Raw genomic sequence first — 72,089 nt, forward strand, 5'->3', positions numbered from 1 at the left:
ATTGATAAAACTTTAAGCCAAGTTAAACAGGGGAAAAAAGACAGAAGACACGGATTATTAACATCAGAAATGAAATTGGGGCCAACACAACTGATCTCATGGTCATTAAAATGGCAAAAATGGAATATTATGAGTAATTCTCTGCCCCCAATTTTAGTAAGTTAGATGAAGTGGACCAATTCCTTGAAAAATATGATCTACCAAAAAGGACACAAAGAGAAAGATAATTCAAATATACTATATCTATTAAAGAAATTGAAGCAAGTAATAACTTCTCCAAAACAGAAAGAACGAGGCCCAAATGGTTTCACTGTTTTACCAAACACTTCAGGAAAAATACCAGTTTTCTACAATCTTATACAGAAATAGAAGCAGAGGGAATACTTCATAACATGTTCCATTACTCTAATACCAAATCCAAATAACAATATTACTAGGGAGAGAAAATTATAGACTGATATCTCTCATGAACATAGATGTAAACATCTTCAACAAAATGTTAGCAATTGAATCCAACAATGTATACAAAAAAAATACACCATGTTCAAATGGGAACATTTCACATGTGAAAGGATAGTGTAACACTTAAAAATCAATTTTGTAACGCATGATATCAATAGGCTAAATAAAAAAATTATATAATCATATCAATAAATGCAGAAAAAAGCATCTGACAAATCCAATATCTATGCATGATAAACACTTTCAGCAAACCATGAATGGATGAAACTTCCTCAACTTGACAAAAAAAAAATCTACAGAAACACCTAGAGCTAACATCATACTTCATGATAAGAAACTAGTTGTTTTCCTCTTATAATCAGGAGTAAGGTAAGGATGTCCTTTATTAACCACACGCGTAAGCATCATAATGGAAGGCTTTGCTAATTCAATAAAACAAGAAAAGGAAATAAAAGGAATACAGACGGGGAAAAAAGAAATAAATCTGTTTTGTTCTCAGGTGATATTATTGTCTATGGAGAAATCCCAACAAATCAACAACAACAACAAAAACAAACAAACAAAAAACAACTCTTGGAACTAACAAGCAACAATAGAATAACTGCAGGATATAAGGTTAATATACAAAATATACAAAGTAAACATACAAAAATCAGTTGGTTTTTTAAATGGCAGCAATGAACAATTTGTATATGAAATTAAAAACAACATTGTTTACATTAGCAACATCAAAAAATGAAATAGGCAGAGCTGTAACAAAATATATACATATTAGAGATGTATACGAGGAAAACTATAAAACTCTGATTAAAGAAATCAAATATAAAAATAAATGGAGAGATATTCTACCTTCATAGGTATACATACATTGTTAAGATGTCAGTTCTTCTATAAACTATAAAGCTACACAAAGCCCTCCAGTGGTACCTGCCTTAATATTTTCACTGCACCTTTCAACATTACAGAGAAGACACATCACGTCTACATCTACATTTTGAAATTATATCACACTGTATGTCACATCTAATTTTCTTTTTCCATTACAGGTTCATTCTCACATCTTACAACCTGTAGAATGTAGTAATTACTAGTTGTGTTTTATAATACGTGTGTTGAATTACATTGAGACTGTGCAAGCTGGTCTGTGTTAGTTTTCATTGAGAACTGAGGAAAATTCTCATTTTGTTTATGAATTTTTGCACTGTTTTTAATAATCCTATCACATGGAAGTTTTGCCATCCTTTCTGAATAAAAATTATTAGGTGGTTTAAAAAAAAAAAAGACGTGGAGGAACCTTTAAATGAATATTGCTAAGTGAAAGAAGCCAGTCTGGAAACGGATAATACTGTTTTTCCGACTATACCACACTCTTGAAAAGGTAAAACTGTAGATACAGTAAAGTTCTGTGGTTTTCAGAGACTCAGAATAAAGGGAGTTTAGATGGATATGTGAAGCAGTGGGCTTGTTTAGGGCAGTGAAACTATTCTGTATTATGCTATAAAGGTGGACACGTAACATTATGCATTTGTCAAAACCCATAGAACTTTACAGCACTTTAACTGAACCTTCAGTAAGCCATGTACTTATTAATAATAATATATTAATATTGGTTCATCAATTGTTATAAATGTATCACACTAGTACAATATGTTAATAATAATGGACAATCTATACTAGGGGAAGGGGATGAGAACCAGTATAGACAACTCTGTATTTTCTGCACAAGACTGTGTAAACCTAAAACTGCTCCTTTTAATAAAGGGCTATAAAAAACTTTAAAAAGAAAAAATGATTTTAGAATAAATGAACTTATTGATCACAGCAGATGGGATTTTTTTACTTTTTGTTGCAAAAATAAACTTGTTTATTAATTATGTTTTTTTAAAAAGCTTGCCTACACAGTTTCATGCATAAATTGATTACCTTAGAATCAATTCATGTATGATTTTGCTTGTGTAGCCTGAAGGATAAAGAATACAAACAAAGAATAAAAATCCCTCTTGGGGCCGGCCCGGTGGCTCAGGCGGTTGGAGCTCCATGTTCCTAACTCCGAAGGCTGCCGGTTCGATTCTCACATGGGCCAGTGAGCTCTCAACCACAAGGTTGCCAGTTCAACTCCTCGAGTCCACAAGGGATGGTGGGCTCCTCCCCCTGCAACTAAGATTGAACACGGCGCCTTGAGCTGAGCTGCCTCCCGGATGGCTCAGTTGGTTGGAGCGCATCTTCTCAACCACAAGGTTGCCAGTTCGACTCTCCCGCAAGGGATGGGACTGCGCCCCCTGCAACTAGAAAAGGGCAACTGGACCTGGAGCTGAGCTGCGCCCAACACAACTAAGACTGAAAGGACAATAACTTGACTTGGAAAAAAGTCCTGGGAGTACACACTGTTTCCCAATCAAGTCCTGTTCCCCTTCCCAGTTAAAAATAAAAATATATATTTATATATATATATATTAAAAAAAAATAGTGTGGGACTGAACAGCTACTCAGGATAAAAATGTTTAAAAAAAAATCCCTCTTACTTAGATATGTTATCATTGCACCATATTCACCCCTTTTAATCTCCGCATCCTCACATATTTTGTTTACTATGTTTTATATACCTAATACCTGGTAGTTACCTCGCCGTCATCCCTCCCCATTTCCACTAGGAGTTCTACTCCAATGATGAATTAATAAAACATTAGAACAAGTTTTAGCAATAAGAAGGTAAAATGGTACTTGGAATGAGGATTTGATTAATTTTCAACTTCTACCTAATTTGAAATTCTAATTTTGCTTTCTCTTTAAACTCCTTTCAGAATTTAAAATTAGAATCCAATAAGACTAAACAAAATATTATAAATTATCCATTCAATAGTTTTAAAAGATACCAAAAGAAAATATTTAAATATTGATTTGCCTCTTCCAGTAAGAAAATACATATTTTGAATATACTTCCAAATCATCCTTTAGCCTTGAGATATGGTGATGTCACTTATTATTCTCATGAAGGGACTTGGAATCTAATCTTCATGGTAACAAAACTGGCCTGGTCTGGCATGTGTGCTGCTATGTAAATGAACTGAGCAGCTAGAAGTGGTCCTTTAGGCTCATATTAACTCCCTCCTGGATCGTATTCTTGTAGTCAAAGTAACTACTTGTTGACATTTTATATGTGTAACAAATGGCTCACTCAGTCGACAGGCAACAGAGATCAGAGCATTTGGCATATTGTGTAGCACTGTAATAAAGTAAGTCTATTTTAAGTCCATAGGCTCTTGCACTGACCATAAGTAATTAAGATAATAATAATGACTACTATGTACTGTGTCCTAGGTTTCAGATATTGTGTTCACAGTCGACATATACTGTCATACTTAATAGTCCACAAAACTCCTTGGGGTAGATATCACTATCAGAATTTTTTGAATTAGAACTCTAAGTCTTATGCAGATTAATCCCCAAAGTCTTACAGGAACTAACAGATAGAGGAGCAAGAATTTGAACATAGTTTACTTGACTCATAGTTGATGCTCACAGTCACTACTATAATCAGAGAGAAAATCCTATTAGAAAAAAGATATTAAAACTAAACACCTATACATCATATTCACTATTGTCACAATAGTGCTGCACAATAAAAACTCCACAAAATTTAATGATATACAATAATGATAATTTCACCCCACAGGGGTCAGCTGGAGGGTAGTTGATTTAAGCAGAGCTGTACTAGGTTCCAACCTACGTGTTAGATTTGTGTGACTCTTAGACCAGCCCTCACTTGAAGTGTGTTCTCCTTAGGGCCAAATGCAGGAGCTTGAAAAAGCAAGCACAGCCACACAGTCACTTTGGCTTGTTCTACATTCCACTGGCTAAACCGAACATTAAAAACAAAGACAAGTACATCTTACATTGCGGTCAACTGGGAGCTGGTGAATGTTTACTATATAATAATCTTATCTAACACATACACACACACACACACACACACACACACACACACATTCACCAACACCTGATCCCATAGGTACATATTGCCGATGCCTTTCGAATACTAAAAGATTTCTGTCAATGCTCAACTCAGATCACCCAATCTTCTACGGTTTCTCCGCCATTTAGTTGGGTTCTTTGAGTTTGATATTTGATAGTCCAATTCCAAAAACCATCATATTTATAATTTATTTTCAAACAAAGAAGTAATGCCACCTGCTGGGCTTAATTGCCCACCTATATATCTGAAGGAGAAACAATTTGGTATCACTGAAGAGAGATTAAGACGCTAAGGACAGTCTTATTACTTGACAAAAAAAAAAAAAGAAAGGAGTGGGGGTGAAGATAGATTCACCCAAGAGAGGGAGTAATTATTTGAAGTCAGAGATATAAGTTGTAATATTTTGGGCCATTTAGATGTCAAAACTGTCTGCTCATAACCACTTTCACAAATAAGCATTGCCATATATGCTAATCTAATAGAATCTATGAAGTTTAACAACTTGATCATTTTTTTTTGAAGAATACTGGCTTTTTGGTGCCATACTAAGAGATCTATCTGCATGGAGTTATTCAAACCAAGAGGTGGGGGTAGGGCTTTATCCATTTAAGGCCTTTAAGAATTGATTTTTAAATTAATACATCATTCCTGTATGTGTTCTTAACACCCAAATCTAGGAGGGAAAGAGGAATTTGAGGAGATTACGCACTCAGGGTCAGAGCATGGTGAGCAATCTTTTTTCGGTAATAAAAAAATAGTGCTTCGTACAATTATTGAATGGTTTTAAATGTATTGTGGCAACAAATTTGTCTTATGCAAGTGAGAATCGATTTAGAAAGCTGCCTGTGCCTTCTCGTCCACCACATGTTCAGCCTACAAATTTATTTCTTAGTATTCAAAACAAACATTTGGGAAGATTCTGAGATTATCAGATAAATTCTCCTCATTTTGCTTGCCATCTGGATGCAGGAATCCAAGGCAGCACCATTTCTTCAAAAAAGCTATTCCTAGAAACAGAGAGGCTGGGGTTGAATTTGAGGAATGCTCTGATTTAATGCTTAGTCTGATTTCTTCAGAACTCCAACCAATTTAAGGCTGGGAAGCGAAAGGAATCCTTTCCAGAACCTCATAATTCAGTCCACGCTTAGTCATTTTTCAACCACGTGATTCAGTATAAATTCAATTTATGATGTTTTTTTCTTTTGTTATTCAAGAGAAGGAAGTAACTAAGGACACTTGTCACTGGGTCTGCCATTTCTCAGTCTCTATGCAAAACGATAGCAACAGAATATAAAAATGGAGCGTGCTGGAATAAAGCTGTGATGATGAAGACTGGACAGATTTTTTTGGCTGAGAACAGACTGAAAACTTGTTACCATCCGTTTTGGGAAGGGGAAATACCAAAGTTTATACAAGTGTGTTGCATATGAGGATTACGGACATACCACGATCAAAGTCTGAAAAATGTGTTAGTGAGTCAGAGAAAAGGATTCATGGTGATTAATCCTTAAAGGATGTAAGGCTCACCTCAATCACATACTCGTGCAAACAGCAGTTACGTATTTAAAATTTATCCTAAAGGCAGTTTAGGCTGGTATGGTGAATTATTATGAATAGCTTCCATTGGTTCACAGCGATTTTAGAATTTCCATTGAGCATTATTTTCCCTCAAGTCAAAGCTACACACTTTAGTATTTGTTTCTCATTGGTCCTCCTTCTACCCCCACATCCCCACACTTATATCTATTAAATAATGCCAGACAGTGATAATCTGACATCCTTATCGTGCTTGAATATTATACCTTAATCTTAACTGATATTATGAACAATTTAATACAGCACTTTCTGTTCTATAGATGCTGCACATGGCGGGGAGCCATACATATTAAAATGTGTACCTAAGAGGCTTCAGGCATAAAAGATAAAACAGGAAGGTGCAAAGACAATGTGAATGAATTTATGACTTGGTTAGAAAAGAAAAGTTTCTAGGGTCCACAAGACTGCAGTAGAGGAATTTCTAGTACTACTTGCCCCTCCCAGAAACATATATTTGAACAAATACCTGTTCATGAAAATGTTTTCACAGGTGCGAAGGATTCCAGTAGCTAGGGTTTCAGCACTTGGGTGGAGCACAGAAATAAGAGGTGACACACTGAAGAGGGCAGGAAAGACAGTTTCACATTGCAGCTCTGACCCCATCTGAAGCCCAGAGAGCCCTGCGTGGAGGGAGACATCTTCTTTTCAACTTCATCACAAACCCCAGTACAGGCTTGCACCAGTGCCACCGACTTCCATGATGCCAAGTTCCCAGCCCACCTTACCACCAGTTGGATTCCCATGGTCCCAGGCTCCCAGCCTGTCTGAGGACAAGGCCAGCATCTGTGGACCCAAGCTCCTATCCTGTCTCAGTGCTAGGCAGCCCTTATAGACGCAGCCTCTAGACTGGCTCCCATGGCTGGAGGCTCCAGGTCTGCCCCAGTGCCAGGCTATTGCCAGTGACCCCAAGCTCCAGGCTAGCTTTCAAGAACCCAGAATCCCAGCCTGCCCCAAAACTGGGCCTGCCTCGTGGACCCAGATGCCAGGCCCACCCATGCAGACCAAGAGTACTGTAATCAAAACAGTATGGTATTGTCATAATATATATATACATATGTGCATGGGCTTATTTCTGGGCTCCCAATTCTATATATAGCCATAATATATATGACAATGTATTGTCATAATATATATATATAGTCACAATATTGTCATAATTTATATATATTAATATATATATATATTATGACAATACATTGTCATATATATTATGACTATACATATATATATGTGTGTGTATATATATATACACACCAGTGGAACAGAATTGGGAGCCCAGAAATAAACCCATGCACATATGTCAATTAATCTTTGACAAAGGAGCCAGGAATACAAAATGGGGAAAGTCTAGTCCCTTCAACAAACGAAAACTGTTGGGAAAACTGGATAATCACATTCAGAATAAGGAAAATGGACCCCTATCTTATATCACTTATAAAAATTAACTCAACATAGATTAAAAACTTAAGCATAAAACCTGAAACTGTAAAACTCCTGGGAGAAAATATACAAAAAGCTTTTAACATTGGTTTTGGCAACAATATTTTAGATACGACACCAAAGTGCAAGCAACAAAAACAAAAATAAACAAATTGGGCTATATCAAACTAAAAGCTTTCTGCACAGCAAACAATCAACAAAATTAAGAAGCAATCTACTAAATGGGAGAAAATATCTGCAAACCATGTATCTAATAAGGGGTTAATATCCAAAATATGTAAGGAATTTATACAACCCAGTATCAGGGGAAAAAAGTAATACAATCAAAAAACAGGTAGAGTATTTGTATAGACATTTTTCCAAAGAAACATACACATGTCCAACAGGTACATAAAATTGTTCATCACTAAGAATCAAGGAAATGCAAACCAAAACCACAATGAGATATCACCTCATACCTGTTCGAATGGCTATGATCAAAAAGACAAGAGATAATAAGATTTAGCAGGGACGTGGAGAAAAGAGAACCGTTAGGCACTGTTGATGGGGATGCAAACTGGTACAGGCACCTTAGAAAGGACTATGGAGGTTCCTCAAAAAAATAAATAATAGAACTACCAGATGATCCGGCAATCCCACTTCTGAGTTTATATACGAAGGAAATGAAATCAAGATCTCAAAGAGATATCTGCACTTCCGTGTTCACTGCAGCCTTATTCACAATAGCCAAGACACAGAAACAACTTCAGTGTCTATGGATGAATGAGTGAATAAAGAAAACGTGATACGTGCACATGTATACACACACATGCCATAAAAAAAATATATTGCCTTTTGTGACGATATGGATGGACTGGAGGCATTATTCTAAGCAAGTAGGTCAGATAGAGAAAGGCAAATACTATATGACATTATTTATATATGGAATCTTAAAAAGCTGAACTCATAGAAAGAGAGTACCATCATGGTAAGGTAGGCCTTTAGGGTTGGAAAAACGGGGAGATACTGATCAAAAAGTACAAATTTCCAGTTATAAGATAAATAAGTTCTGGGGTTGTAATGTACAGCACGGTGACTATAGTTAATAATAGTGAATTATATACTTGAAAGTTACTAAGAGAGTAGATCTCAAATGTTCTCACCACACAAAAAAAATAAAGGTAATTATGTGAGATGACGAGATGTTAACTAAACTTACTGTGGTAACTACTTCACAATACACACATGTATCAAACCATCATGTTGTACACCTTAAACTTACATAATGTTATATATCAATTATATCTCTATATATCTGGAAAAATCAGTTTCTAGGTCCCGGTAAAGGGTGAGTTGACTAAAAATCTATGGACTTAGTACTGACTTAAAAAACACTAGGGTTTCAAACCCTCTTCTAGAAAACTGGATCCTGAATATTTATATCAGTCACTTAAATTTAGCCCAACAAAAATGATTTTCTGGAACGAACACCACCACATTACGTATGAAAGTCACAGTGGCGAGTTGATTTCCATCTTTCCTAAAAATATGTCCTATAGTCTCCTAGTCTAGCCCCAGTGTCAAAAGTGTGAATTGTGTACACACACACACAGATTGAAATGGAATGAAATTGTTATGAGAAATTGCTTCACTTTCTTCCTTTCTTGTGTAATCCTTGTTCAGACTGTTCACGTTAAAGCTAGATGAAATTTGTCTTTTTGTTTCCATGCTGCCCAGACATCCATTAAGATCAACAAAAGTGGTCTCTGGTTAACATTTAACTAATAGGCAGTCCCACAATAAGATCCCAGGTTCCAAATACTAAGAGGTCTTAATCTTTCCAAGTATAACGGCTGGGAATCTCCTTCCTTCCTCCAAATATATTCCTCCCATCATTATTTTCACTGCTGCAAAATGGATGGGTCTTTACCCAATCGATATTTCCTTACATGGAGTGAACTTCCTATTCCTGGTGTTTCCTATCAAGTCTGTCTTTTTTTTTTTTTTTTCTGTTACCACTGAAACATTGGGATTGATAAAATGTTTGTGTGTATGTAAAACACTTAATATCCTCTGTCACTTAAAGAGGATGATAATACCTGATAATTTTAATTTATAATTTGCTCTTCAAGCCAAATAAACTAGCTAACTTTCTTTTGGCATTTTCTACAGTAAGCATTTATTAATTAACCATGAGATAAAATGTTTCTAAAAAATGTTAGAGACTCAGCTCAAATGCAACCACTCAGAAGGCTTCTCTACACTTTCAAACTCAATACTCAACTAATCCCACATATCTCCTCATCAAGATTTGGGAGGAGTTTGGTAACACTTAGCACTTAGTTCTCTTCAACCCTGCATTTCCCCCCAATTCCACGGGACCCATTCCAGGACCCAGGATGAAGAATCCAGTCCAACAAGTATGCAGGCAAAACAAAAAGTCCACTCACCTTGTTGTAAAACACCTAAGACGCTTTGCTCTGAACTCTCATCTGACTCCCATTCTGGTTTCACGTTCAAAGGCATCAATCCAGTCCTGTGGTTTGGCACCTAACATATCCTTTGAGAGCTGCTTGGTCCCCTCACGCATGGAAGTTCTGCGTTTCTGAGAGATATGCAAGTCCTTCAGTAAGTTTTCTAACTATGTCTCACCAACAGGGACAATTTCCACCAGGTCTCCAGGATCTCTTTCTTGGTCTCCGAGTCAATGAAAGAGATTCTATCATCGTCCAGATGAAAATGCCTAGGGCAAAGATGTGGGCCTTGGTGTGTAGTTTCCCTCCAAGACTTCAGGGGTGATGCAGAATCTGAGTCACAGGCTCACGACAGCCACTATTTATTCACATTCACATTTCTGTTGTCTTGATTGCCCTCTTTGCCTGGGGAGTGGGAAGGGGTGGATGTGGCAGCCCAGCACAGACTGCAGCCAGCCCTTGTTTAGTCCAAAGTCAGCTACCTTAAGAATGGAGGTTCCAGACCACTCCTTGATGAGGATGTCATCTGGCTTTAGGTCCCTGTGCATGACGTGGTTTTGTGCAAAAAGGCAATGGTGCTCCTGAGCTGTAGCTGGAAGCTTTTGTTGGTGGCTGGGTCCGGCCTTCTTCGAGACAAGGACATACTGATTCAGGTCTCCAACTTCACAGAGCTGCAGAACAAATCAGAGAAAGCAGGGCTGCTCAGCATAACCCAGGATCCTTTCTTCCTTTGGACAAGGTCTCCACCTGGCGCAGGTGAAGCTGCGAGCTCTCCTTGAAGGGTTCCTGCGATGGGCTACCCCTCCGGGCTACAGGACGCCCTCCTCCTTTCACTGCACGAAGTTATAGTAGCGCCCTCCAAGCCTAGTCGGGGCCCAGAATCCTGCTGGCACAGTTCCAAGTTCTCTGAACGTCCGGCGGATGTTTTTGACCACTGCATTGCCCAACTGCATCAGGTACACTGCCACGTAACCCGCCACAACCCGCTGCAGCTGCGCAGCAAGCTGTCCGCCAAGAGGCTGTGGCGCCACCACGCGGCCACGTAGTCCTCAGGCTGTATGCAGCCCCACCAAGTAGACGGCTACCTGGGCCTCGCTGCCACCGGAAGTAAAGTTTCAAGAAAAACTATAAATGCGTTATGTTTATGATTAAAGAGTTTTGTTTGAAAATTCATCCTTTGTTAGTCATAACTTTCATGGCAATATGAATGTAATTTTAATATGAATTACAAAATATGAGTTATAGCTCTGCAAGGGAGAGACACAAAACAGCCACACTCCAATTCATATAGTTGTAAACCATTCAAGAGAATGGTTTCTCAGGCCTTGCTTGCCAGTTGGGTCTGCCCTTGGCTTGTTATCAATAAAAAAAGTAAATTATACTAATTGCTGATCATTAGATGTCACATATACGCAGGCTCTAAGAACTGTATTATCTCTATGAGTAGGTAAAGAGAATGGATCCTTAATACATGCAAAATGTGAGGAAAAAAAATTCTTTTTAATTCTTAGTTTGATGAAATGGTCAAGAAATAAGCCTTGTTCCAAGAACTGCAAATCAATGCTATCTTTGAGATTAGCATACCAATTTTCAGGGATCTTGTGCAATCTACCCTAAAGAACATCATATGGATGTGAAAATATGTATCCGTAAGTGTATTTAAGGAATTTTAATCTTTGTCATGGATGACAAATTGTTCGAAATAACCAAAATTTGTTATTTATGATGGACTGCATGAATAAACGATGGTATGTGTATACAATGAAAAACTAGGTTAACATCAAGAAGGATGAGTAAACTGGAAGTTATTGAAATGTATATTTGTCCATGAAAAGGCATACTGCATAAATTGTCTATTATAATACAATTAAGTTTGGAAATCTCTGCCTTTTCAATGGCAGCTATGTTTAGAATGATTGAATGAAATTTGTAAATTGCCTAATTTATCCTTTATCTTTCATCCTACCAACAGCCAGTTCATCTATTTTCCCTAAATCGTTCAAGTTTACAAGAAAAAAAATCAGTCAAAACTCTGTTATTTGAAAGAGAAATAATAGACAAATTTCTCAAACTAAAAATTTGCATAGAATTAGACTCATATTTATTTTTTCCAATGATAAAAGGGAAATAGTGACATATTTGTTGTTTTTCTTTTCCATCAACTGAGAGGTGATCATTCTGTTTGCTCGAACATGGCCTGGAAAATATGCGTAGGGCACTCACTTGTCAGGAAACCCCTTTATCTGTGTCAGGTTGTGTATGAGATTTCATCCTTGGAGAACCCTCCAAAAGAATATTCAAAGAATGTGTATTTTAATTAACTGAAGAGAAGAGAGAACCATCTGTCTCAGTTGATCTAGACTTTCACCAGTATGAAGCCAGGAGGAAGGGCCAGGTGATGTCTTCAGGCAACAATTAGCCCATGAGTGCAAGAATCAAAGCCACGTGTTTAATTTGGATTACAGTAATCACACAGGCCTGTTCTTTACCTAAAATATCCCTATTTCATCAGCATATAGAGCATGAGTTCAAAAGTAAGGGTGAGCTGATATAGGAAAACAACACCTGAAGATGTGAATGTGACAACAGATCACATGGAACTTGTTAAGACCTTACAAAAAGAGACTTTTTGTTTGCAGTACCCCACTTATCAAAATTCTGTAGGAGATGACTTCCATCTGTCTTGGCAGGTATGTGGATAAAATAATCAGTTCTCTATTAGCATATGTTTTACTTCTCGAATGTTTGTTTATGAGGAAAATTAATGTAGCATGCAACTTGCAATTAGTTTTTATACTGTTAATGACAGGTTCCCATAAAAGCCCTTGCATTGAAATATGGAAGGTGATGGCATTAATAAAGTATACAGATGCTTAGGCTCAGATCTGAAAAGGAAGTCAAATCAATTGAGTTTACTGATAACAAATATGAGTCATTTGATAGAATCTCAAGGATTTTGAAGTTGATTATTTCTGTAGTAACTTGAATATTAAGTAGTTATTTATGGCCAAAGTTCAGGCATAATTTGGCACTATTGGTTAAATAATTAGCAAGTTACTCATTTATACCTGTTCATGTGTATATCAAGTTATGGTGAGTGCTTCAGTTCACACTTTGTTGAATAACTGCTCTGAACGTGGTTTGAAATATAAACACATGAGTAAAGCATGGTCTTTGCCCTCCAGGAGACTGGTTGTAGGAATGATTCCTATACTTGTATATCATTGCACATTAGAAAAACCTGGAAAACATTTTCAGAAATAGAGATTCCCGGGAGCCTCCTATCCGAACTTCTTATATAGGTTGCAATTCAATAATTCTTGAGTTAGGTCTAGGCACCTACATTGTTTAAAAATTCCCGTGTCTGAGATAACAAGTTAGCTAACTAAAAACTGAGAATTCCCCACCAATTTAGTTCCTTTTGTGTTCTTTGAATGTACTATTATTTCCATCTGAAATGTTTCCCTTTTTCAATTTTCCACAGCATACACAACTTAAAAAAGTAACATAACATTTTTTATGAAACTTACCATTTCAAAACCTCTGACAATGACTATTCCTGATCATTGTCTCATTCTCTGATGATGAAAAGACAATATACAAATAATTAGCCCTTTCTATGGATTTTTCTATTCTGTACATTTCATATAATTGGAACCGTGCAATATGTGGCCTTTTTTATCTAGCTTCTTTCACTATGCATGATTTTCTAAAGGTTTATCCATGTTGTAGTATGAGACAGTGCTTTAATCTCTTTTGCATAGATGAATAATATCCTATCATATTGTTATACCACATTTGTTTAGCCATTCAGCAGTTGATGAACATTTCAGTTGTTTCCACATTTTGGCTTAGTGATGCTCCTATGGACATTCATGTGCATATTTTTTGTGTAAGCATATGTTTTGAAATCTCAGGTGTGTACCTACGAATAATATTTCTGGGTAATATTTATGGTAACTCCATTTAATCTTTTGAGGAATTATCAGACTGTTTTCCAAAATAGATGCATCATTTTACATTCCCACCAGCAGTGTATGAGGGTTCCAATTTCTCTACACCCAAGATCTGTTATTGTTTACTTTTTGATAATAGCCGTCCTAGTGTATGTGAAGTGGTGTAACATTGTAGTAGTGATTTATATTTTCCTAATGACTAATGGCATTGAGCATCATTTCATCTGCTTATTTACCATCTGTACATCTTCTGTGGGGAAATGTCTATTCCCATCCATTTTAATGGGTTATTTGTCTTTTTATTATTGAGTTGTAACAGTTTTGTTTTCGTTTTTTTGTTTTTTTAATATTGTGGATGCCAGATCCTTATCAGATATATATGATTTGGAAATATCACTTCGATTCTTAGGGTTGACATTTCACTTTCTGGTAGTCTTTTGAACAGCAAGACATTTTCATTTTGATGAAGTCCAATTTATAGATTTTTTTCCTTTGCTTGCTTGTGTTTTTCATGTCATATTTAAGAAACAATCGCATAATCCAAATTCATGAAAATATATATCTATGTGTTCTAAGAGTTGCATAGTTTTATCTGTAAATGTAGCTCTTTGACCCATTTTTATGTAAATTTTATTTGTTGTGAGGTAGGGATCTTACTGCATTTTTTTTGCTTGTAGATACCTAGTTGTCCCAGCACCACTTGTTAAAAAGACAATTTTTTTTCCCACTTAAATTGTGTTTTAGTCCGTGCTGCTATAACATGATTTGATAGACTGACTGGCTTATAAACAACAGAAATTTATTACTCACAATGCTGGAGACTGGGACAATCAAGATCAAGGTGCTAGCAGATTCAGTGTCTGGAGATAGCCAACTTCCTGTAACTGCATGCGAAGGTAAGACAATTAAGTTTGCGAACTCATCCTAAAAAAGTGCTACATACCTCATTGCTGAACATCACTATGGTTACCTTCGAAGTCCTCCCCTTGGGAAGCTATGCACCAAACCCAGCACTTAGTCCACCCTTCAAAGCAATTGTGGAACTCTTTTTCAGGAATGGTTGTCAGAGCTGTTGTATTACCCTTCATGTCCTGAATGTCATCAAAATGTCTTCCTTTCAATATTTCCTTTATGTTTGGGAAAAGAAAGAAGTCATTGGGGGCCAGGTCAGCTGAGTAGGGAGGATGTTCCAATACAGTTATTTGTTTACTGGCTGAAAACTCCCTCAAAGACAGTGCTATGTGAGCTGGGGCATTGTCGTGATGTAAGAGCCATGAATTGTTGGCGAAATGTTCAGGTCATCTAACTTTTTCACGCAGCCTTTCCAGCACTTCCAAATAGTAAAATTGATTAACTGTTTTTCCAGTTGGTACAAATTCATAATGAATAATCCCTCTGATATCAAAAAAAGGTTAGCAACATTGTTGCAACAAGTTCGTGAACTTAATTGTCAGACCTCATATGGTGGAAGAGGTAAGGGAGCTCTCTGGGGTCTCTTTTATCTTTTATAAGGACATTATTTCCATTCATGTGGGCTCTGCTCTCAAAATCTAATCAGCTCCCAAAAACCACACCTCTAAATTCCATCAGATTGGGGATTAGTTTTCAACATACAGGTTTTTCAGGGGACACCACATTCAGTCTATAGTAAGTTGTCTTGACAACCATGTCAGAAACAAATTGAAAATATATGGATTTCTTTCTGGACTTTCAATTCTATTTCATTGGTCTATATGTCCACCCTTATGCCAGTACCACATTGTTTTGATTACTATAGCTTTTTAGTTAAGTTTCAGAATTGGAAGTGTGAGTCCTCCAACTTTGTTCTTTTTAAGATTGTTTTGACTCTTCTAGGTCACTTATATATCTGTAGGAATTTTAAGATTAGTTTATAAATTTCTGAAAAACAGGCAGCTGGAATTTTGATAGAATTGCACTAAGTCTGTAAGTCAATTCAGGAAATAAATCATCTGAAAAATTAAGGCCTTCAATCCATGAATGCAGGATGCTTTTCCATTTACTTAGATCTTCAATTTCTTTCAATAATGTTTTGTAGTTTTCAGTGTATAAGTCTTGCACTTTTATTGTTAAATTCATTGATAAGTATTTTATTTTTGATGCTATTGTACATGGAATTATTTTCTTAATTTCATTTTTGGATTGTTAATTGCAAGTGTATAGAAAAAAAATCTTAAGGTGAAAGATTTCCTTTTTAAAGGCCCTGTCTCCAAATCCAGTTGCACTATCAGGTACTGATGGTTAGTACTTCATATATGAATTTCGAGAGGACATAGCACAGCTTGTAACAATACCATTAGATGCACCCCCTTTCAGACTCATCATAGACATGCATTATGAACAAAACTTTAATACATTTTTGTGCATGATTAGTGACTAAAATTTGGGGTTTTAATGCTGCAGCATAATCTAGGGAATTTTGAATGCCATATTTCACTCAATAACAGTATTTTATACATCTGCCTATGCAAAAGAAAAACTAGTGAGTCCAAACCACAATGTCCCTGCTTCAATGAACCTAAATTTTGTGAGTGGGGTTAATGAGTGCTAAACAGAAAAAGAACTCAGAGTAAGTGGATGATAGGTTAAATGTTTTTGTGAACTAATCTGGGATTGTAAACTCTTTTGGAAATTAATTCATACAATCCATGAAATTTAATAATGTATATAATATTATAATAAACAGTCCACATAAAGATCATTAAAAAATAACTGAAAAACATTTTAAAAATATATTTATGTTGTTTCCTTTTGTTATACTAAAAATATATTTTATACATTTATAGTTTTATCCATGGTGAAGCTGAGGGCGTCAGCTTAATTAAATTCTCTAATGTCACATAACTCGCTAAGCGGGGGGAGTTAGGCCCATAAAAACACTTTGTTCTCAGACCTTGCATATTTTTTCTAGTTCACAATTATGTTTTTGCTTGATTTAGTCAAAGTTTAATTTTAAAACGCTACGATTTCTTTGATCATGACTTAAAATCCTAGAGGGTAGGTGAACTATTCTTTACCTCATTCCTTGCTTGACTAAGCACATAACTGAGTCTTTTCTTTCTTATCCAGTAAGTATTCATTTTCTGTTGCTAGATGAAGAACTTAATGTGTCTTATATATGTAGTGTATATATGGAGTGCCAAAAAAACGTACACAAGTAGACAATGGTCAACATTACTCAAGCAGTAGTTTGCCATAATCAGAAGTGTCTGGACACTGATGGTGACCACTTTGAGCACCTCGTGTAATTACAGAAGTCAAACATGACTTGTATTCATCTTTTGTTATCTGTGTATATTGAGTATTACAACTTTAATAGTTTTCCTTTCTTAAAATATGTATACATTCCTTTTCTTAAAATGTGTAATGGTATATATATATATATATATATATATATATATATATATATATATATGGCATTCAGTAAATGCTATAAGATATATATATATATATATATATATATATAGCATTTAGTAAATGGATGTTAACTTTCTAAAGTATACTTCAAAAAGACTTTAGTTCTTGGAATTCCTTTTTAAATTCAGAAACATTAAGGCATTAATAGAATTCAGCATTCTTTGAAAATATGCAAATCAAAGGAGATATTGTCCTTTTTCTATTTGCATCTATGGGATTGACTTTTTCCTTGCTTCTACAAACGATATAATTATGGGATTAACTATAATCCTATTAATATAGGTGGATTCTCTTTATGAGATTAGCAGGTCACCTCTCTGTGGTATTCAATTACATGTTTTCCAAAGATTCGGTGCTTACCTGTGAACATCTTGTATATGATAAACACAAACTGATAGGACAACAGCCTGGTAGAATATTGATTCAAAGAGATAAGTACAGTAAAATGAGTAAATATCTATTAGCATTCCATCAATGAGATCAAAAGTAAATGAAAAGGCAAGTTTTCTGCATATTTGACCTTGCCTTAGGAATTCTATTTAGGATATAATAGTATTACTGTAGAGGTCAGGAAACAAAAATTAGAATAGAGTAATACAGAAATTCAAAATTGCTAGCCTTGCGATGGCTTCCCTAACCCGCCCCCCTCCTAAAAAAAGGGAGCAAATATTATTGAATTAAGACAAATTGGTATTTCCTGGGATTGAAAGAGTAAATCTAAGTTTGAAGAGATAGAGTAGAAGAATTTAATAAAGGCCTTAATGTTTTGATAGAGATATAAGTTATAAATTAAAGTACGATCCTTCCTTTTAAATTTGATAGATTATATTTTACTATTCTGGAGTAGGTTTATTGTCCTCCCCAAATGTTCTCTATGACTAAAGAAACTAAGCTGTGGTCATCATCACCTTATCATATTTTCCACTTCCAACTTCTTCCAGAAAGTTTGCTGAGAAATTTACTGGCCTTGAGTTGCCTCTTTAGGATTCCTGAAACTTTCGCATAAAAGAAGTATCAGCCAACTTCTGCAGTATGTGAAAGAAATGTTAGCCTAGAGGTTGTAAAGTTACATTTGAAGTCTGATTGATGAGTTCTATCATCTTTTTCCCTATCATTTTCTTGCGCATTAAAAAAAAAACCACACACATTTTAACATGAAAAATCTTTCCAGAAATTGACACACTATTATAGTTTGATAAATATCTTCACTTATATTAACTCAGATAGATTGAACCATCTAAAATCCAATTTATTTTGATATATAGGTGTAATATGCATAAATTTGATTATTTTGGGTGGTGTGGACACTTTACTCACCCCCAAAAAGACACAGACTACCAAGAGGTTCTTGAAGTTTATTCGGTCAAAGGTTCTTCAATTGTCTCAGGCAGTCAGATAAGTCCAGGCTCTGCTAAGTGGTGCTAATAACATCGTTTAACCTCTTTAACACTCAGTTCCCTCCTGTGTAAAATGGGAATGGTAATCTTATTCCTTAAACTACACACGAACAACATATATTTCATAGAAATGATGACTTAAGTTCTGTGCTTTTTATCGTTCCCTGCATTGAACTTACTTTATGCAACCACTTAGGCCTATGGGATCTCTCATCTTTCAAAAGGACCATATTCAGCTCATGTGCTTCCTTGGAGTTACGAAAACCTACCACATTCTTTTATCCAGTTTTGTAGCTGATCTTTCCTTCCTTGTGAGTCCCTATCCTGTAGACTAGCTGAGAAAGTTATATTTTCCAATCTGAAACATCTTATTCTTTCTAGTTAAAAAACAAAACAAAACAAAACAAAAACACTCCTTTTGGTTTAAATAGTCTTTTAAATATTCTAAATATTTAATTATGTTTAATAATAGCCTACGTATTGAAACTTCTCTTATCATAAATAGCTTAAATAAGCTCTTATAGATGATTCAGTGCATTTAGAAAAATTATTCATCCCTGAGTTCTGTCCTCTTCTTTTAATCCCCTTCATGGACTCTGTGAATATACAGGTACTTGATATATTTTGTAGTTGTGGGGAGAAGGGACTTTTCCATGAATGCAGTGTTGTTTGGATCTCTGTTGCATATTGGCTAATCGAGGGCCCTCTCTCAAAGGTGATATCTGAGATAACATTTGAAGATGATGTGGTGGAACCCACAGCTCTTCATCAAAGCAGTTACTCATGCTTCCTAAACCACTGAAGGGGTTCAGAATACGCCCCCTCCAGATATATTCACCTTTCATATTGATTAATTTGAAAGAAAAGCACTTAAAAAATTGCAGGTATAAGGACACTCTGACCTTTCTTTGTCTTCCTGAAAGAAGGAGAAAGAATTCCCATGAGAAACGCGTGCCCTGCCTCCCACTCCCCACCCACCCCCACTCCCAGTCCAGCATGATAAGAGACATCCTTATTAACAGAGACAGGGAATTCGGGACCAGGAAATCTGCACAAACAAACCTTGTTAAATTAACCCTTATCTTCCTGTTTATATGTTCATCAATTACTAACCCTACCCCAAACCCCTTTGTCTTATCAATTCTTTACAAATGTATTGTTTCGTTGCCTAAAAGGAATAAAAGTTTTCTGCTCTGGTCACTTCTGTGGGTCTTCATTTTCTTGTGAAAGCCCCTATGTACATGTAAAACTTCAATATAATGTGTATGCTTTCTCCTGTTAATTTATCTTATTTAAATCTTATGACCATCCAGAGACCCAAAGAGAATAAAGGAGTATTTTTGCTCTCCTACAACACAGACACCCTGGCCTCTGGGAGCAGGAGCTGAGCCACATGGCAGACGGTCACCAAAGCAAGAAGGAACACCTGGGGCCCAGCATTCCACAGGCAGCCAGGAACAAAGCACCCGGAGGAGGAGTCGGGAGCAAGACATCAGACTTATCTATGCAGACATGTCATATCTAGGGCATTGTCACTACCTCTTACCTCCTTAGCGGTAGTCATTTGCAGGATTTATCTTAATACTTGGGTTCATTGACTTTCAACAGCCACCTGGATCTTCCTCTGCCTTCTCCTGTCACTCCAGGAGAAAGGGAAGACATGCCCATTGATATGTGCCAGGCTTTCCCTTTGAGGGAAAAGGAAGGGTAGACTTAGAAAGGGTAGACTCTTCTCCAGTCCTCTTCTGCGTTTTATTTATTTTCTGGCCAGTCTTAACTCCAAGGCTTACTGTGGCTGTGTTTTTGTGGTGTTAAGTAGATTGCAAATTTAGTATTCTTTTTCTTACTGTAATATGTTGGCATAAAAAAATAAACTATCATCTCCCTAAAAGTAGTCAAACAAGTCATCTGAAAAGTCACTTCTTTGTTCTAGAGGAAACTTTCATCTCCTTCCTGGGGTGATATGTCATCCTTGGCGCATTAAGACTCTGAGAGAACATGATTCAATTGTGAAATTAACAAAGACAGCAATATTTAGACTCACAGTGTTATTTTTAAGACACTAAACAACTTCATGCATATAAAAATGATCTTGAATAATTCACTTATTTAGATTTTTGTGAATGTAATTTAATGGGAAAAGAAATAATGTTTGAAATTATTCTCATAGTGAATAAATATATACATGTATTAGATGTGTGTGATTTATATATTAGCAGAGTTTAATGGAAAAAACACAGAAGGGGAGGTATGTGACCTGCTTTCTGGGTTTGTTTCTGCTTTGCAATCATTTTTAAGCCAATCTTTGCTAACTCTAATAGTTGGTGATTCTATAAAATACTTTTTAAAAAACATTTTAATATGGACTTATGGAATAAAGTTGCTTTTCTTTCATGTATCAGTCTTTTCTTCTTAATTTCAGTTTTGCACCAGGTATGTTGTATATAACATGTGAACGGAATGAGGCAACAAATCAACAGCTTCATCTGACTTAAGCGCACTTTGTGCTTTATGATAAGGCCATGCACATGCTGAAACATGTCACTCTGTTATTAAAAATCAACCTGAAATTGGCATCTGTCAGCAGAAGTCCTGAAAGGTCAAGTTGAAAAGGAACTAACTAGTGAATTCCGATTAACCGTGACGCACGGATCAGAATAATGCACGCAGTTTGTATGCTGCATGGTGAGTCAGTAATTTTGTTTGTCCCCATACATGTTCCATTAACTCTTTTCATAAAATGATCGAAGCACAGGGATATATCCTTAACCAGTATGAAAGCAGATGGTAAAAAAGCAAGACAATATGCTGCCTAGCTATTGATCATTAGCTAGAAAGATAGCACAATATCCTAGCACATTGTTCTAAGTGATTAAATCGGTATCTTCATCGATCAGCACACCGTATTTCTGGAATAGAGTCAATTGTATTGGTACGTGGCACGTAAGAAGGGCAAACACATTTCTCTGACCTCTAAAACTGCAGGGCACCATTGCCTAATATCAGTCACACCATTTCTTTATGGAAAAACATTATGATGGTTGTACGAAACATCATCTGTCAAAAGCTGTCGGAACTTGGGCAAATCACTAGATCTTGATCTTCAGTTTCTTTTCCATTACTTCTGAGTTTTTACTCTGTTCCCTGAGTAAATTTGATTTTACTCAAATCCCTGAGGTTTTACTCTGTTCTAGTCACTCTCATGGTTCACAGGGATGATTTTCAAAAGAAACTTGAAATACAGGTCATGGAAAACTGAGGCTAGAGAAAGTATGTCTATTGGCCAAATAGAAATAGAAAATCTGGGTATGAAGTCAGGCAGTCTGGCTTTCAAGTTTATGTTTTCACAATCAATATGTTAGCTTCAAAGACTCTGCTTGTTTCAATATTCAATTGAATCATAGATATCAATATTTTGGCAACATGTCATATATCTTGCCACCATACCAGAACTGCTCAGGTAAACAAGCAAGAAAAACTTTGTCTATCCTAGGACGCAGGCAAAGTACAGCTGTGGGAACAGAGCCAGGAGTGCAATTTCCAGGCTCTCGGCCTCACATAGAAAGGTGCTGGCTCAGGTAGTAAATGGCCATTGACTGTGATTGGATGGCCATCAGCTGTGGCTAGTTGGCCGTCAGTTGTAACCAGTGAGCCATTGGGCACTAATATAACTGCCGTGGCTACGCTAACAGAAAATGGGGGCTAGCAAGGAGATGGTGGCTGAGCCTGCAAGCGGCGCAGTGAGGGTTGCGAACAGTGTGGCTCCTGCTGCCTGTTTCTCCAACCCAGCCGCCAGCGAGAATATAGTGGTGTGACTCCCCTACCTATGGCTCTGTGGGTGTTCCTTTTTGGCCTCACCACATCCTGTGTTCTTATGTGGGGAGCGGAACCTGAGACCCCGCAGGCCGCCCTGCATAACAACAGCTTTGGGGTCAAATTTCCCCCAACATCTGTTATTGTAAATAAAGTTTTACTGAGATACAGCCATGCCCATTTGTTTGTAGTATCACCTATGGCTGCTTTTGCACCACAATTGTAGAATGGAGTAATTGCAACAGAGATTTATGGACTGAAAACACTAAACTATTTACTATCTGGCTCTTTGGAGAAATGTGATGACCTTTGCTTTCTCTTGAATCACTTGAAGACAGCTAAGCACCTTCTACTTTAGAATGAATAACCTGTCTCATTCTAGCTTTCAAATGCAGTGGCAAGATTTCCAGCCCCAGGTGAGATAGTGAATCATCAGAGAAGTATCCAGCAGTTGATATACACAACACAGTGATGTTATGGATATTCGGTAGAATGCCAGGGATAGAGGGAAAAGGGACTGGGAATCTGTAAAGATGGATTCATTCATACATTGCAACAAATTATTAAGGAGTGCCTAATTGGTGACAAGGTTTCCAGTGGGCATTTGGGGTAGAGTGGCGAAGAGGTAAAAACGTCTCTTGCCTTCTTGTGGCTAATGAGATCACTGAAAACAAGAGACTGCTGTTCTGCTTTCATACCTAGAGCTGACCATATGTGGGGACAGAGTCCCAGAAAGCAGTTTTCACGCTCTCGGCCTCGTAGAAAGGTTCTGGTTCGGGTAGTAGATGGTTGTCAGCTGTGGCTAATTGGCTGTCAGCTGTAACCAGTTAGCCAATTAGCCACTGATATAACTACCGCGGCTGCACTGGAGAGTCGGGTGTCGAGAGTCCAGTCTGTCCGTCGGTTGGTAGGCAGGCAGAGAAGCGGACAGCAGGTTGCATGTCATGTGACTCCAGTCTCCAGTGAGCCTATAGAGCCTCCAGTGAGACTATAGTGGTATGACTCCCCTACCTACGGCTCCGTGGGTGTTCCTTTTTGGCCTAGCCATATCCTGCGTTCTTATGTGGGGAGCAGGACCAGAGACCCCGCAGGCCACCTAGAACAACACCATATAAAAATAGTTCCACCTTTGGTGGCCACCTGGTGAAAGCAGTGCTGAATCCTTTCCCTCTTTCTCCAATCCCCATTCCCTCATTAGGCTTATTTCCCTTTGTAGCTACCCTGGATTCTCCTATAACCCCCAGTCACTCACCCTAATCACCGTTCCTGCTCCTCATCCTATTGCCACACTGTTTCTGAGTCCAAGATTTCGCAGGGAGTTTAAGCGGAGCCGGAGGAAAGAGCACACTGTGCCAGTCAAGCTCACCGATATAAACTGATGTGATTGGTCGCTGAGAGTGGGGCTAAACAGGTTCGTGGTGAAATAGCAGTGGATGCTATTTATTTGAGCTGAAGCAAAGAATTTGATGAAGTGTCTCATGAAGTTTCACATATAAAATTGGTTCAAATTGTTTAGAAAAAGAACATTGTCAAACTGAGAATTGGCAAGGGCCTAAGAGGCAAGAATAAAGAGCTTCAGCCTGAAATGTGTGAGTTCACAAATACCTAGGCTTATGGCTTGTGTAAATTGGTGGAGGACGCGATGAAGGTTTTTTCTTTCTTTCTTTCTTTCTTTCTTTCTTTCTTTCTTTCTTTCTTTCTTTCTTTCTTTCTTTCTTTCTTTCTTTCTTTCTTTTTTTAGCAGTGATGTAGAGAAGAGAATGGAAATTGTATTTATTACATTCCAAGATTTCAAGGAACATAATGTGTTTCCACAAATTTCTCTCCATCTCTGACCCTTCCCTATTAAAAACATAATCATTATTTTCATGCAGACCAATACCAAAGTCATTGAAATGCATGAGGAATGTAGATACAATTAGACCAAATCCAGAATGTAAATGTAGCTGTTTCTCTCCACACCACCATATTAAGTACTTGCCTTTGCCAGATGTTCAAAATTCTGATTGTAGTATTTCACTAACACAGCTTCTAAAACTGCTTTCTCCCTCCAAATTGTCCCATAGCATGACTCTGTGTTCCTTATATCCTTTTGAGGCTTATAGATTTGGTTGTCCAACCAAATTCATTCCCACCATCTCCCTCTAGCCAGCTGCCAACACCTCGTCACTCCACTATGGCCCACTTTAAACTCAGGACAATTTCCCAAGTTCTGTGTTCACTGTCTCTGCCGGTAGGAAGTAGCACATAGGTCTACATGGATAAAGGCACAAGATTTGTCTAGAACCACAGTTCTCAAATGCTAGTGAATGTCTGAATTATATGGAGAGCTTGTTCTAATACTCTGATTCCATCCCAGAGTTTCTGATTCAGGATTTCTAGCGCGGAGACTAAGAATTTGCATTTCTACCAAATTTCCAGGTGATGCTAATCTCTGGTCTGGAGACCACATTTGCAAAACCGCTGCTCTAGAACTCCAGGCTCTGTTCTCCAACTTCTACTTTACTGTCAGAATCTGGGTCACAATTTATCCAAAGAAATCCAAAACACTAATTCAAAAAGATATATATGCATCCCCATATTCATGGCAGCATTATTCACAATGGCCGAGATACAGAAGCGACCCGAGTGTCCATCAATAGACAATTGGATAAAGAAGAAGTGGTACAAAGAGAGAGAGAGAGAGAGAGAGAGAGAGAGAGAGAGAGAGAGAGAGAGAGAGAGAGAGAGAGAGAGAGAGAGAGAGGAGAAGGAGAAAAAGAAGAAGAATGAAACATTACTAGACCATAAAATTAAAAAAAAGAATGAAATCTTACCATTTGAGACAACATAAATGGATACAGAGGGTATTGCGCTAAGTGAAATCAGTCAGACAGAGAGAGACAAATAGCATATTGTTTCACTTCTATGTGGAATATAAAAAGCAAAATAAACAAACAAAACGGAAACAAATGCATAGATTTGGAGAACAAACTGATAGTTGCCAGATAGGAGTGGGTTTGGGAATATGGGTGAAAAAGGGGAAGTGATTAAGAAGTACAAATTGGTAGTTACAAAATAATCACAAGGATGTAAAGTACAGCATAGGGAATATAGTCAACAATGTTGCAACAACTATGTATAGTGCCCGTGGGTACTAGACTAACCAGAGGGTATCACTGCATATATTATAGGAATGTCTAACCACTATACTGTACACCTGAAACTAATATAAAATAATATTGAATGTCAACTGTAACTGAAAATTTTTTTAAAAAAATTTAATTAAATAACTGCTGAATTCTAAAAATGTCAGCCCCTTGCTCTCAATTTTCAGGCAGAATTAAGAACAGACTACTTCCCGTGTAAGATCTCTAGTAAGAAATCCCAGTTTCTAGTTCCAGCCTGTCCTCCTGCGAAGCACTTGGACTCCGTCCACCATATACTATGTATTAGTTGCACCAAACTACCTTTGAATCTCCAGAGATGCCTTTTCTTCCTGCTGTCTCTGCACATGCTGATTCCTTTTGTCTGCCTGACAAACTAGCTTGTGAGCATTGGTTTACATAGACAATGTCACCTTTCCTATAAAGCATTCTCACTTTCCCTGAAAGTATTAGGCACTTCATTGTCTAGAGGTCTTGCATTTACATTTGTTAGGACACTTATTCCATTGTGCTGTAATTGCTTTCTTGCTTGTCTTTCTCTAGGAAGGGAGTATATATTCCTTGAGTGTGCTGACAAGGATGGCTTAATTGTCAATATACAATCCCACAGCATCTTGCAAAGAACCTGGCACACGTTATATTTTCTTCTTAATAAATGATTCCTCCCTTATGTCGCTTCACCCCAGGTGAGCTCTGTGAGATAGATCTTTTTTGTCTCTTCCTAATGCTTCCACAAAACAAACTTACCAATGCGTTCGTTATGTTAGCACTAGTTACAGGAGGCAGAGGTTTTTTTCATATCCTTGAAAATCCTGTTAGAAGCAGTATCTTAGCTTTACTCTGTGTAAACTTTAAAATAATGACATGCTATGCTTTATTATAAGAAGAAAAATGAACTTAACATCTGATACATATTTTATTGCTTACTTTTTATGTTTAGAGATATTGCTTACAATTAATTTCTCATGAATCTTCAAAACAATTTACAAAATGAGTGCTATTATTAGTTCCATGTTACAGATGGAGGAAAAGAGATATTAAATATGTTTTTCAATTTCACCCAGATTGTAAATGGTAGTTGTTGATTTTAGCTGTGGCAGTCTAATTTTGGTACCATGGGTTTAAGTACTGTAGAAATATGTTTACAAACAAACTCTTGCAGATTAATATTATTTCAATATTATCAAGATTCCTAAAACAATTCTCAAATTTAAAGCAGATTTCTCTTAAGAAATAATTTGTCCTAGACTTTGTATGAGAGAGATGAGTTATCCATTGTCGCCATGCAGCAGCTTAACCGTTTGTTTCTTTGTACTTGCCCCCAAAGAAAGGAGAGTCTGTAAGACGGATCCTTTCAGGCACTTTGCTAAACCTTTGTGTTTGCACCGTGTGTCTCCCTGTTTGGTTCCAATGGCTGGTCAGCCAGTGACGGGTACAACTTTCCACGTGGAAAGCAACCTACGACAGGTGCAGTAGAGTGTGGACCAACAGGAAAACCCACGGGGTTCATAGAGGTGGGCTCAGCCCCCCACTTTCCCCAGGCTAAGAAAAGCCTCTGCCTCTGTGGCTGCATTCCTTCCCAAAACCTGCAAGGGAAGAGATTCAATGATGTGCTCTCCATCTATTCATATGCATAAAGGTTTTGTCCCTTGGGGAAGTATATACATCCTGAGACTTACGGTTCTGCTGCCTGCAGGCAAGGGTGATTGGCTTGAATCAGTTTCCTATTACGGTGTATGGAATTCATAGATCTTGAGATTGACAAGCTTTATCTCCTTTGCTTCCCCACCTAACTAATAAAATATAATGTGCAGGCCCAATTAGGCACTCCAGCCCAGATCATGAGGCTGCCTGTCCCTTGGCCCCATTTATCTCTATTCATGGCTACTGTCTTTTCTTAACCCTGCGCCGCCCTCCTCGCTCCCCACAACTCTCGTCGTGCTGGACCCGACAATCCATAGTGTACATTATGGAGTTTTTCTGTAGGTCTCAAGAAATTGGAGTGGTGGCCCAGTGTGACATATCTGTGAGGCAGGTCTAAGTTGACAAGTTTTTTTTGAGTAGAATTTTCAGTTTGGTTGGAGTAACAGGAGAAGACAATTCCTCCTTTACTACAAGAACCCAAAAATAGATAAAGGAAGTTCTGTCCAACCAAAAATAGATTTTGTGTTTTAGAAGATGCTGGAAGTCGTAAACTAGACTGAATGGGTGCAATGGGGCATAGACTAGTTAGTATGAGAGGGTGCTAGAAGATAGGAGAGTCAAATGGAAAATATCCCGCTACAAAGATGATCTTCATTAGAACACAGGGCCTCACAGAGTTAATCCACAAATTGTATTTATTCACAACAAAATTAGAGATCAACCTTTCTTTATGTCCTTGTGATGATTTTACTGCATCATTGCATAGTTGTTATTTGTATTCTTCTCTTACACCAATTAACAAATAGCTTGATCCTATTTCATGCCATCAGTATTTCAAAAAAGTGGCAACATTAGCTTCTTTTATGTGATAAAAATTATCTTTTTTAGAAGGTTTCATCTTTGTTCAGTTAAGCTCATGCCTATAAATATTTGGAGAGTGACTACAATGTGTGGGAACCAGGTACTTGTGGCTGATATGTGAGTCAAAAAGACTCAGTCTCACTTTTTTTTTACACAGAACTTATGTTTATTGCAAACAAAAACAAAACAAACGAAGAGAGAGAGAGAGAGAGAGAGAGAGAGAAAGAGAGAGAGAGAGAGAGAGAGAATGGTTAGAAGCACAAGACATAAGTTTCAGAATTGAAAAGCATCTTACAATCTGTCCTAATGCTAGTGTGATTAATAAGAACAAAAAGCCATCTCACTGCTCCAGCTGGACGATATTTTTGCAGACGTGACAGGCAGATTTTGTGAAATATATAGTATGAGGGAAGAAAGCTTGGCGGGTCTTCATGCAGACCTTGGGCTCCCAGTGTTTATAACTGGCATCCCCTGCCTGGCCTAGAGAGACGTGTAGCTTCTAACACTGGGGTCCTCTGGTACTTGGAACGGGAGATAACTTTTCTTCTGACTGGGTGGGCATTTTCAGGCCTCCATATTTTTTTCCAATAGAACCAAGAGGTTGTACGTAATCTACACTGCATATTAGGTGGGCCCTAAGCATACCATTGATGAGACTGTGTAGCATAGCAGCTCTCACAGGCTTGCCCTAAGAAGGGACCGTGTGGCTGGAATGTGGTCCCCACGGCTGCATTCATAGCTCCAGGTTTGCCATTACTGGAGGCTATGGTTGGGATTTGGTTTGTGAATTGGGATATGCATACACTTGCTTCAATTTACTCTCAGCTTGAGTTGCTTTTAGACGTTTCTGCTGCGCATATCTGTTAATAGTTTTCCATATGTAATAACATTTAGTGGAGTTAATCAATGATTTCCAAGGGAGAAAATCTTGACATATATCGTTGAAGTCGACCATATTTTTCTAGTGTCTCTTCAAATAAACTAGTTTCAGAGGCTGATCATTTTCCATTTCATCTCTGCATAAAACATGTTCTCTGAGTGGCACTAGGACACTGATTGCGCTGCTCAAATCATAGCTGTGCCTCCACAGTGTATCCAGAACATGAAACGAGGTGATGTCTCCAGAAGCTGCAGCTGGCCTCACATGCAAACCAGGCTGCCTTACAGAACTGCTGCAGGCAGTTGCTGAAGCGAATGTCCCAACAGCATGTTACCACTAAAAACTGGTCAATCTGTCAATCTGTAAGTGGGCTATTTGGGTCCCAAATTTTAACTTTCAATTTTGACTAGTCCTTCTCAACTAATTCTTCTTCTGAGAGCATTCCTGGAATGTCTGCTTGATATCTAGGTTCCACTCTGATATCACCTTTGTCAGCTCATAGTGCTTTCACTGAGAGGTCATACACCAATGAGTAGAAAGAGGTATCCTCTTTATCAAGATCTGACAATACTGCCTGTCTCATTTGGAAGGGCAACACTGCATTTTCTCCTGATATGTGTTGCAGCCAGAGATGCATATTGCTGTGACAAAAAAAGCTCCCTAGCAGACAAGTTGGCCTCAGTGGTTGTTTCTTCCTCAATTTCTTTAGCAGCTTGTCGGCAAGCATAAGCATGCTGGAAATATCTTGTCATCTATAAAAGCACACTACTTTTTTTTCCCTGATTTTAAAATTTTATTATAATATTATTCAAACACATAAACCTAAAACTAGAAATAAGTTATTTACACTTGCAGGCCTTAGTCAACAAACACATGAATCAAATAAAAACACAGTATAAGTTAATAGTATTCCTTTAACATGACAGTGTTTGCTGACACTAAATCACTGATGTTGAATTTAATACCAAAACGATGAGCCTTCAGATAGAACTCAACAAGACTGCAACTGGTAACATGAAGCAAAAATAGTACGCTTAAAAGGTATGGGTTGCTGGAGGAGATCTCAAAGCAAACGTAATCTCTGACCCAGTACATGTTGACTGCCATGTCCCATCTCAGTCTTACTCTTAAGGAGCCTAAAATCCAAGAAAGAGGACATTAGAGGATTTAATGTACTTGAACAGTTTCAAACCCAGACAACTGCCAGAGCCCACCATCTAAATCACTACTCTACTCCCTTTAGTAAGTGGGAACAATCCTTAAGAAGGACATTGACATGGTTAGAGATGCTTATTAAGAAGATTACATCAGGCAGCAGTGTTGAGGACAATGTATACTAGGTCATATCTGCACAAGGTCTGACCTGGAAAGAGGAGGTGTAGAGCAGTTCAAACGCTCAGACTTTTCTTGATTCAAATCCTAATCTACTTTCTTGCTCTGTGATTTTGAACAATTTGTTTAACTATTCTGAGCCTCATTTTCCTTACTGATAAAATGGGGAAGATACCAGTGTTACTGTGATCATTCATTGAGATAAGACATGTGAATTACTTAACAAGGTGCCTGACACTTAACAAGTATTCAACAGCTGTTATTTATTAACCTGAATGCATTATTATAATTTCTATTACTTAGTGTAGGGACAAAGAGAGACACATATATGAGGAATAGTATAGGAAAATAAAAAATACAACTTGCTGGCATGTGGAGAGACGAGCAAGAAGGAGATGTTAAGGTGACTCTAAATTATTAATTCAGGGTGAAGGGACAAAGAGCATCATGAGTAGACATGAGAACCACAATGATTCCTGCTCTTCAAACCATCTCCTGGCAACAGAACTAACAATAAATGCAAAGAAAATTATTTGGATTCAGCTATTCCTCATTCCTTTTAGGGAATACTAGCTCGTGTAATTTAGGAACAGAGAGTGACAATAGGCCAGCAAAATTATGTTTATAAGTGACTAAGTTTTGGAGTCAAAGTCATGGCCACCAAAGAAGTTAAAAAAAAAATTATTTTTTTGAAAAATAAAGTATATCCATAATGTTTCAGTTTTGTCCCTTCTTGTTGTCCACTTCTAACATATTATATTACTAGACTTTGCAACTTTAGTCTCACAATGTTCCTCCCCAAACATGTTATATTGATTAATATATCTTGAAAAATTGAAGATTATAGACTCTTCAGCATAACTTATGTTGAGTAAATGGTAATTTAGACAATGTTTAAAAAAATAAGAAAGTATAACAATGGCAAAATTCTTTATAGTCTTGAGAATTAAAAAAAAAAAAAAAAGGATGAAATCAGTGTTTCATCTAAATAAAAATCGAGTGATTCTTAGCCATTGAGTAGTTTGAACTTCCCTGGGCCAAAGGAAGGGAAGCAGTGTTGGCCAGCAGAAATTTTCTTCTTTTCAGTTGATACACCTAGTGAATAGACAGGAAGGCTAACAAAGCTTAAGTTTTTTTTCCATATGAAATTACATGAAGTTGATTGTAAATGTTATGAATTAACAGATCAATTAAAGCTATAGTTACTCTCCTTACATGGAGCAAAAATATGCTTTATAATAATAGACTGGTGAAGAAAATGGCTTTGTAAAGTAGCACAATGAGAACATTAATTCTTTCCTTGGCTTGGATCCATCTTGCTCCTGTCTAATGAGTACACGGGCACCTGCAGAATATTCCTCTCCAGAAACCAGGGATGATTATTAGCCCACAGTGGGATAGTATTTGATTAGAAAAGCCTACTGGGCAGCTGCACTTTATGAAATGTCTCCAAGAGGTCACTCCTGAATATCCCATGATGAGGCGAAATCTTACCACCTGATCATTTATGCCTGTGTGTCTTAGAAATTCAGATCCTTTTTTCTGTTTCCTCCCATTCCATATCCCAGTGCTGTGGAGAAGCTCTCCTCTACACCTAAGTTCTTTCCCATGTATTTGGTTCTAGTTAACAAAATTGTGCTGTGTTTTCTAAGGGTTTTCCTGAATTGGACCTTGATTTTTCCATCAACTTTTGACATTCCAAAAGGTATATTTTGAGTATTTAAAAGCTACTTTACTCAACCCCTATTCTTCAAATTCACATTAGTTCCCCCTTCTGTTCAATTTGGTCCCTTATTGCTTTCAAGATGACCTTCTGAGTTCCATTAAGCAAAAGTATATTGTCAATATTTAACACTAGAAAATAGAATTAGGTAAGGGAGACTCAAAATTATTCACATATATGAAATTTTCTATACCACTGCTTGATACTAGATTTTTTTGGTAACAAAATCACATTACATGGTAAGTCACCATAAAGCCAAAGGAAACAAATGATTATATATAAAGCTTTCCAGAAACGACAATATTTGAGAATGAATAACAGACCTTAAATTTAGCTATAATAAGAGTTCGACATGAATCAAGCCTTTCTACTTAAGAGATTTTGATTAAGTACGGTATATACTGATTGCTGAAGAACCCATGAAATTTAGAGATTAAACAGGGAACTCCGGCCCAGATATTATTTTTGGGTTCTTGGGATTTATATGTTAGACATGAAGAACAGATTTTCTCTGTGAGAATGAGGTGTGAGTGTGTGTGTGTGTGTGTGTGTGTGTGCGCGCGCGCACATGTTTTAGGGAAGGAGCGTGCACACATGCACTCACAAAGATGAATACAATTTTACTATGGATCAATCCATTAAATTAGAACTGTACTTCTATTATTAGCATTAACTAAGCTTTACTTCTGGGCATTTGAGCTTCTCTAATAGTTTTAATCACAGTAGACAATGCCAGTAAGTTCAACATTACATTATCTTAATTTCATGTGAAATTCCCATCTTAGTTAAAATGCAAATATTTTTAAAGAACTTTATTTATATATTTAATTCCAGATTATTTTATGAGTATAGAATTTACAGAGAGTGGGAAAAGGGAAAATAGAGCTAGAGCACTTAATATGTTAATATTTTGAAGTAGGATGGAGAGAGGTACAGAAAATTGGAGATCATGACATACAAGTTTTTAAATAAAACCTAATTCCTCCTACCTCTTGACCTTTCCAACATAAGAGCTGCTTTTTGAAAAATAAAATTACCAAATATTTGGCTTCATTTATTTTCCAGTCACCATTTTCTTTTTCTCTTTTCCAGGGTCAGTTAGACTTTTATAACAGACTCCCTATCTTTTGAGTCAGTCTATTTTATTGTTGAACAATTTCTGCTTTAAAATATTATTTCTTAAATGAAGCTAAAATTTGGCTCTCTGCTTCTTGTCCTTTCTTCTGAGGCAATTCAGAACAAATTCTGAGTTTTTCAAATAATTGATGGAACTTTCATGTTTCCCTGTAGATCTTACCATCTAGATATTTATCATTAATATTTTCCTGGGTTTAATATTACACTAAAATCCAGATTGATAGGCTTTTTACCAATATTGCTGAAATCAACCTATTGTTTTGACATCATGTGCATAAGACCCTATTGGTTCTTGAGATGAATGTTTTCCTCTTCAGAACTTCTGCCTTGGAGGAAGTCTCACAGGCTGAAAAAACTTTTAAAATTTTGGTACAGCCTTATATGCCATGGAATCATCAAGGGAAGTGTTAAATTCAGTTTTTCAAAGATTTTGGAAATTGTTGAATTGGAAAACTAATATACGATTAGAAAGTCCAAAGGGATAAATTTGGTTATTGACCACTGGAAAGAAAATTTCAAGGATAAAACTTAAAACCCTTTAACTCTTTTTCTGTCTTCTAAAAATAATTTACTCAGTTATAATCTATGAGGAAATTATTTATTTAAAAATAAGATGACTTTGGCTTACATTATTACTTCATATATCATCTCATGATTTTACAAATTTATTTTTATATTACAGATTAATTTTCAGCTGTGTTTATTTTATAAAAATTATTTTATGAATTTTATTTTGTAGATTATTCATAGCATAGTTAATAAAGAGTTAGAAACTATAACAATCACTAGACAAATAGAAAAATAATACAATAGATTATACAATGGATGAACAAATAACAAATCAAGCAATCAACCATCAAAGCAAACAAATCCAGTCTGTTCACCCCTTTAAAATAGTATCTTAAGCCTATGCTCTCAGTATTTAGAGTATTTAAGTATTCCTGGATCCAGAATACAGAGCATATTTTTACAACTTTTTTGCCAAACTAATTTTGAAAATATCATCTACAATTTTGTTAAAAATGTCTGCATAGAGACACATACAAGTTAGTATTTCTTTTTTAAAAAATGACAAACATAATTACAGACTACTGACAGAATAGAGGAAGAGATTTGCAATGTGTAAATCCAACAAAAAATTAATATTAGAATTTACAATAAACTCCTAAAATAAACAACAAAGAAAGACAAAACATCCAACAAAAGAGATGAAGAGTATGAATAGGAAATTCACAGAAGGGAAAATAAACAGCCCTTACAGTATTAGTCACCTTAATTAAAAAGTAATCCCAGAGTAAAAGGTATACATATTGGGAAAGAAGACATAAAACTGTCTTTGTTCACAGATGACATGATTGTCTATATAAAACAAATCTAAAAAAATTGCAAAAGACCTCCCAGAATTAATTAGCAATTATAGAAAAATGCAGAATATGATATTAATATATAAAACTTAATTGTATTCCTATATACCAATAATGAACAAGTGGAATTTGAAATTAAAAATACAATGCTATTCACATTAGTACTCCCACCAAAATGAAATATTTAGGTATAACTCTAACAAAATGTGTACAAAATCTATTTGAGGAAAACTACAAAATTCTGATGAACAAAATCAAAGAAGAAATAAGTAAATGGAGAGAGATTCCATATGCATGGATATAGGGAAACTCAATATGATCAAGAAGTCAGTTTGTCTCAGTTTGATCTATAGATTCAATCAAATCACAGTCAATAGCCAAGCAAATTATTTGTGGATATTGGCAACTGCTTTTAAATTTTAAATGAAGAGGCAAAAGACCCAGAGTATACAGCACAATATTGAAGGACAGGAGCGAAGTTGGAGGATTGATGCCACACAACTTTAAGACTTGCTATAAAGGTACAATAATCAAAACAGTCTAGTATTGGGGAATAAATGGACAAATAGAGCAATGGAACAGAATAGAGATCCTAGAAATATATCCCCATCAATATAGTTGATTGATCTTTGACAAAGGAATAAAATATAATGGAACAAAGATAGTCTTTTGAACAAATGGAGCTGGATAAACTCATGCAAAAACAAAAACAAAATTGGGGGGGGGGATCAAGATGCAGATCTTATACCCTTCCCCAAAATTAACTCAAAATGAATCATACACCAAAGTGTAAAATTCAGCTTTATTCATAATTGTCAAAATTTGGAAGCAACAATCATATCCTTCAGTAGCTGACGAATAAATGAACTGTGGTACATTCAGACAATGGAATATTATTCAGCACTAAAAATAAATGAGGAATCAAGCCTTGGGAAGACATGGATGAAACTTATATGCATACTACCAATTGAAAGGAGCCAATCTGAAAAGGCTACATACTGTATGATTCCAACTATATGACATTCTGGAAAATGCAAAACTATGGAGACAGTGAAAGGATCAGTGGTTTCCAGGGGTGGGGGAGGGGAAGGAAAGATGAATTGGCAGAAGACAGAGGATGTTTAGGGCAGTGAAAATGCTCTGTATGATACTATAATCATGGCTATATGCCATTATACATTTGTCCAAAGCCAAAAATAAATCATAATGTAAACTATGGACTTCAGCTGATATGATGCATAGGTGTAGTTTCATCCATGGTAACAAATGCACCACTCTGGTGATGGACCTTGATAATGCGGGAGGCTGTGCATGTCTGAGGAGAGGGAGTACTTTGGAAATTTCTGTACGTTTGCCTCAATTTTATCGTAAACTAAAAACTACTCTAAAAAATAGTCTTAAAAAAAATAGTCCTGGGCATGAGAAATATAAAATGTTCAACTTCATTTATCATTAGATAAATGTGAGTTAAAGTGATCATGAGATACTACTATATACCCACTAGAGACAAACAGACCACTTAATAAAACCAATTGCTGCCAAGAATTTGGAGCAAGGGGAATACTTGTGTACTGCTGATCATAGTAATATCTGGTGACATTTTGTGATATGAGGATGATGTATACCCCATGAGAGAGCAGTTCCAATCTTGGATGTGTTTCCAGAAGAAATGTTCATATAATTCACAAGGAAAGAATAGTGGATGTAATATTGCAAGGAATTGGAAGCAATCTAGATGCCTGTCACCTGTGGAATAGAAAATAGGATTCATGAATACTTGGAATGGAATTTTGTAGAGCAATAAAAAAGAAACAAGGCTGACAGACACAGGACAGCATGGCTACATCTTCTAAAAGGTACTGAAGAACCAAAGTAAGAAGAAGACGAGATGTATAGAACAATGTTCTTCTACATAAACTAAGCAAACAAAAATGAACAACAAAACAACATTGAAATGACATTGGTTCTCCCTCCAAGGTCTCTTCTGCCTACTGGGACACATCATCTCCCCTTTATTGCTATCTGGTTTTCCTTTCTAACTCAATGGAGGAAGGGAGAATGTTATCTCTGGTAATATAACAGAACTGGATAGAAATTTTAATAAAATAAGACAATGAAGTTATACAAAAAGAAGTGATCAATGTTATCTGAAAGACCAGAGTTGATTAATTGATTGTTTTTAACAATGGGCACGGAGCTCTATGGAAGTTCTCCCCTTGCCTGCAGAGTAAAGACAGCAATACAGAGGAGAGATAACTGGAAAAGGTTAGGAGATGAAGAGATTCCACACCACTGTCTGAAAAGAAATTTAGGGAAATAAGACATATTTTTGACCTGTTGTGGTTGGTTAAGAACTAAATTGTTTTCTTTTCCGTAATGGTCTATCCCAACATTCCCTTGTAGAATTTTTTTTTTAAAGTTATAAAAGAATTAAAACTTAAAACATTTTGCTAACTTGTAGATGCTTATCTGCAGAATCATTCTGGGAGGGATGAGTCAGGAAGAGGAAGTTACAGAAATAGATGCAGCAGTTATAAGGCTGCGGTGGGTAGAGATGAATGCAAATCATCCGACTTCAAACCCAGAGCTGTTTCTAATATATTTCAGCTGTGTTTCTAAAAGTGATAATATATTCCAAAGCACTTTGTAAACTGTAAAATACCAAACAAATGGACAGAATTAGTTTGTTGATACACTAGCTATCCAAAAATTATTCTTCAGCTCCAAATACTGCATTATGCATTCAGTTTGGTCACTTAGTGGGTGATACATCAAATTGCAATTTATAGTTGAGTGTGTCATAAGGAAACACAAAAACAGTGGCGAACTGGACAAATGTTTTGCAAAACATGTAGCCTCACTTAGTTATATTTAATGAAATTTTACCATGCTTATATGATAGATATCCCCTAACAGAAAACACTTAGGGACATAGATTTATAGATCAACTACCCCTGATCCCACTTGTTGAAGGCAACTTTTATCCTTCAGGGCCAGGAGTCAGAACTAACCAAACTTTGAAAATATTCATCAGACTCCTCACCTATCACAAACCCCCTTATACCCAGGCTGAAAAGACTGCACAATTGAGTTTATGTTTAATTACAGTAATTCTATTAGCCAAAATATTTAGCATATTTATACTCAATTTCCTCCATATAATATTTTAACTTAATATTTAAAGTTAAGTCATCTTAGTTACAATGAGTCCTATTGTAAGCAAACTTAAAAACTTTTAAAGATGTAAATTAAAGCTTCAACAAACAACAATTAAATGAATAAACATGGTTCCGGTGAGAGAGTTTAGGGAGAAAGCAGAAACCTGTTCTGTCTACATCACAAACCCTGCCAGGTATTTACAAAAGCACCTGATCCAAGAAGGTACTCAAAGAACAGTTGTACAAGGAAAATGAGGGAAGGAAAGAAGGGGAGGAAGAGAGGGAGATAAAAACAGATGCAGTCCTGAAATACAAGTATAGCCATCGTACTACTGTACTTTTATTAAGTTTGAGTAGCTTATCTATGTCACACATATTATATTTTCTCCCATTCAATCCTTACACTAACAAACAAATAGTGATTATTTTTATGTTCTTCATACTAAAGATGAGGAAATTCACCCCCATAGTCATACATCCAGCAAGAGGCAGAGTCAGGAGTTACCAGAGTGCTGTTTAACCACAAAGCCCTTTTAAAAAAAAGTTGTTTTACATCCCTGAGACTATTATAATTGGCAATTGGTACTTCTTAATCCTTTTCCCTTTCTTCACCTTTCCTCTCCCACCTCCATCCCTTTTGGTAACTATCAATTTGTTCTCCATATATATGACTTTGGTTCTGTTTTGTTTGTTCATTTATTTTGCTTTTTAGAGTCCACATATAAATGAAATCACTGTAAGGGACATAGAGCTGTGCTAAAAATGGTACTCATCCATGTATGTGTTTGTTAAGTGTAGATTCTGTATAATTTACGTACAGCCGTTAATTAGCCAGTTAACTCAGTCAATATATGTAACAAGTAAAGGTAAAATTATGGCCCCATAATCTTTTTCTAGCAGAAACCTCTCCTGAAATTATTTAGACATATATGCCTACACTTTAGGTATAATTTCTGTCAGCTAGCAAGGAAAATGATAAAAACGACCTTTTGCTTATGTAAATGAGCAGTGCTCACGTACAGTAATGGCTTGTGTCCTCCGAGGAGAATTCGTGCAGGCCACGGAGCAACTTTGGAGTCCACTGCGTCACGTTTTCCTCCTTTGTGTTCATATCACACACCGGGGCTTATTTCTATCACAGCCCTAAGTATTCAGTATTATCATACAAAAACAGTCACTAAAGGACAAGGCAGCCAAAGGAATGGTCCACATTATGAATTGTTACACAATTTCAGGAGCACTAGAGATCTGTGTAAATGTGGTGTCTGGGAAACTTTACTGAGGAACCACTTAAACTAAGTACAGGTATCCCCCACTTTTTGAGAGTTCGCCACTTCACTTTTATAGAAGACTTACATTAGTACTTGTTTTCGCTAACCGAAAGAAACTTTCAATTTTACAAAAAAAGAGCAAGCAAAAAGTGTGTTCGGCATTTACTTTGTAGTAAGCCATCCCTGGAGGTAGTGTTCAATTCAAACCGCCAGAGTGGCGCCGCCAAGCTCCTTACCCGGACACTACTCTCAGCATCAAGAGTTTTGAACTGTGTCTATGCGCATCTGTGCTTTATCGCGCCTTATTTTGTAAATCCGTTAGCAAGGTGTAAATCCTTAGTAGTTAGTAGTTAGTAAGGTACCAGAAAAGTGTTAGTAGTTAGTAGTTAGTAAGGTACTAGAAAGGTACCAGTTAGTAGTCAGTAAGGTACCAGAAAAGTACTTAGTAGTTAGTAAGGTACCAGAAAAGTGTTACACTTAGCATAAAACTGGACACAATTAAGTATATTTGGTAGGTTACTTTGGGGGGTCTGGATATGCTCAATTTTTTTTTCCATGTAAATGGTAATTGCTTCTTTGCTTTACACCATTTCGGCTCACAAGAGGTTTCAAAGGAACACTTTCAGATGGATGGGACACCTGTATTGAAGAACATGTAGGGAAGGAAGCAAGATACACACTTCACACTGCATTACAACACTATTAAATAAAGGCACATTGGTGGGGGGAAAAACATTCAAAAACTCTCATTGCCAAGGTAGGGTCTTTTCTTGATGAACATCACCAAAGCGTTTTGTTTTTGTTTTTTTTTAAATCTCTCTCTCTTTTGTAAACCTCTCATATTAGAGAGAAGATCAATGAAGAGGTGAAGACAAAGCAATACACCTGATGTCTCATGTGGGCACCCGTGTTGCTAGAGCAACTGCTTCATAAGGAGGGAAGAGAATTTTAGTTACCTGCAAATGATTGAATCCTATCTATCTCATAAAAATGCATTAGCTCAAGCTGTTCTAGCCATCAGTGCCTACAGTCCTGCGAATGTCTCCACAATTGTTTTGTGGATTTAACTTTCTCTAACAAAGCACAATTGATTTTACACTAGCAACCAACAATTTGGTTCTCTTAATGTACCCATATTGGTAGTGAATTTTTATAGGAACACCTTTCATTTTCTTCACTAGATACATATATTTATATGAGGGCATGAATATTCCATACAAATCCACTTTTCCAACACCTGTTGAAATTGAGAGAAGGAGTGTGCTTTTAAAAACAATTTTATCACCCTGGACATTCACATATCTAACCATGGTGATTAAACCCCCATTCAGTACTTTCCCCAAAGGTCTGTAAATGCCGGAATAAGTTCCATAAACTGAAATACATTGCTGTAAGGTTAAGAGAATATCATTGCTAATGATGCCCCTTAGTGCACTTATAATTTTCTGCTAAGAGTTATTGGCTGAGGGACATTCCCAAGCCATATGGATATAGATTCTCCAGTACTAATGGAAATTCCAGTGTGAGCACTGGCATTGTCATATTTTACTATGAGCTGCATGGGGAGAACAGAATGTCCTCAGTTTGCCTTTTTTTTTGTTTAATCATCTTCAGAGAGGACCCATGTGGCATGAAAAATGAACTTCCTTCAAAGCCAACATTTCTTGGGAATGGTTCTGCACTCTGCTTAGGTTTATCTTCCATTTAGCCTGGATCATTAGGTCTTTTAAGTTGCCATCATTCAAGACAATTTTACAACTTGGTGCCAGGTGGTTGCTCCCAGAAAATTCTTGGTCCCACTTTACACCTTAACATGCAAATCTCTATCATCAGGATCTCCAAGCAATAAGAAGAATCAGCTAGTAAATCTGGAAAAGGAAGAGACTTGTATCCAGGGGCTTTTATCACAGACCAACGCACCTGTACTCTGATGGACAGGTTTGAGTATTGCAAAAACAACCGGTTCTGATTCCTGTTCAAGAATCCCACGAAATGAATCGTACTATGCACTGATGCTCAAATCCTGCATCCTCCATGAAACTGCCCATGGGAATACCCATCATACAGCACAACTATTCTGGTCTGAACATCTCCTAGATCTTAATTCACTACCATCCTGTCAGGTATTACATCAAAACCTTATCACCTACTCCTTTTGTTGTGGATAATTGACAATTTCTTTAGAAAGTGATTCTTCGATTTTTTTTTTGAGCATGCCCAACACTAAAATTTAGTTCTAAATAAAAGTTTAAGAATATAAGCATTTTGCAGTCTGTTTATCAACTAGTAAATAAAAAAAATATATTTACATACGTGTATGTACCCCATATAATAACCAGAAATATTAGGTGAATTTTCAAGTATGTAGGGCTAGAATACGGCAAAGAGGGGACTTGAAACCAGGTAAATCATTTATAACTGTAGAGGGAGACCCTCATTAGCTATATTATGAATTTTGGGGAATCTTGTAGAACTCTAAACTAAAAATTTGAAGATATTTTTGACATTTGTATACTATTTACTCTCTCTCTCTCTCTCTCTCTCTCTCTCTCTCTCAACTCAACTCAACTGGTATAACTGGCTTACAGGCCTTGCAAATGTCAATCTCTCTCCCAGTATGTCTTCTCCACCATCTCCCATTTGATAATTTAATTATTCCAGAAGCCTCATTAAGCATGTATTTTTAAATTATGGACCATGATGCAGGTCTAAGATGGTGGATTAGGTAAATGCTATACCTACTGCATCTCAGGACCACAGCAAAATTACAATAAATTATAGAACACAAAGGGAGGCAGGCTCCCAAGTTCATTTAATGAGACCACCATTACCCTGATTCCAAAACCAGACAAAGACATGACAAAAAAGAAAAGAAAAGAAAAGAAAACTATAGGCCAATATCCCTAATGAACATTGGTGCAAAAATCCTTAACAAACTATTAGCAAACCAAATTCAGCAGTACATTAAAAAGATCACACACCACAATCAAGTGAGATTCATTCCTGGTATGAAAGGTTGGTTCAATATCCACAAATCAATTAATGTGATACATCACATAAACAAAATGAAAAATAAAAAATTATATGGTCATATCAATAAATGCAAAACAAGCATTTGTCAAAATCCAGCATCCATTTATGATAAAAACTCTCAGCAAAGTGGGAATAAGGGAAACTGTTTCAACATAATAAAGGCCATACATGACAACCCACAGCTACTCAATGAGGAAAAGCGAAAAGCATCATCCTCAAGATCAGGAACAAGACAATGATGCCCACTTTCATCACTTTTATTCCACAAAGATGTGAAAGTCCTAGTCACAGCAATCAGACAAGAAAAAGAAATAAAAGGCATCCAAATAGGAAAGAAAGGTGTAAGACTGTCATTATTTGCAGATAACATGGTACTGTATATAGAGAACCCAAAAGATTCCACCAAAAAACAATTAGAACTGGTAAATACATTTAGTAAAGTAGTAGAATACAAAACTAATATCCAGACATTGGTTGCATTTTTATACACCAATAACAAACTATAAGAAAGATAAACTAATAAAAGAATCCCATTTACAATTGTATCAAAAAAACTTAGGAATAAATTTAACCAAGGAAGTAAAAGACCTGTACTCAGAAAATTATAAGACATTGAAGAGAGAAATTAAAGAAGGTACGAATAAATGGAAACATATACCAAGCTCATGGATAGGAAGAATTAATATACATAAAATGTCCATATTATCGAGAGCAATATATAGATTCAATGCAATCCATATCAAAATACCAATAGCATTTTTCACAGAACTAAAATAAATAACCCTAAAATTTATATGGAAACATAAAAGACCTGAGATAGCCACAGCAATCCTGAAAAATAAGAACAAAGCTGAAGGTATCACGCTACTTGATATCAAATTATACTACAAGGCTATAATAATCCAAATGGCATGGTATTGGCATAAAAATAACATGTAGCTCAATGGAACAGAATAGAGAGCCCAGAAATAAATCCATGTTTACATGGTTATTTAATCTATGACAAAATTTTACACTGGGCTAAAGACAGTCTATTCACTAAATGGTGCTGGAAACACTGGACAGATACATGCAAAAAAATGAAACTTAACCACTTTCTTATGCCATACACAATAATAAACTCAAAACTGATTAAAGACTTGAATGTAAGACCTGAAACCACAAAACTCCTAGAAGAAAATATAGGAAGTAAACTCTAAGACATTACCCTTAGTAATATTTTTACTAATCTATCTCCTCAGGCAAGGGAAACAAAAGAAAAAATTAAAAAATGGGACTACATCAAGCTAAAAAGTTTTTTTCACAGCAAAGGAAACCATCAATAAAACAAAATGACATCCTGATAAATGGGAGAAGATATTTGCCAATGATACATCTGATAATGGGTTAGTATACAAAATTTATATGTATATAAAAAAAACTCATACAACTCAACACCAAAAAACAAATAATCCTATTCAAAAATGGGCAGAGAACCTGAATAGACTTTTCTCCAAAGAGGACACACAAATAGTGCATAGAAATATGAAAAGATACTCAACGTCACTCATCATCAGAGAATTGTAAATGAAAACCACAATGAGATACCACCTCACTCCTGTCAAAATGGCTATTATCAAAAATATCAAGAAACAAGCACTGGCAAGGGTGTAGAAAAAAGGAAACCCTAGTGTACTGTTGGTGGGATTGCAAATTGATGAAACCACTATAAAAAACACTGTGGAGGTTCCCCCCAAAAAATAAAAATAGAAATACCTTATGACATAGCAATTCCACTTCTGAGTATTTATCCAAAGAAATCCAAAACACTAATTCAAAAAAATATGTGCACCCCTCTATGTTTCCTGCAGCACTATTCACAATAGCCAAGATATGGAAACAACTGATTCTCATCAATAGATGACTGGATAAAGAAGATGTGGTACATTTATACAATGGAGTATTACTCTACCATAAAAAAGAATGAAATCTTACCATTTGCAATGACATAGATGGATCTAGAGGATATTACGCTAAGTGAAATAAGCCAGACTGAAAAAGATAAATACCATATGATTTTACTTATATGTGGAATCTAAACAATAAATGAACAAACAAAACAGAAATAGACTCATAGATACAGAGAACAAACTGATGGTTGCTAGATGGCAGGGGGGTTGAGGGTGGATGAGAATAGTGAAGGGGTTAGAAAGTACAAATTTGTAGTCCCAAAATAGTCACAGCAATGTGAAATACAGTATGGGAAATACAGTTAATAATGTTGTAAAGACTATGTAGGGTGTCAGATGGTACTGGATTTCTGGGGGGGATCACTTCATAAATTATACAAATGCTTAACCACTGTGCTGTACACCTGAAACTAATATAAAATATATAATATTAAATGTCAACTATATGTATTACATATTATATATATGTATATATATATTCATATTACATATATGAATATATATATACATATTCACGGGATGTAAAGTACAGCATAGGGAATATAGTCAATGGTAGTGTAATAGCTATGTACGGTGTCAGAGGGGTAGTAGACTTGTTGGGCTTATCACATTGTGAGGGGTGTAAATGTCTAACCATTATGTTGTTATGTACACCTAAAACTAATTTTAAAAAATAAAATAAAATAAAATTATGGAACACGTATATTCCCAGACCTATAACCAAATAGTTTCATAGAAATTATTTTTTACTTCTTGCTAAATATCTCCCCACATTTTTAAAATGACTCTGGACAGACAAGAAATCTATCTCACACTAATTCATTAATGATCTCCCTTTGTATTTAATGCAGTTCTACAGAAGACACTCTATACGTTTGATTTGGGGAATAAATGATTTAATGAATCATTCATTTGATATTTATATGGCCATAATAGGGTAGCTTATTTAGATAGTAAAAAAATAATAAATGTTGTCTTATTGTAGAACTCTGTATAGATAATTAGACTATTTTAATACATACTAGCCTACAGGGCTCAATGTCTTTGTTGTGCCAAATGAAGATTTACTTGGTCACTAGGATGAATCTCACCATGTCCAGGAATTGTCAGCAGGCTTGCCAAGTGACCTCAACTAGCTAAAAGGATCTGCCCTTGGCCCTTTTCCACAATGAAATGGTGACATAACCACTTCCAGAAAAATGACTTATCATGCGAAGTGAATGAAAGATTTCAGGATCCCAGGATGTAATTTTGCAAATTACATTCTACAGTGCTACAGCTATTTCCTACAAAGGTCTGAGAGGGTTGAGTTGTCTTTGGTGAATGATAGATTGTTGCCTTAGGACAAATTACTCAACAATGATAACATTGAAATAGAGAGGGTAGACAAGCTGGAAAATAAATGATCATTGAATAAATGGCAATGATGGGAAACTTGGCCTGTCTTTTGTGGGAGAGATTCAGTAAAACCATCCCAAAGAGTTTGAATATTACAGAAGAAGCACAAGACTAAAAGAAATAACAAAAAACCATACACTTTTCATAGATTTTCACATGTATCTCATACTTCATAAAGGTTCCCTGCACTTACAAATATTTAATAAAAAATTCAAGAGGAGTTAATGCATTTAATTTTAATGTATTTCTCCACAAATTGTAAAATCTTTTTTTGCTTTTTTCCATTTTCTTTATGATTTTTTTATTTCCCAATTTCATTTACATAACCACAAAGCCCAATCCTCCATATGCACTTCCACACAAATCTAGTGCTTAACAGACACTTAGGAAACGAACTGTTATGAAATTAGAGCCAGGCAAGGAGCTATTAGTAACTTCCATTCAGATATTTTACTGATGTCATGGTTAACTTTCACTATAAAAAGGAAGCCAGGACTACAATTTCTCTCCGTGAGATTCTTAAAACGTGGTTAATGATTTCATTACCTCTACCCTCTCAAATTCTCCTCCATTTACTTCATGCAAAGTTCTTCACACTTTCCCAGCAGTTTCTCTCACTATGGATTATTTGAAATAAAATTAGTCAGTCAATTAAGTGAAAAGAAACACAGATTATGTGTTCACATACTTAATCTTCAAATGTGGATATTGATGGTTTTGAAATCTGTGGATATTTCCTGATGTAACTTATCTTTCCCACTCTGCCTTGGTCCCAGGCTTGTTAATAAGACCTGAGATCAGAGTGCAGAGTTAAATATAGACCAGGATAAATTAACATATCCTTACCAAGGTTGGAAGAAAACTTGGGGATACACTGTTCATGCTTTTGCTGATGACTCATGGTGAAGGCAAAAAAGGAAGTACAAAATCCAGAAGATTCAAGAGGTTGATTCAGCAATTGATATCTTGAGTTGGGAGAGCAAGACATTGATGGGTCTGACTGTGAGTTCCAGGCTTTAGCCAAGGCAGATAAGATGGAAAACTCTGATTTGGGAGCAAGAGAGGAGACTGGAAGTCAGTTCCAAGGGTATCGGAGGACTCCAGATCTAATTGGCAGCAAAGGAAACTCAAAAACAAAATGATGCTGGAAAACAATTCATTTGTTTACTAATTTATTATTTCAGCCAACGTTTATTGATCACTTACTATGTACCAGTATCTATTTTCATCTTGAGGAATAAGTTATAAGTAGCTGAGTTCTAAGTTCTATGCAGTGAGAGACTGAGGCTGTACTGTCTTTGTTTATCAAGACTGGCTTCTATATAGGGCAAGGCCTAGAGAGAAGTCTTCAAATAAACTTGGGAGAAGAAATGAAGAAGGCAGAGGTGACAGATAAAATGAATAGGGATGAGTCAATGTGGGTAAAGTAGGAAATATCCCGTTAGATATTCTAGCAATTATTGAGAAAAATTTCCTGTAAATATTTCTATGATCTCGGCTCATAATTTTATAAAGGAAGACACTTTGAATAAAAATGTAATAATGCACTACAGATATTATTTTACTTTTTGGCTGTGTCTTATCCAAACAATGTGTGAATGTGAGTGTGATTGTCTATATTCACATATCTCAGAGACTCATGTTTCTCTATAAACAAGACTTAATATTTGATTTGTCTGAAATCTATACAGTAAATTCACTTTTTTTGGTCTTCATCTCTTTGTATTTCAAAAATAGGTCATTTTCTACAGTCTTTCTATATTATTTAGGGCATTTATGAACTACTTTTATAATTATTTTGTTATCCATAGACGTTTCCAATGTGAAATAAAACATTCAATCCTACTAAATATAACAAATTGAACACCAATTCCTAAATTCTGTGATGTGGATTTGAGATCAGATATGTCAGTGTCAGGACTATAAACTCAGGAAATCACATGTGATAGTAAACATAGCTTGAATATCCCAGGATTAAGGATCTTCAGTTTTAAGGATAACTTCACTTTTTTAAATGTTAACACGAATATCTTAAGTTGCATGTAAAAAATTCGCTATTACATAAGCCTGCCAGATCTATGGGGAAAAAAAAATATTAACTTTAATCAATGACTAAATAATAAATATATTTTGCATTTAAAATATATCAGAGTATATTTTATATGTAAAATTAATAAAATTATGTTACATTGACTAACCCTTCTTTAAGTTTTTCAATTTACAATTTTTTAATAGTTTAGTGTATTTTAATAGCAAACTTACAAGAACAGCACAGAAAATGGACAACATTAAAAACGTAGTTGTAGGACAACTCAGAAAAGTATACTAAATGGATGAAATCTACTGTATGATAAAAATGCTACAAATATCATTTAGTTACCATCAATAAGAAATTTACTTGTTTGAAGAAAATCCAATTGCTGACATTGTCTAGAAAAAATTAACAGGTTTATTTATAATTGTTATAAAGTTGAACTGCTGAAACTTGTTCACTAAAACATTTTGACATGCATTAATGTTTTATGTGCCTGCATTTACATTAAAAATTCATATATAAATGAAAATGAAAAACTGCCAATACCTGATTTCTGACCCCTATTTTTCCCCTTGAAATCGTATACCTTTTGACCCCATGGGGGAAAAAAAATAACTAATGTTCAGAACTACCAATAACAGGAAGAGAAAAAAAGTTTTTTTTAAAGAATGAAATGCTTCCCATTATAGTGAATTTTTAAAATCACGTTCTCTTCATATACAGCATGCTAGCTGGTTGTCTTTTGGCATAATTGTTACACGTTTGGCCTTGGACAGCTCACATGTTGGTGTCTTCAAAAAGGTCAACCAGATAGGCCTCGCTTGCCTCCTGCAAAGCACCTCCTGATAACTGTACTCCGGAAGCACAGGTCTGTTTTGAGCCCCAGATGCTCCAGGCGCTGGAAGGGAAGCTTGCGAATCAGAAGTTCCGCGGACTTCTGACAGCGTCTAATTTCACGGAGTGCCATGGGTACCAGGTATGTAACGATGAGGTTTCTTCACCCCTCCAGTAGAGGGCGCACTCTTGGGAGCAGGCTTTGTAGATAGTTGCTTCTTTGGGGCTTTACTACTGGCAGATTTGAAAGCAGTCTGCTTTGTATCGACCATGTTATAGAGAACTCCTTACTTAGCCCCCTTCTCTTTCAGCTGGAGCTCTGAGACCTAGAGGCGGCACTGGCATTAGAGAGCGACGGCGGTGTGGCTGCGGACAAAAACCCCTATAAGTTTTATATAGCCATCGTTATACTATAAAGAAAAAACTGTTCTAACTCCAAAGCTGAAAACTAGGTTATGTCTACTAACGTCCTAGGAAGAGCAAAGTTAGAAACAGTGATGATTCCCCAAATCACAATTAATAATTAATTTTATACATCGCTACATATTTTACTGATCGTGACAGATAATCCTCCCCATAATCTCTCCTTACTATTTTTCCCCAACCTAAAATCAGCCATTTCTTCTTTATTCCAAAATCCGCTGTTCGTCCTTATTTTCCACTGTCCTTTTTCTATCCACCTCCATTTTTTGGTATTATTATTACTCAATTGTTTCTTATGTAAATCAGTTTAGACAAGAAACAAATGAGATGAGACACTGAGAAAAGTGTATGATCCTGTGAATCACTGTGTTTTCACAATAGATTGATCGACTGAACTTTTTCCAGCTATAGTACACATACCACATCTTACCACCAAAACCCGACCTTTATCCCCATCGCCCTCCCACCGCACCCCACTCCATTCTATGACAGGATATAAGAGCAACCACCAAAAATGTTGCCATCCTTTCAAAAGTTCCTAAACGCATGGGAGCTAAAACTATACTGCTGCTAACCAGACTCGAGATTGTTTTTAAAATAATTATATAAGAAACATAAGACTAATAATTATGCTTTATATGCTCTCTACATTATAAAATGATTAGTCAGAAAAATAGAGAAAATACACTAATTTACCTTCTCCATTTATGAATGAAATCCAATTCTGCAAGTTAGAACACAATTTACCATATTCTATGACCTATCAATGGATTATAGAGCTTTCTTAAAAGATTCAGAACTCTTAGTGCCACCGATCTACTGTGAAGACAGATTGCACTCCTATGAACTAACCTGCGTCTTCCATCCGTACCTATGGTCAATCCTTCCTTTTGGTATCACTTACTTTCAAGGTTCCATTCACATAGCTCCGTGCACCTTACTGCATAGTAGTCTTCAAGTCTATCTCCCAGAGTCAGGACACCAGGATAGAACTTCATTATTTTGGCTATTACCAGGATTAACCTATTGTTTTAGCAATTCCACATGGCCTCTTTTTCACCTAGGTACATGTAGTTCTGTCTTCCTACTTAATTTGTGGCCCACTTTTCAACAGCTTTGGCATCACCTGGGAGCTTATTACATATATGCATCCCTATATTTACTGCAGCACTATTTACAATAGCCAAGATATGGAAACAACTGAAATGCCCATCAATAGATAATTGGATAAAGAAGAGGTGGTGCATTTATACAATGGAGTATTACTGTACCATAAAAAAGAATGAAATCTTACCATTTGCAACAACATGGGTAGACGTAGAGGGTATAATGCTAAGTGCAATAAGTCAGACTGAGAAAGACAAATGCCTTATGATGTCACTTATATGTAGAATATAAAGAACAAAATAAACTGACAAACAAAATAGAAACAAACTCATAGCTACACAGAACAAATTGATGGTTACTAGATGGGAGGGAATTGGGGAGCTGGGTGAGAAAGTTGAAGGGATTAAGAAGTACAAATTAATATTTATAAAATAGCCATGGGGATGTGAAATACAGTATGGGGGATATAGTTAATAATACTGTAAAAGCTATGTATAGTGTCAGGTGGGTACTAAACTTATCAGGGGGATCACTTCATAAATTATGCAAATGTCTAACCACTGTGCTGTATACCTGAAACTAATATAAAATAATATTGAATGTCAACAGTAACTTTAAAAAATAAATAGTCATGGGAATATAAAGCACAGCATGGGGAAACTAATCAATAATATTGTAATAACTATATATAGTGTCAGATGTGTAACAGACTTATTGTGGTTATTACTTTGTGAGGTATATGAATGTTTAATCACTATGTTATTTTGTACAGCTGAGACAAAGGAAGGAAGGAAGGAAGGAAGCAAAAAAGGAAGGAAGGAAGGAAGAAATCCCGACTCTGAGAACACCACCATGAAACAGAATCTGCATTTTAATGAAATTCTTCAGGATTCATATGTACATTAAAGTTTGATAAGCACTGGTCTGGAGGGTTACTGGTAGATAATGATTTCAGAGGTAAACCTCCCAGTCTGAGTTGGCTCTTCAAATGCCTGTAAGAGACATGGAAGCTGTGTAAATGGGAGAAGAAAGTCAGATATATAACCAGCCAGGAGGAGTAGTGAGTAAGAGATACATTTTATAAATGGTCTCTATCTAAAATTGTACAAATCCACATATTTCTACTTGATGATTGTCATTCAGGAAAGTGGGTTATAGATATGTCAGGTCTTCTGAATTTCAGGAGAAGAAATTATTATTTTTATTTAAAGTCGTCAGTTATTTACATGCTGGTAATTCATTACATTTTTTTAACACTATGTGTGCCTAACACATCCATTGCTGCCTCTGGACCATTGTCTACTACCAGTTGACAATCAATTTTGAGGGCTATTTTCATATTAAAGGAGGATATTTAAAGAAATCTCAGACTTAAGTGAATATTTTTATTAATATTTTGGATAATTTTAGTAAATTTCTCAAGGATTCAAGACCCTAATTATAACTGTGAAAAAGCTACAAAACTAAAGTACAGGGTATCTTTGTGACCTCATTTAGTATAGAGAACCAGGGGTGAATTCCTCGAAAAAGTGAAATAATAGCTAATTTCTGACGGATAAGAAAAAGCATTTAAGCTATGGAGAGTGGGAGTATATAAGGAGATGTGGAGAACTTTTTGGGAGAGAGAACAATAAACAAAGTCCTGAGGCTGGAAGGAGTTAGGTGCATCCGAGGAATTGAAAAACGGCCTGATGATTTTAACATGGTTGTGACTATGACACAAAATGGTGAAATCATAAAATTCACCTTGTATTCTTAGCATTTACCTCTTTATCCTATATTTAGAAGAGGAAGGACTTTGTGACACATAACATGAATAATTAAGGATTTACCTCTACAAACATACTTTTCATGAAATATCCTATTCTCCAGCAACCTCAACTCCTTCCATATAAGGAAACATTTAATGGAGTTTGAATATCCATGTGAAATATAGTCCTACCTAACAGTCTAATTCTAAATTTGGCCTCATTTTAAAGAAGTTTAAAGGCATTCCTTTCTCTGAAATCCTCAACCAGCCTTTTGTCTACCACGAAGACTCTCACCGAAATCTGGTTATTGGTGGACATTTTAGTGTGTCACCAAAGTAGTATGATTTAAAGGGACTAGTAAATATCTCCTCATGGAAATTGCCTTCTTTGGTGTCAGAATCTTAACCACTGAATATCCAGTTCCTTTACCAGTAAAATAAGTAATCTTCTTAGTGTTATTGTATATATTATATAAAACAATGTGTTTACAGTCCCTATAGACTGTTATCAATAAATATTAATTCTGCTTCCCCTAGGACAAACTGAAGACAAATAAATATTTAAATAGATTTATAATTTTTTTTTTAGAATTTTAAGAAACAGTTTAATGATCAGAGCTTTAGTATATATTATCCACTGTTTACTAAATCCTTGAAAAGAAAATTCATCTTGTAAGAGTCTTGTTACTCAAAATTCCGTCCAGTGCCTTTTCCCTGGCAAATTGTTGTAGATATTCAGAATCTCAGGACCTACTCCACATGTCATGAATCAGAATGTGCATTTTAACAAGATCTCCAGGTGATCTGACATTCCAGTAAAGTTAAAGATGCCCTATCCTAAAGGATCTTATAGCTGTTCCCTAATTTGCATTCTTAGAGGCAGCTCTAAAGCAGAAATCAGGAATGGACCCACTCAAAACCAGAGTTGTGGAGATCAAAACTTCTGGTTTGATCTCATTTGATAACACTTTTTCATGATGACTGCCAAGAGAGATTGCTGTCCTGGGTTCATTACTTTCTTACATATTTAGTCTACACCCCTGTCTGACTTGCAAGGCACTGTATTGATGCCCACTGACCAGCTACCATAATTTCTCTCAGACCCTTCAGAAGCACTGCTACTCCCCAGGCAGTGGGATACTTAATGAGATACTGTTTGCATGCTTCTACTTCTGGATCTCCTTCATATTGAGTAACCTCTCCGATTCATTCGAACCCGTCTGCTCTAGTATATGATTACTGTGCCTTATTTTATTATTATTTTTTTAATCCCAGAAGACTTTTTAAAGGGGAGAGGGAAATGAGAGAAGTAAAAGAAAAAAGAAGGGTCAAAAAAAGATTACTTAAAAGAAACAGGAACCATGTAAACAGTGTGAAATATTAAACAATGAAATCATTCAACAGTGAAACAAGCTCAAAACAGGATTTTTGAAAAAATTGAATTTGTGGTAAGTCCTTAGACATGGGAGGTAGTGAATGAAAAAAATAATAAGATGGATGTTTTCTTCTGTCAATATTCTCAATGTATATCTGTGACTATATGCATAACTATAATAGAAGATAATACCAAAATTGAGGACATTTGTGAATGTCATACAAATGTATCATTGATTATGCAATTATGTTATTTTTTAGGCAAATAAAACCAATTCCTCCATGTGTTATTTTACAATACATATACAGGCATGCCAAAAAATTGTATACAAGTGGACACTGGTCAATGTTGCTCAAGCAGTCGTTTGCCGTAATAAGTGTCTGGATGCTGATGGTAACCACTTTGAGCACCTCTTGTAATTGCAGAAGTCAAACGTGACTTGTATGCAGCTTTTGTTATTGATATATATTGAGTATTACAATTTTAATACAGCTTTCCTTCCTTAAAATGTGTATACATTTTTGGGCACGCTCTGTATATGTACACACATAAATACATACATGCTATATTAATTGAAATATATTGATTCTTACAGTTACTCTCCATACTTTTTGCAACTTCTTTTATTTCTAGATGGAATTGTACCTCATAATTATTTAAACAGCAGCCATCATCCTACAGCATATTCCCTTTGGGGATAAATTCTAATGTCTTGGGTTGTGCTGAAAGGTACAGATTGATTATAACCTCTATTTACCTCTTGGATCTATAGATGATAAATCACTGTCCTTTGGCTTCCACAAGGCTGCAACGCTATGTGCTGCATGTCTACCCTGGAAGGCACTGCTGAGCCTAAAATTATTGACAATTGTTGGAAAATTAGGCACCTCATTTCAGGGAAAAAAGAAACCTTTTAAAAACTTTATAATGCATGTACATCATATTTGCATCAGTAATTTTCTCTTTCACTTTCACACTCTTTCCAAAAAGTCAGTCCTGGGAAGCTGAGAGCTAAAGTGTTTATTTCAATGTCCCACTTCTCTGCTTAAAAACCTTTAAATTGCAATCCATTACCTGCTGAATAAAGTCTAAATAATGGTTACCTGTGCCACTCACTTCTCTCTCATACTTTCATAATCTACATCTGGCCCTGTAACTGCTGTGCTCTGCCTCCATGCTTAAAATGGTCCAGGAATAAATGAATGAACGAACAAGAGAAAATAAGAAACTAGTGATTTGACTTGATGATTAGATATGAATATTGTCATGTACTGGCTTAAATAATATTGACATTTACTGCCCTTTTTTTTTGGATGCATAGATGGCAAAATTTGTTAGAAAGGCAAAGGACGTATATACCCTATTCTTAAGAGTATACGTTTAATACGGTTCATCTTAGCAGACATTCCAAACATACCTGTTTTGTTTGTTTATTTATTTATTTTGCAATAAGGCTATTACTTGTATCAAAACTTACAAATTATTATAAACAATTACCCCATAGCAATCTCATTACTAGATGTAGAATTAAGCAAAGGAAGCAAAAAAGTTTCATGATGTAATGACAGGTGCACCAGGCAGCCGCAGTGCACTTCACTAAATATAAGAAAGTAGAAGAAGTGCCCAGAGACTCCACTGGCCGACCAACAACTATCTAATTATTTTCAGGCTCCGAGTCTATTTTTACATGAAGCTTCCATATGAACTGGAAATAAATGCTTCTTATAGTCACTCATTCTTTTATTTACCTATTTTTTCATCTGTCCATTGTTTTTAAAACTTACTATTTGAAAAGCTCTGTATGTTGGGTACTATGGCCTAATAAGAGGTGAAAGAGCTAGGTGTCTGGACCTCAGAGTACTTACAGCATTGTAGGGAAATGTTACATACTCAGAAAATTGTAAGAAAAGGTATAGAGTAGGAGGAAGGCTAATTCTACAGTGGGTTTCCTAAGGAGAAAACAGAGAGGCTTTAGGGCAGGCTACCAGGGTTCCTATTGCAGCTCCACCATGCTGCAAAAGGTTGTCAGAGTCTCTGCACCTAGGTTGCCTTCTTTATAAAATAGAAATGGTAATAGTACTTCTCTTGCTGTGTTGTTTGGGACAAATTACGCAAAGTCCTTAAAAGAATGCCTATATTCTGACTCAATATATATTAGGGCCCCAGAGGAATTTGTTTCCATTTAGGACCAAAGAAACAGATTATGCTCATGCATGATAACAAACTTTAATAATTGCAAACAATGTTTTCTCTAGTTAAAAAGAAAAGAAAAGAAATCCAAATTTTCCATCCCACATACCATAGTGCTAGAATAACTGTCTTGACTTAAACCCAAATTCAGCTACTAGTTGGTCACTTCAAGTTGTTCCATGGATTTTAACCGTTTTTATGCTTGACTTTCGGCTTTTAATAGAATAATAAATGCTGTATGGTGAAAAATCAGTTCACGGTGTTTCCCATTTGGTGAATTTAACCAGTCTATTAGGTCATGTAATCACTTTGATACTGAGTATAGATATGAGCAATAATTTGACTGCAGTGATCCGATTCACTGTTTTTGTTGGCATCTGGCAGGTTAATTCAGGCTCTCCAATATCTTTAGTTCTGATTCTAGTGAGGCACAGATGTAGAAAGGTGCTGGAACTAAGAATGTGGAACAGATTTTACTGTTGACGTGACATCTGTAGATATAAAAAAGGTAAGCCAGGATTTCTAAAAATTGAGTAGTTTCCTTAATATCAAAACAGTCCTTCCCCACATGCTCGTTGTTGCTTGAGACTTGCTAATTTATAAACTCTTTCATTCCACAGTGAGATGATGCTTAAAATGTCAGTTCTTCTGGAAGGTTCAACGGACTGTAACCTACATCCCTGCGTTGTAAATGACACATATTCAAACATTTTTCTGGAAGCAGATCTCCAAAGGGTAAGGAGCTACAGGACATAAGGGAGGTGGTACCTCACTGGGGAGAGACAGAGAACACTCAAAGTATAAAAACAGAAATGCTATACATAGCGGTTCCCTGGAGTGAAAAGAGCTAGAGCTGACTGGAATCCAGGCTGTGGGCTACAATTCCAGGGTCAGAGAACCAGTAGATGATATGAATGGCTAGACCAAGAGAGTTAGAGACAGCTGCAAAAGGCTTGTAGTGAGATATATTAACAATTATTAGCTAGAATCTGGTTAAATGAAACAGTATACTTAAACCAGACTCTACACATGGGGAAACACATTTAACTAAATTAGGTAGCCTGGGTTCCAGCGTTGCTATTTAAATGTAGGAAGTCACCTAGCTTTTGAAAATCACAGCGCTGAAGGAGTAGATTTGTCAAGGTCACCTGGTTCAGGAGAGGCAGCTTAGAAATTAGTTAAAAGCAGTGTTCTCAAATTTTATATGCATGAGAACCACCTGGGGAGCTATTTTAAGAAGTGGTTCTTAACCTTTGCAGTGGATTATTATTATCTGTGGAGTGTTTAAAAAGAACGAATGCCCAGGTCACACTCCAGACCAATGACGTCAGCATCAGACTCTCTTGGTCCAGAACCCAGACACCACTATTTTCAAATCTCTGTAGACCAATGTACAGCCCAGGGTGGTATCCAGTGTTTTAAAGAAGAAAGAACCCTGGAGATTATCATTCATAAAAACTGTAAGGACAAGTACTTTGCCTTTTAACAAGTATAACGGGTATTTCTCATATAGATGGGTGTAGAAAACTGCTTTTAGAAATCTAAAAGTGTGGTTCAAATTTTTGAATGTATTCTTCATGTGGATAATCTATCCATTATTGAAAGTGGGGAATTAAAGCCTTCAATTATTATTACACTGTTGTTTATTTTTTTCTTTTAGTTCTCTTAGTATTTACTTTACATATTTAGGTACGTCAGTGTTGGTGCATAAATATTTATAACTTTTATATCTTCTTAATGGGTTGACCTATCTATTATTATATAATGACCTTGTTTTTCTTTTTTGACAATTTTTAACTTAAAGTCTATTTTGCCTGATATATGTGTGTGTGTGTGTGTGTGTGTGTGTGTGTGTGTGTGTGTGTGTATCCCTGCTTTGTTTTTGTTACCATTTGCTTGAAATATCTTTTTCCTTTTCCATCCCTTCACTCTCAGTCTATGTGTGTCCTTAATGCTAAATTCTCTTTTAGGCAAAATTTCGTTGACTCTCTCTCTCTCTTTTTTTTTTTTTATGCATTTATCCGAGCTGTATTTTGATTGCAGAATTTAATCCTGAGCAATTTAAAGCAATTATTGATAGTTAAGGACTTACTATTTCCATTTGTTAATTCTATTCTGATAGTTTTATAAATCTTCTGTTTCTTGCTTTCTCTCTTGCATTCTTCATTTGTGATGTGATGACTTTTTTTAGAAGTACACTTTGACTCCTTTATCAGATTCTTTTTGTGTTTATATGTTTACTGCAGTTAGTTCCTTTACAGTTATTATGAGGCTTAAGTAAAATATATTTATAACAGCCTATTTTAAGCTGAATACAACTTAATTTTGATAGCAAACAATTTACATTTTACTACCTCCCCCTAACACTTTAAGTTATATTTTACATCTTTTTAATATTATGAATTCAATAACAAATTATTCTAGTTATGGTTATTTTTAATATGCTTGTTTTTTAACTTTTATTCTACTGTTTTAAGTGAATCCACCACTATTACAATATTAGAGAATCTGATATTGACTATATATTTACCATCACCATTGAGTTTTACTCATTCCTGTTTTGTGAGGTTAATTAGTATCCTTTTATTTCTACTTGAAAAATGTCCTTTAGCATTTCTTGTAAGGCACTTCTGCTTGTGGTATAGTTCCTCAACTTTTGTTAATTTGAGAAAGTTTTTACTTTCCTTTATTTCTGAAGGACAGCTTTGCTGGATAATCTTCTTGGCTGAATGGTGTTTTTTTGTTGATGTTGTTGTTTGTTTGTTTTGTTTTTCAATATTTTGAAAATATCATCTCACATTCTCCTGGTAAGCAATGTTTCTGTTGAGAATTCCACTAAGTATTATGGATATTTTTTTGTGTGTAAATAAGTCCCTTTTCTCTTGTTGCTTTCAAAATTCTCTCTTTCTTTGTCTTTGAGTTTTGACAATTTAATTATAACATGTCTTGGTGTAACCCTTTTTGATAAACTTATTTGGGGTTCTTTAGGCCTCATGAATCTACATATCCATCTATCTTGCCACGTTAGGGAAATTTTCAGCCATTATTTCTTTAAATAGACTTTCTGTCCATTTTTCTTTTTCATTTCCTTCTGTGATTCTCTTAATGCATATATTGTTTTTTTTATTAAATGTGTTGAATTAATCCCATAGGCTTTTCTCACTGTTTGCAATGTTTGTCATCTTTTTGCTACTCTGACTAGATATAGGGTGTGACTCTGTGTGTGTGTGTGTGTGTTTAAAGATTTCTACTTCTTTGTTAAATTTCTCACTTGGCCTAATGTATTGGTTTCCTAATTTTGTTTAGTTGCCTGTCTCTGTGATCTTGGTGTTCACTCAACTTGTTTAAGAGGGTTGTTCTGAATTGTTTGTCAGACACTTCATAGATCTTCATTTCTCTGAGGTAATTTATTGAAGCTTTTAGTTTCTTTTGGTGGTGTCCGATTTCTTATTATTTTTATATTCTTGCATAGATTTCTACAGACTTGATTAATTGTCCTCCTTTTCCAACTTTTAAAGATATTTGGGAGAGAGAGTCTTTCACCAGTCAGCTCAGCTTGGGATTCTGAATAGGTTAGCTAGTAGCTTTCTTGGGCAATCAGGGCTTTCTATACCTCTGGTTGGGTGAAATTGCTGGCTGTGTTGTGCTACTGGTTTGACTCTTCAACTGGACAGGATTAGAGGATTGGCTCCACAGTAACTCATAGTTGTGTGGAATCTCATGCTGTGTTCTTTGACTAGATAGTTCCACAGGTTGGACTCTGTGTTCAGTTGGTGTTGTAAGTGGAGATTCATGATCAGACAGGTAATAAGAATGTGCTCTATGAAAAGGCAGGGACACAGACAATGTCCCAAATTGGGCGGTTAGTAGCCTGGGCTGCACTATCAGGTAGGCTGCTGGCTACACTGTTGGACAAAGTTACTGGCCAGGTTCTTTGGTTGGGATGGGCCTTCAGCTGCATCCCATCATTTGGAGGCTCTAGATTGTGCTCTTCGGCTAAGTGGGGTCACTGTCCAAGCTTCCTTGTTGGGTGGGACTATAGGCTATGCTTCATGACTAGACTGGGTCATTGACTGGGCCGGGGAGAGCCCTCAGGCAAGGTGGTAGGCTGAGCTCTGCTGTGGACAGTGCTGGAGGGAGCGCCACAGAGTGGCAGTACTGTTGGCTATATTCTGAGGATTCCCAGTGTTACTGCTAAAGCTTCCTGGTTATGTGTGGCCAGAGGCTGTACTTCACAGTAGGCAGAACTGTTGGTTTGGATTCATGCCCAACTGTGGCTATAGGATGGGCTCCAGGGCTGTCTGGATTCTCTGGTTAGGTTTTTCTGGTCTATAGGCAATATTAAGCAGGTTGGGTGGGGCTTCACATTTCCTTCCCTTCCCAGGCAGGACTCTAGAATGTGCTCATGGGTGGTATGGCTTGTTCGCTGGGGACTGAATCAAGTTTTGTTTTGTAAAGCAAATGAATTTGCAGCCATATTTGACAAAATTTCTTATGCTTCAATTTTAAGGGATTGTTAGCACATTTATCATTAATTTTTGCTTTAGTTCTTCTCTATTACCAACATATTATAGCTGCTGCTTGTCTCACTGCACATCATTATACTACTGTTCAAAAGTTAGTCACCTTTCTTTCTCCCTCTTTTTTTTTTTTTTTTGCTTTCTCTTTGTTTTTCTTTTAAAATAGTGGGTCATGTGTGGGTAAGGTGCTTAAATCCAGAGGTTACAAATATCCTCAGACCTTCTAGAAGTTGCTATTAGGTTTACAAATAACTTTCAGCTGCCTTCAACCAGGCCATACAAAAGATATGGCAGTTAATGTCTCTCACTCTGTTATCAGCTCTTGGAGCAATTTGCATCCCTGTTAACATCTAATGGAATAATTGGCACCTTCTGTTTGAAAGGGTCAACAAAGTCTGAGAAATCCTGGACACAGAGAACTGCCAATAGCCAGGGCTTGTCTCTTTAACCTGTTTAATTAACTGGTACTGAGCATCATAAGCGTTTTTCCCAAATGACATTGAAGTGATTCCCGGAGAGTTTTCTCCTCTTTTACAGGTAACCGGATGATGCATTATATATCTAGTAAACCCATTTCCACACTACATTAGGGATGTATCAAAGCAAACCAAATAGCTCTCAACCAAAATGAAGGAATGTAGGGGAGATTTCATGGCTGTTCTTTGCTTTCTGTCTCACATAATGATTTATAATAATGTGTCAGTATTTCCTTGAGCTCATATTTTATTTATGCTCTATATTATTTTGCTCATTTTCTACCTCAGAAAACAATAACGGAATTCTTTCATCTCTGTAAAGCTACTGCCTTGCTGGTTATAGAACCGAATCAAATTGTATCACTATATTTTGGGGTTTTTAATTTTGGGTACCTTACTTCAGAGAAAAATATTGAAAATGCTGAAGTGCCACAGATTTAAATGCAATATTATTTGTAGTAGTGTGTTTTCTGCTGAAGAAATCTCATCTACATTTCAGAAAAAAAATAACATAATTTCAGATATTGATAAAATCTATTGCAAAGTTTGTCATTTACTTATGTTAATGTCCTTACAAATGGCACCAATTTAACTTAACAATTTTAAGGGGGAGAGGGGGGCAGTAAGGAGAAATCTATAGAACTAGTGATGTGGCTGCTTTCTTGTATGAGAGGATTATTTTTATGATCTTTCTTCTTTCCCTCTTGGAAAATTCATTTTCTGTGATGGAGTTTGGTGTCAATTGATAGTTTCTGCTGGTGCTGATGTAGAAAGATTACCATAGAGGGTATTTACCACAAGGGAAATCACCAGAAGCAGAGGAAACATAATACTTCATATGTTCCCACTTCTCTCCTTCCTAGAACACAATCGCCTCCTTTCACCTTTCACCCTGACTCCCTTCTGGTGGCTTGTTTTGTTTTCAGAACTTCATTGAGGGGAAAACTTAGGTAATTACATATGTACAATTGTACCTCTTTTAATGAAAGCATTGTAACTCTATGGCACATATAGATAAACAACAGCTCAGGGATCAAATCTAGCCTACAACTTGTTTTTGTATGGTTCATGAACCATACAAAAGAGTTGATTTTACAAATTAACATATCAAATCAATTTGATAATAGGGAACACTAATTTTTAAGCCCATTTGAGCAAAATATGATTTCCCCCAAAAAAGAATTCCATTCCCCTCATTTGTAGACCTATATCTCACACACAAACACACACACACACACACACACACACACACAAATTACTCAATTGTTATTACATTTTGAATGCATTAACAAAAATGCTGTGCTTTAACAGTTGTTATAGTTACCTACATGATAGCCTCCATTTTTCTCCTTGGTTTCCAAAACCTACTACTTAGCTCCTGCTCTAGAGGTCAGATAAAAGTCTCTGCTTACTTTGCACACCCCATAGGTCAGTCATTTACTCCATGATTTATTCTGGATAGGTTGCAGAATTTCTCTGGTTGTTCAGATAATAAAAAGACCTCTGACTACTTTAAACCCAAGAATTGCCTCATTCACTGTTTAAAATACGTCTTCAAAATGAAGTCAGAAACTCAGAACTTCATTTAAAGTTTCTGCAACTCTTCCTTCAGCTTTGGCCTACATCAAGTTGGTGGGAGCCTGTGAATGCATCTTTTTCTATCTCCCTGCCTATCACATCCTACTTCCATCCTGTCCTACTCACTACGTGGTTTGGCTTCTGCAGGTTTAAGAGAGGAAGGACACAGAGTTAAGTGCAGAGAGTACTTGGGGAGACCGGCATTTTTTGAACCAACTTTGTTTCCCCTGTCTTTGGTCATTGCCTAATCTCAATGTGTCTCTCCCAGTGCTGCTGCTGGACACCTCCCACTACAGCTTTTTAGAAATGGCCAAAGTCTAGTCTTTTGGTGGGTCACATATTACCTCTCCTTAGCCTCTAACTAACTGGACTCAGTCCTTGTAGGAAATGCTGTCAAGCTTTTAAAACTACCTCTGGGGAACAAACAAAACAGAAACAGACTCAGAGATATAGGGATAAAATAAACTGATGATTACTAGATGGGAGAGGGGTCAGGATGCGGTGAAGGTGAAGGGAGTAGAAAGTACAAATCAGTAGTCACAATATAGTCACAGGGATATGAAATACAGTTTGGGGAGTACAATCAATAATGTTGTAAATATGTAGGGTGCCAGATGGTCACTGGACTTATTAGGGACGTCACTTCTTAGACTATGTAGATGGTTTACCAATACGCTATACACCTGAAGCTGCAGTTGAAAAATATTGAATGCCAACTATAATTATATATATATATATATATATTTATTCACGGGATGTAAAGTACAGCATAGGGAATATAGTCAATGGTATTGTAACAGCTACATACAGTGTCAGATGGGTAGCAGACTTGGGGTTATCACTTTGCAAGGGGTGTAAATGTCTATTACATTACTCTGTCCACCTGAAACTAATTAAAAAAACAAACAAACAAACAAACAAAACTACCTCTGGTTGAGGTTAGGGTTAGTTTTCTATTACATCCGGTCCCCTCGAAAAAACACTGAGATCTGCTTGCAGTGAGAGTGCAGTTATTTCTTCCAAATAATCTTACAACCTGCTTCTACATTTCAGCCACACTTTGCAATTATTTTTCCTTTTCCTTTTATTTTATTTTAATGCTCTAATCAGATAGCAGTTTTCCACTCCAGGAAAACATATCATTCGCTCTAAAAAATCTCCCTGAAGCTATTCTCACTAAGGCTGATAGAAGGGAAAGCAAATCCCCACCTTTTTCATAGGAGAATGGGTCTTACTACACACTAAGGACTGTCCCCTCAAAATAATCCTCTCTCCCCTCTAATTTAGCCTTAATTATTTTATGCTCTCTAGATGGGAATTTAGCTAATTGTTACTCAAGTGGCTTTATGCTACCGTGTTTCCCCGAAAATAAGACCTAGTCGGACCATCAGCTCTAATGCATCTTTTGGAACAAAAATTAATATGAGACCCGGTATCATATCATATCATATATATTATATAGATTAGATTAATTGTATTATATTATATAAGACCCGGTCTTATATTATATTAAAATAAGACCGGTTCTTACATTAATTTTAGCTCCAAAAGACACATTAGAGCTGATTGTCCGGCTAGGTCTTATTTTCGGGGAAACACGGTAACTGCTTTGCTAGGACTACAAAGATGACTTCAGTGACTCTTTTTTGGCATTTATGGAATTCACCTGAAACTGACACAACAGAGAATTCCATTTTTAACATCCAGTTGCATTAGGAACTCAATGATTACTACACACTGGCAGTTTATATTTAAGAAAAGAATTCCAATAAAAATCAACTAAGATGTGGACTATTAATGGTAGAATTTGGAGCTTCTTTTTCTAGTTTTATTGAGAAATAATTGAAATACATCATCACTGTAAGACTTTAAGGTATATGGCGTGATGGTTCAATTTACAAATATTGTGAAATGATTACAATAGGTTTAGTTAACATCCATCATCTTATATAGATACAATAAAAAAAGAAAAATTTCTCCTTGTGAGAACACTTAGCATCTATTCTCAACTTTCCTATATATCATACAGCAATATTCACTATAACATGTTCAATACATCCCTAGTACTTACTTATCTTAAAAGTGCAAGTTTATACCTGGTCACCACCTTCCTACAATTCCCTGTGCCTAGACCCTTTGCCTCTGGTAACCACAAATATGATTGTTTTTTCTATGAGTTTTATGTTTGTTTTTTAGATTCCACCCCATTCCACATATGAGTGAGAATAAATAGTATTTGTCTGACTTATTTCACTTTGTCTTATGCCATTAAGGTCCATCCATGTTATTCCAAATGGTAGGATTTCCTTTTTTATGGCTGAATAATATTTAACTGTATGTATATATACATATACATATATATGTATACACATATACATATATACATATATATGTATATGTATATATACAGTTCTATGATACTTTCCTATATATTGCATTGCATTCTCACCCCCATTTTTTACTGATGAAGCTGGTCCTATTTGTATATAAACAGAATTTTAAGGCAAAGAAACCTCTGATGACAAGGATCTAAATGCAAACCTATAGTTTGGGATAACTTACATATAGGGTTGATAGACAAAATATAAGACACTCAGTTTATTCTTAATTCCAAATTTAAAAACTCTAATATTTGCTATAGGTATGTCCCATGCAATATTTAAGACATTCTTGTACTAAAAAGAAAAAAAATAAACAAAGAAAAAGCAAAAGTTATTTATATGAAATTCAAATTTAACTAGGCATTCTGCATTTTTCTAAACCTGACAATCCTACTTACACTTACCTGCTAAATAATCCCCTCCTCTTTTGTGATTCAGTGAAGTTAGAAAGTGACAAGCCTAGCATCCTGCTTAGCAAACCTGGCAGAAAGCTTATTTCACAGGTAATTAGCAGCACGGTTTTATCCTTTAAATCAGTATAACCAATTTACACAGTTCTTTCCATGATCTTCTATAATCAGTTGAGGATTTGGGAACAGAGAAAATATGTGGGATTTGGCATTTGCAAAGTGAAGTGATCTCATAAACAAAAACGAGTTATAAGAATCAAGAAATTTAATGTGCACTGCATTGTTAACTGGAGAGGTCCATTACTGGTTTACTGAGCAGTCTCACATAAGTGCAATCTGACCATGGGTTAGTTTTATTATATTCTGTAATCACTGCCTTTGATGATCCTCTGGGGTAGGGCTCTCATGGCACAGGGGACAAAAGAGGCTACACTTAAAAAGAGTTTACTTTAGAATGTGGAATAATTTGCATTTAGTTCTGGGCTCCAGCACAAATTCTAATGTATAGTTAGACAAATGTTGTCCACTCAACATATGGCTACCTACCAACTTATGTCCCTTGTTTTATTTTCCTGCATATTCCTTCAATACTTTTTCTTATTCTCACACTCACGCAGGGACGATGCTTAACAGCCTCAGGGAAGGGCTGAAAGCAGCAGAAGTAACAGGCTACTATCCAAACTTCCATTTTCAGAAATCTTTAACAACAAATGGAAGAGTGTGACAAAAAGATAATAACTTAAGAAAGAGACAATAAAGAGAGCAGGGTTATCCCAGGATTACAAAAGACTCTTCCTGGTTAAGGTCATAGTCCACTGAGCCCAGAGTCTCGAGGTACTGACAGACCTTCCATCTATGCTCTAGGACTTCTCAGTCTCTCTGGGTTCTCCTTGCCCTCCTGTACAGGCCTTGTGACAGGAAAGCAGGTGCTGGCCACAAAAGAATTCAGTGTGGTGTTGGAAAACTAAAAAACTAGGTCTCCTTCCCTCTGACCTTGCTGGACCAATGAGATCATTAACACCCACAACCACCCCGCCCCCCACACACCCCACTCCTAAGATGCCCTCTAGATCTCATTTTGGTTTTGTTAAATCTGTAGATTTTCCAGCGGGACAACTGATTTCCAGTACTTCAAGGAATGTTACTTAACACTCATCATCTGTGAGTGAAAGGATAGCATCACTTCTCTGGACCTGTAAAGTTGAGAAGAAGCCTCTATACTTCACCTGGGAAGGATTTGCACATGAAATCTAGCTTACTTTCCTTTGAGTGTCATAACTTTTAGCTAGGGACATTACTTTTAACTAGGGAAGAATATTTAATTCATTTTTACAGCATTTTAAAAGCATATCTTGAGTTTTAACCACTTCACCGGACTCTCTATGTAACCTCAATATACATTGTAGTTAAAGGAGGACCTGCTCTGATTATCGAATTACTAGAAGGGCAAGGGGGCTGCAACTTGTCCAGGGGAGTCTTCATATTATACACATTCACCCCCCCCATTATAATGACCTCTGAGGGGTTTTCAGTGTCTTGTTTAAAAGGCCTCCAGAAATGTAATTCTGCTTATGTGTTTATTTTTTAAGCAAATTCTCATAGTACACTTTTTGACAATGGGATGTACATCTGATGATGGCTCTTTTAAACTGGCTCTTTTAAACTGTTAATCATATACTTTCCTAACCATCTCTTTGTTTTCATCAACTTAAATGTGGATGGATTGTGGATGAAGTATTCCAGACCTGCTATAAAATCTTGATATTAGAAACCACTGAAGGGAAATTTTCTGTTCAAAGTTTTTAAGGGATGGAGATTCTATACAACCTTTCCTCTCCTTTCTTCTTTGTATTTCTATATTGTAAATGGTATTTCCTTATGGAAGACGTTTTAAAGTTCGTATTCTATGTTTTCTAGTTAGAGATTTCCTTTTCCAAGTGTAAATTCATTATGGAGACCCGTATTTACATGTAACTACAAAGTCACCACCGTTTTTGGAGTGTTTCTTCATCCAGTATTTCTTATGCTAGTATAAAAGCTATTCTGGTCCAAACTCTGTGTGTGTGTTAGGATAAAGGTAAGAGATCCAAAACTGGGATACATTGCAAGCGAAGTGCTTCCTCAATGTACTCAAAGCCCCTTTTAAGTTAATTTCCTTTTTCCACTTTGGTGAAAACCTTATTTATTTATTTATTTATTTATTTATTTATTTATTTATTTATTTTGCAGTTTTCTCTGTCTCATGTCAATATCTAACATCCAGTAAGTATTTAGTATTTAAGGCTTAATTAATCACTCTCAAAAAATGTAGTTCTTTTAAGTTACTCCTGATTGAGAAGAATTTGTTTAATATTTCATCTTTAGACATATTTGAATTAGAAGTTCACAGAAATGAATTCTAAAGAAATTAGCACAAAAACTAGGAATTTCTGCTGCTGGTGTTTAATAGCTGGGGACAAGGGACAATATTTTGAATCCCATGAACTCCCTGATATTCCAAGTAAGGAGTTTCTTAAATATATTAGAAAAAAATATGTAGCTCTAATTATACTGTTCAATGCTAGAATTTTTCATTCCTTTGAAATATTTTTGTCTTAGTTATAATTTTCCTTTTATTTGTTTACAATCTCTGCAAACACAATAAAATCACTATTGCAACCTAAAATATCCCTGGAGATCTGTGTGTTTACCATAGCCTTGCTTTAATTCATAGTGGTAAACACCTATAAGCATCCCCCCAAAAAAAACAGCTTGGTTTTACATGTTTTATAACTTTATGCAAATAGATTTAATTTGTATATATTATTTTATGTCTTTCTTTTACTCAACATTGTAAGATTCTCCACATTTTTTGTAGCTGCAGTTCCTTTACTTTCATTGCAGAAGTATTACATTGAATGAATATGTATGTAACAATTTTACTGTTGATGAATATGAGTCATTTCTATTTTGTAGCTATTAGAGGAATGCTGCTATGTCATTCATACAAATACACACACACATTTATTTTCTTTTTGGTGCATACTTACAGGTGGAATGCTAGTGTATTACTTTTCTATTGTTGTATAACCAATTATCACAAACTTGACCACTTAACACAAATTTAGTATCCCATAGTTCTGTAGATCAGAAACCTGGGTGTACTAGCTAAGTTTTCTACTCAGGGTCTCACAAAGCCATAATCAAGGTGTTCCCTGGGCTGGACTCTTATCTAGAAACTCTGAGGAAGAATCTACTTCCAATTTTTTTTTAGGATTTTTTTCACCAAATTCAATTGCTTTTGGCTTTAGGACTGAGGTGCCTTAGGTTCCTTGTGGGCTGTCAGCCAGGATTCTCTCAGGTACTTGCTCATACAGTTCCTTGCCATGGAGTTTCTCCATTTCAGCAAAATAGTTCATCCTCTGTGGCAAATCCTTGCTCTGAATCTCTCCGACTTCCCATTCTGCTACCAGCTGGATATAATGCTCTGCTTTAAAAGGGGTCATGTGATTTCATATATCTCACCTAGAAAATCTCCCCATCTTAAGATCAACTACTTGGTAACCTTAAATACAACTGTAAAATCCCTTTTGCCATGCAGTTTAACATAACACCAGGGAGTAAAGTTTGTGAGGACCCTGAATAATTCCGCCTATTACAGCTGGATAATAGAGTTTGCATAGCTTCAAATTCACCATATAATTCCTATGATTTAAACAATGTACACATCCACCAGCATTATATGAGACTTCCTATTGCTGTCATCAATATTTGGTATAATTATACTTTTTAATTATTGTCAATCTGGCAGATACATATTCCTACATATATTTATCATTTCCTCAGTCTTTGTTTTTATTTAAAATGTCTTCAAACTCCTAGAAAAGTTGGGAAACTAATACAAAGATCTCTTTTGCCCTGAACTGTTGAAGATCACATGATGTCCCATCATCTCCAAGTATTTTAAATTTTCCCATAATCAAGAATAACCAAAATACAATAATCCAAATGAGGAAACTAACACTGATGTATTACTGCCATGTAAGCCTCAGGCTATATACAGATTTTACCAATTGTCCCAGTGTTCTTCACAGCAAAAAGACCCAATCAGGGATTGAAAGTTACATTTTGATGTTGTGTTTATTTAGTCTTCCTTAACTTGGAACAAACAGTTTTACAATCTTTATTTGGCTTGGGCATTGACACTTTGGACAATGGCAGGCAACTTATTTTGCAGGATGTCCCTTATTTCGGATTTGTTTTATATTTTTCCATGATTAGATTCAGATAATCGATTTTTGGAAAGAACATTCCAGAAGTGTTGCTACACTCTTCTCATTGTACCCTATTGTAAGGTACACAATTTTGATTTGCCCATTACTTGGTGATATTAACTTTGGTGACTTGATTAAAGTGATATTTGCCCGGTTTTTCAACTACAAAATTACTCTTCTTTCCACTTTTTAATTAAAATGCATTTTGTTAGGAGTGCTTTGAGACAATGAAAATCCCTGCTCTTCATGAAATTTTCACCCACTAATTTTTATATTCATTGATTTTTTGGGAGGTGAATTAATTTTGTACTATGCTGGTCTATGAACCGTGAATTTCTAATTCCATTATTTCTTCTTGATTTATTATTTAGCATTTTATCAAAAGGTAAAATGTTTGGTATCTACCTATCTACTGGTATGAATTAATCATTTTAAGTTTTTCAAAGCATCATAATCCATTACTATTATTATTATTTATTTTGGTGATAAGTTGCTCCAGATTTTTCCAGAGAGAGCCCCTTGAATCTGAGAATATCGGTTGATCCCCTCTACTTCCCCCACACATTTTTTGAGTCACACTCATTTATTACGTTTGAATTTCTATACAGTAATATTCACATTTAAAATGTTTACTTCTATGAGTTTAGATAAAGTCATGTAGTTATCCACCAACAACATATAAAACAATTCCATCAAGCCCCAGGTTTCCCCCATCCCCATTAATATTTCAGACCTGCCTCATTCCTAACCTCTGGAAGCCACTAATCTATTTTCTGTTTCTAGAATTTTGCCTTTTTATAGTGTCATGGAAAAGTGTCTTTTGAGTCTAGTTTCCTTCACTTAGCTTAATACGTCTGAGATTCATCTATATATTTGTAAGTATCGGTAATTTGTGCCTTGTTTTTGCTTAGTGGTATCCCATTTGATGGATGCACCTTTTTTGTACATCCTCCAAAGAACATTTGAGTATTTTCCCATATTTAATGTGTATGAATAATGTCCCTATACAAATTCATGATAGTTTTTTTTTTTTTTTGTAAATGTAAGTTTTGATTTCTCTTTGGTAAACACCTAGGATTAGAATTTCACTGTTGTATGTAAAGTGAAGAGTTAATGTTTGAAGAAATTTCAAACTCTTTTCCAAAGTGGCTGTACCATTTTGCATTCCCACGAGCAACATAACTAGAGGTCTTACTGTTCTGCATATTTAACAGCAGTCGGTATTGTCTACTTTTTTCCCCTTTAATTTTGGCTGTAACAATATCCATTCTGATAAGTGTATAGTGACATCGCCCATATCTTCTTGAGTAATGCATATTCAATATCGTTGATATCTAACAAGTTCAGAATATGTTCCTTCCATGAATCTTTATAAGACCAGTTTAACTGTACTGATAATGTTTGGAAAGTCTACAAAGTAAGATAATCTTATGAAACCTTATTAATTCCATGATTTAAAGATTGTGTTTGGCAGCTAGCATTCTGGAAACCCATGTTGGTTTCGGTTTATTGTTACTTTATAAGTCAAATTAGATTATTAGCCAGTGTCTGCAAGCAACTACATATATAAGTAAATAAAAATTTTAACTGTGTGCTTATTTTAATAGTCCTTCCACCTGATTCTGTCCGCACACATTAAATAATCACCCAAAGTATTCACTGTGTATTTATTTATTTACAAAACAGTCATTAGTCACACTCATTCCTTATTATTTTTAAAATATTATCTTACATTTATTATTAATAGTTGCTAATGCAAGTCTATTGTTTAATTTTGATTCATTGTGCCTACTCAGGATTAGATAAATCAGCATTTGAGGGAAATATGTATCTATGAATTGTTTAAATTAAACTAATGTTTATATTTCTCTCATGCAGCCCAAACCTAAAATGGCAACTGGATAATCATCAATGACTAAGGCTCCTTTGAGCTTGAGTGCTTCCCATTCTCTAAGTTGTCTCATGATTGATTCATCATTTCTTCCAGAGCTCGAAATGTGATTTTAAAAATGGAAACATGGTTAAGGAACTTACCTAGAATAACTCAACTAACATCTCATTGCCTAGCTAGTCACATGACCACTCAAAACCATGAGAGAGGGTGGCAGATACAATAGTATTATTTGTTTTTGGCTGAGGAATTGTTACAATAATATATGAGTTTTATTAGTAAGAAAAAGCAGGGATTGGATAGACATTTGGAGTCTAGCAGTCTTTATCTCAATCAGATCTGAATTTTTAAAGGTGAGTTTGAAAAACTTACAAAAAGAATGAAGAGGAAGTAAATAAAGGTAGTTGCAATCATTTCTACAACAGTTTATCAGTGTATAGATTATTTCATTGGTTTTTGAGAACGTAGAATTTTCCTTTTAGTTCTACAATTATATTGAACATCCATCGTTGCCATTTACAGTACTAAATACAAAGAAGATATTTCTAGCCTAAAGGAGCTCATAGTGTTCTTGTGGAAATAAACAAATTAACAATTTCAGTAGCAGAAAAGTCAAGAGAGATGCAATATGGACCTAGAGAAAGAGTAGAATCTGTCATAGCCTGATGGTTTTCATTTTTACTAAGACATTACTTCCTAGTTACTATTAAGTGAGAGAGAGAATTGACAAAATTAAGTGACGTTGGCAGATGAGGCTTGAAGATAATGAGTTCAAATGTCTCTGGATATTTCAGCGCTACTCACTGTATCTGGTACATACAGATACTCAAGAAGTGTTTGGTGTGTAATTGAGAATGAACAGAGATGCTTATCATGCTTGTACACACTATTTTATTGTTCAGTAGGCATACGAAAGCCTGACTCGAAATATTGGGTATCTATAAGGTTCAGATAAAGTGTAGATGAGGAATTTTACCAGCTGCAGTCTATTAGTATGTCTCTATATTAGCTAGCTTTCACCACGTCTGGAGGAACGGCCTGCAATATTGGAATATTTGAACTGATTAAAAAGCTAGAGAAGCCAATATTCAAAAAAAATATCAAATCAATAGAAGACTAATAAGTTGTATTATTAACTTAATATAACTTAACAATATGCTATATTATTAGGTTATTATATATAATAAGGATAATAAATTACTTTAATTGTATGATGGCAGCTTAGCTGAATTAGACATCTGTAAGTTTAAGAGCATATTTGCAGTTGCTATATAAAGACAATTGTGTTGGGTGGCTCTTTAAATAATAACTTAAGACTGATCATCAGCAGTGTATAATTATTCACAGTTTTGCCAATCAGGGACTAAATCCAGGAATAGAAGGAAATATGGAGAAACTGAAAAAAGCATGAAGTTTGGATTCAGACAGACCAAGTGTTGTTTATC

General features: G+C 35.9%; 1 pseudogene; it reads right to left on the reverse strand.

The window, feature by feature from the left end:
* Positions 1–28,427: 28,427 nt before the first annotated feature.
* Positions 28,428–30,163, reverse strand: LOC117033335 (metastasis-associated protein MTA3-like; annotated as a pseudogene).
* Between the last annotated feature and the right edge of the window lie 41,926 nt (positions 30,164–72,089).

This window comes from Rhinolophus ferrumequinum, chromosome 13, assembly GCF_004115265.2.
Source record: "Rhinolophus ferrumequinum isolate MPI-CBG mRhiFer1 chromosome 13, mRhiFer1_v1.p, whole genome shotgun sequence".
Taxonomy (NCBI): Eukaryota; Metazoa; Chordata; class Mammalia; order Chiroptera; family Rhinolophidae; genus Rhinolophus; species Rhinolophus ferrumequinum.